This window comes from Coptis chinensis, chromosome 4, assembly GCF_015680905.1.
Source record: "Coptis chinensis isolate HL-2020 chromosome 4, ASM1568090v1, whole genome shotgun sequence".
Taxonomy (NCBI): domain Eukaryota; kingdom Viridiplantae; phylum Streptophyta; class Magnoliopsida; order Ranunculales; family Ranunculaceae; genus Coptis; species Coptis chinensis.
This window is the reverse complement of record NC_141459.1, coordinates 57,540,524-57,594,794: the sequence shown is the minus strand read 5'-3', so window position 1 is coordinate 57,594,794 and position 54,271 is coordinate 57,540,524. Positions and strand designations below refer to the sequence as shown.

Below are 54,271 nucleotides of genomic sequence, written 5' to 3'. Positions count from 1 at the left end.
TTGTTCCTTCACAAGAAAGTATGTCTTAACTTACAATGATTTTGACAAGTACTTTATATATTCATCATACTAATATTACTCTTAAACTGCAGGTCAGCAACAAGTATCAGTTAGAAGAACAACAACTACAAAGTCTACCCCAATCAAAAGAAAACAGAGGAGGAAAACACAAAAAAGAAGTTATAAATCTAATCGTCTTAGTAGAATGAAACGTAATGGTAAGTATTTTCTTCTTATGTATTCAATTTATTGTTCTTATACCATCAAATACTTTATTAAATGACATATTATTATTTTTTAAACAGTATTTATGCTCGGAACAAGTGAAGAAGAAGCTAAAATAAATAGAGCTAAACGAAAAGATATGCTGAATTTGAAGAGCATTGGAAATGATAATTGCATTGACGATGAAAGTGATGATGATTACCTATCACAAATGAGTGGATTAGATTTCGACATTGAAGTGGATAATGAAACTGAAGTTTCCATTTCACGTGGAATAGATGTCTCACATAAAAGTAATTTTATTACAACAATGTTTTATATTCTTATTATAATTAAATTCTTTAATTTTAATTAACTTTTTACCTTGCAGGAAGTTGTTTTGAGCCTTTGGATTTTGGATGTCCAACATCCATATGTTCTCACTATGGAGCTATTGTCTGGTATGAAGAAAGGAATGATAAGAGCAAAAAACCTATTAATCATAAATTCTCCATATGTTGTTAGAATGGAAAGGTTCAATTGCCTCTTCTAAAAGATACTCTAGAATTTTTGAAGAATCTTTTGGATTGCAATGGAGGGTCAAAATCGTTAAATTACATGGAAAACATCAGCATTTACTACTTAATGTTCACGTTCACATCTACTGGTAGACAAGTTCAGAGCTCAGTTAATGATGGAAAGGCACCATTTGTTTATAAAATAAAAGGGCAAAATCACCACAAAATTGGAACATTGCTTCCAGCTGAAGGAGTACGTCCAAGGTTTGCACAGTTGTACATACATGATACTGAAAATGAAGTCACCCACAGGTTGAACTCTCTTAGTAAGAAAATTGTTAAGAGGAATCCAAAATATGCTTTAGATTCTAGCATTGTTCAAGGATTGATAAATATGTTGAATGTTAGCAACGAACTCACCAAGACTTATAGAATGGCAAGGGATAGGTTTAAGGAATTTCATGTGGCCGATGTCAGCATACAATTGATTAATAGAAGACAAAAAGATGGGAGACTTTATAATTTGCCATCATCAAAAGAGATAGCTGGTCTAATCGTTGGTAATGGTGATGAATTTAATGAGCACAGAGATGTTATTGTGTACAAGAAAGGATTTGGTTTGAAGAGAATAAATGAATTGCTTCCAAGTTTCATGGCAATGCAGTATCCACTTTTGTTCCCCCATGCTGAAAATAGATACCAACTTGACATTCCATATAGAAACAATGCAGTAGTTGGAAAAAGAAAAAATATTAGCATGAGAGAATACTATGCTTTTAGATTACAACTCAGATGCAATGAAGGCCAGACTATCGTTCGTGGGAAAAAATTGAGACATCAACTTTGTGTAGATGCTTATACAGCTGTTGAATAAAATAGAATGGATTGGGTTCGAAATAATCAACAAACGATTCGTGCAGAATTGTATCAAGGATTAGTATATGTAGTTGTTGCTGGTGACACGAGGCCTGGTACTGTAGGCAAACGGTTAGTTCTTCCTTCACTTTCACAGGTGGTCCGCGTTACACGGTACAGAACTATCAAGATGCCATTACAATATGCAGGCACACAGGTTCCCCAGATCTCTTCATTACTTTTACATGCAACCCTAAATGGCCAGAAATCTAAAGATGTATTGACATGATAGCTCCTGGTTATAAACCAGAAGACTTTCCCGATATTGTTGCAGAAGTTTTTGAGATGGAATTGCATGAACTGATGACTGATTTACAAAAGTGCAAGAAATTTGGAAAGGCTTGGGTAGGTAACCTATATACTATACTGTTTTAAATAATTTAAAAAGTCATAATATTTTATGAAAATGTTAATAAACACGGTTTTTGTTAATGTTTTGCAGCATTATACACTATTGAATTCCAAAATAGAGGTTTACCATACGCTCACATTTTACTTTTTTTGGACAACGCTTCGAAGCCTACTACTCCTTCACTAATCAACAAGCTCATATCAGCAGAGTTACCTTACCCAATTGGTGACAAAATTGCCTATGATTCAGTTCTAGAATTCATGATACATGGGCCATGTGGAATAGAAAACTTAAATTCCCCTTGCATGAATGAGAAAAAGTGTACTAAGTTCTATCCAAGACCATTTAGTGAAGAAACAAATATTGACGACAATGACTTCACAGTTTACAGGAGGCGGAATAACAATCGAAATGGAATGAAGAAGAATATAAAAGTTGATAACAGATGGGTTGTTCCACACAATGTTGATTTGATAGTTAAGTACCAAGCTCATATTAATGTGGAACACTGCAACAAGGGAAGATCAATCAAATACCTTTTCAAATACATTAACAAGGGAAATGACAGGGCTACTACAATTATTGTTGAAAACATGGTTACAGACAAAGATAGTAATCATCAAATAGTAAAGGACGTTGATGAAGTTGCAAATTTCTTAGACTGCCGATTCTTATCTGCTTCTGAAGCAGTTTGGAGACTATTGAAATTTGATATTCAGTACAGAAGACTGATAAAGATAAAATTGAATAGTCTACCTACGAAATGAACAATGAAACTCAAAACATAAGTAAACTAAAACTAATCTTAAGTGTCTAATTTATCAAAGATTTCTCTACTCTCAATCCCTTGAGATATAGTGGAGTAAGAGGTTCGTTCCACTCCTAGTGCTCTAACATGGAATGTTTTCTAGTCTAATTAGTCAATCTTAAAGTCAATGAGAGCTTTACGAAGGTGTTAAACTACGATGCAATGTGAAAAACAATATGTTGAATTTAACTATGAATGCTATGGCAATATGATTGTTTTGAATCTAGATAAAAGATTAGAGGGGAATTGAATCCACCTCGAATCCAACTTCATAGCCTAGCATAGATTCTTGTATCTTGATTCTTATGTTCTTACGGCAAGAAATTCGAGTTCTAATCCCTAGTGTTCATGACATTTCTACCGAGTACTAACTAGCATATGAGGTCGTCCACCCATTCTCATGGCGAATCACGACCTTCTAGATTAGAATAGACTCTACAATGCTTCTACACTATACCACTAAGTTTTCATCAAGGCTTCATCAACCCCTCTAATGGAGGTTTTAGCCTTGAATTATTCCGCAATCATTCCCATATGAATCTAAACTAAACATATTATCAAGATTCAAAATTTACTAATCTAATTAAACAATGATTAAATTCTAATTAACAACTAATAAATGGTAACCAACAATAATTAAAACTAGATCTAATAGATTGAAATAACACAATTCAAAATTGATAAAATAACTATTTTATTTATCTAATCAATCAAGAACAATGATTCAAAGACTTAATCTAAAACAAGAATTGAAAATGGAACTAAACTTAATTTTATTAATTAAACTAGATCTAGAATTATCTATATTGTTTTAGGTCTAACTAGCTACCATTAACAAAGAGCTAAGCTTTGGTTTTTATATGTCCAGATCCAAAAATCGTGCATGGGCTTGGAGCCATGTTTTGGGCCAGAGAATCAGGCCCAAAACCCAATATTTTCAGTCCAAAAAGGCCTCTTCAGCTGCAGTTGGCTTCAACAGACTTTTTGTCCACTTCTGCTCCTCTTATTGGGTCAAGGCTTAGACCATTGGAAATCTCTTTCCGAGCCGGTCGTTTTGACATAAGGTAGGCCTAATTCCGAGGTCTGAGTACAAAGATACGGCTTTTGGAAGTTCTGCTGACTTGTGTGCTGTTTCAGCCCGCGTCGACTTTTCAGCTTTTGACCGGGCTTTAGAAAGGCTTTGTCTTCCTGAATCTTGGCCTTAAATCATGGAACTCCTTAGTAACCGACCTTAGCTCCTTTATCTCGCTAAAGTGGCACATTTCTGCACATAATGGACTTTGAAACCTGAAATGCATAAAAACACGTAATCAGTGTTAACTCTTAATTATTACTCACATAATTGGTCTAAAGGTATGACTGTTATAGGGTTAAAAGTACAGTTTTGGGCTCTTATCAAACCACCCCCAAACAGCATTTTGCTTGTCCTCAAGCAAAGATGAGAAATTAGAATAAGTGACCAAAAATGGAGTTCTATCTACTCTCGTTTCGCTGAGTGCGATTGCATTGACCATATGCAACAAGGCCTTAAACCACTAGGAATTCCCTAGTGGATGAGTTATAGCCTCGTGAGAGTTTTCCAGTGAAGGTACTAACAAACTTTAACTATACTACAACGACTAAGAAATAAAACTATTGTTTCCTCATTCATGTCTCAATTATCTATACATCTCACTAGCAATGCATACAGAATAATCATGTCGAAACCTAAGCTAATATATGCATAATAATTAATCATCTACGAATAAACATATATATAATGAGTAATACTATGAAATGTCTAGCAGGTGCGTTTCTGAAACTTGGAATAGCGTCCTTAAGTAGGTCCTCACATAAATGTCAAAGACAAAAACCACTATGATTTTTCCGCTCAAGTTTTGCTACTCCAGTGTGCAGTGGGCACACTTTACCTTACAATCTCAATGACAACAAGGAAGCCGGTGTCGATCAAATACATCTGCCACTTACTATCACACTAACCTATTCCTAATTGAGCTAGAGGTCTTTATTAGGTGTTGCGTGGATTAGGAGATGGTCTAAGAAGGAAGGAAATGGATATTCAAAAGGACAAGTCTGAGATAGTAGAGTCTTCATATTATGTAACTTAGAGGAAATCTTATTATTTACTTTTGCTTCTATACTTTGTTTCCATCCTTAGCCATATTTTTTTTTCTTTTTCTTTTATTTTTTGACTCCTTTTATTCTATTTTTTGGAGTTGTTATTTTATTTCTATTTTTATTTTTCTTTTCTTTGGATGGGAACTTTTGTTCTTTATTTTCTGAAGCAATTAACTAACTTTTGTTTACACCGGTTTTTCTCTTCTTCTTTCTTCCTCATTCTATTCTCAGACTTATTCTAGATTGGGTAGGTTGATTTTTTTATTTTGTTTTGTTTTTGTAACAGAGTAAAGGATTTGTGGTTTATGAAAGGCTAAAGAAAGGCTCAGAGGGGCGACTAGCGGAAAATAATTCATAGGTTTGAATTTCTGGCTATATCGATCCAAAGAGGGCCTAAATTCTCGCTTAGGATATGGTTTAGTGATCAAGCAAGTGGACGTGTGATTTCTCTATCTGGATTTTACTTCTCCCTTGTGTCATTTCTCAAATATTTCACTCATATAAGGCTTTAGGCTATATTCTCACAGGATTTGTAGAATAAGTACTCTAGCCTAAATTTCAGAAACTTACTGCTAACAATCATAGATACTCATGTAATATATTTATAGATAGATGCAAAGATTATTACCTACATATTAACCTAAGTTTCTAACAATTATTCTGATGCAAAAATTACGTGAGACTTCTAGATTGTTAAGAGCATAGAGAAAGAAAACAATACCAATATTCCTAAGTGTATAGCATAACTTATTTATTTATATTTTTGAAAATTTTTGAAATTTTTTTTTTTTTGAAACTTTAACTAGAAAACAAATGCATATTATACATATCTATATCCTAACAGATGCTTTAATTACACGTGTTTCTATGCCCCCCCCCCCAAACAAGAATCATGCTTTGTCCTCAAAGTATTGTAAATAAAGAGGGTAGGAAAAATACCATTGAAACGTGTGAAATTCAAGAACATCTGCAAAACAAAGTTATAACGTACTAATATAGAAAATAAAAACTGACGCAACTCTATAAGAGTTCCACCCATTATGGGGTTAACCGAATTAAATTGCTTGGGACATAAGCAGACACTAACAAAACTAAAAACTTACCTTATCTCCGGCTTAAACATCCTCTTCCTCGTCAGTGAGACGAGGTTCCTTCACATCCTGCCAGTCCATTGTAATTTGCCAAGCTTGCCGCCAGTTATCATCTACTAATGCTAACCTGTTAAGTGTTATCATGTCTGATGGGATGTACGGGGCAACCAAATGAGGCTGCACCTGCCATCCCGGCCAAGTCATTATTTGTAACGAGCGAATCACCCGATTGGTGGGTCTCATGACTTTAACCCTTTTCCAATCTGTGAATTGTGCACAGAATACGGGTAAACAACTACGCATGATGCGGCTTACTAAAACAGGCATAAGAAGATACTTATGCCTCATGGTTTGGGCTCTCTTAAGACTAGCGACTAATACTCGGGGAATGTCATATCTGCGACGTCCCTCAACTAGAGCGAGGAAAATGTCACCAGAAGATCTTGTTTGCAGAAATGGAGCGCCATTCCCCAAAATATTCATCGGGGATGAATAACATGGTGGTGCCTACGTTTAGGGAAAGGCTACCAAGGGCAATGCTATATCGCCCCTGGTCCATTACTCGAAATACCCCTCCCCCATAATACTCATGGAAATATGTATAATCATAAAGATATGCATTATCGGTCATATACGCCCATGTGTGAACAGGATCAGGTATTGGTAATCCTGAAACTAGAGCGACCACATTTTTATCGAATTGATGTGTCTTGTCTTCGACTACGACAGAGAACTCTTGTTCTCCATCCTGATTACTATAGAATTTAACATGGTCGTAGAAATAAGCAGTAAGCTGTGGTGAATATGAATCGTCATCACTTACCAGTAGATGACGCCATCCTAACTGCAGGATTCTTTGTCGGAACCAAAGTCCATAGGTCTCGGTGCCCAACACATCTTTGAAAGACTGTTTAGGTATGACTATAGGAGATGTCATCACAATAACTCTTTGAATAGCTCCACAAAAATCCTGGAATGACCGTCTGAAAATTGGAATTTTCCGCGTTAACGTAAGCGGCGGGATGGCTCACATACATAGAAGCGGTCGCTCGTGTGTTAATGCTTTTACAGTGTTTTGGGCGCGGGTCGTGCTCAAGGAGGGAGCGGGTCGTGCTTTGACAAAAATTTCAAAAATGTAAAGGGCGCAGGTGCGCTCGTAAGTGTTGAACCCGGAGTTTAGAGCAAAAAGAAAGAAAACCTTGGAGTGGAAGGTCTGGGATGATGGTGGGGTGTAGTGTGGTTTGTTAGTGTAGAAAGAAGGGAGTTTAAATAGGTTCTGAGCTTTCAAAACGAATCGGCAAGTTACCAATTTGTTTGAAGGCAATTTCCGGAAATAGGAAAATTCCAAAACCGAAAACGGAAACAAACCATTTCCATGATTTTCTAAAAATCCTGGTATCTTTCACACTTGATTTAGAATAGTAACTTCTAAACTCTCCTAGATTTCATGCTAGCACCAAACAAATCATAGATATGCCGATATCGGCCAAATTATCAAACTTTCCTCCAAGACAACTTAACAGCAGATGATCATATAACGACTTATGCTCGTTATAAATATTACCACCCCTAAACAAGTCGGGAAGGTGGGATTAATGATGAAAACAAGCAGTACTCAAAAATAACCAGTTATATTAAAAAAATAAAATTTAAATGCAAACAACGTAAAATAAACACATTACTATTTAAATTTAACTACTGAATTAAAATCCAACTAATAAAATGAAATTAGGAAATAACAGCGAACTCCAACTGGGGGTGAACACCTAGTTTTGTGATGATGATGGGCCCTGGGATGGAGATTGGCTTGAACCATCTGTCCTTTGGCGACGACGCTCATGCCTGTCGGACTCGGCTGAAACAGAGTCCTCCACGGGTGGCATGCGCCGAAAGCATCTCTATTCGGAACAAATTTGGGCTTCCATCTCGATCGAAAGCATCGTGATAATTTGGGTTTGTTGATTCGGTGGATAGTCTCCATGTTAGACAAGATATCGTCGGAACCCCCTTCGAGCATTTCAAATCTCCTCACGAAGGTTCCTTGCTTCTTTTTGAACTACACTCTGTCTATCTCGGATATTTTCACAAACACCATAAACGCACCGCAAGGCAGTTTGCAACACTTGCATGCGTTCTAAATTAGAATTACAATTATCTAGAGCATCTTCATCTAGACATGTCATATCATCCCTTTCATCCTCCGAATCAACCATTTTTTCTTCAGACAACGGCCAAGTCTCTTGGATGCAATCCGTATAGATACTTGCATTAGAATGCAATTTGATCTTAATAGGAGTAGATCTTGCGACAGCTCTAAAGGAGAGCATGATCTTAGTGATCAATACGGGAAGAGGCGCCAAGCTCTTCCCCACTCCTCGAATCACATTAAACATTAAATCAGTGATGCAGAAATTATACTTCTTTGTTTGCAAAATCCAGAGAACGTGCAGACATTGCAGGCTGATATCACTGACTTTGTCTTTCCCGAGGACGTTCCTACCAATCCACTGAGCTACAACCAGTTGATTGGTTCTCAGGGTGGTTTGGCGGACGCAATGGGATGTCGGATTGTATTCACCCTCCACGACAGTATCCTTCATCAAAGCAGGAACTCCAGTATACTGGGATTCCTGAATTGTCGTTACTAGGTTGCTTTCAAGCGTAATTCCTAACAGTTCAGCTAACAACTGTCTCGTTACTTCTCTCCTCGTTCCTCCTAACTTTATGAAAATCCTATCCCCTTCCAATTCTCGCTTCTTATAAAATTGTTCTACCAAATCATGGTGATAGAACTCCTCAGTCGAGTACCACAGTTCGTTCCAATGCCTCTTTATCATCTCCGCGTCGTAAAATGGCACGAAACTGTCGTAAACAAACGCGTGTTCCGGCAAAATTCTACGTCGTAGCTCCATTGAAATTTTGTTAGACAACTAATGGTTTTGTAGACTGTGGGGGAGGCGAGTTTGAAGAAAACAACTAAAAACAACGTAGGTGGCGGTGGTGGAGACTTTAATTGGTGGCTGTTTTTCGGAGTTGGGTTGGTTGTGGTGATGTTTTATAGAAGATTTTAGGTGGATTTGATTTTCTTGGTGTAGGTTTAGTTAGGTTTCCTTCTCTCTCTCTATTTTTTTTTTATTTTGGTTTTCTAGGTTTGATTTAAAATAGGTAACCGGCGGGATTCAAGATGGAAACATTGTGCGTGCGGTTTGGGAAGGAAGGAGACGCACGGTCGTGCGTCCGGTTTGGGCCAAAGCCCAATGTGAATTCCGAAATTTTTCGATTTTTCGCAAAACTTCTAATTCAATTTGCCGCTTCGTTACTGGCCCGATTTTGGCGAATGAGTTATGGAAATGATCAGTAGAGAATTTCCAATCCAATGATCCATAAAATATTCAATTCCAACCATGGGTGATGTATAAGAGGGTGGAAGAACGCCTCCGAAGTCGTGTGTGTGGCGTAAGTTATCGCGAACGAAGAAAATCTAAGTTTAGATTACGTCAACCCAATTTAACTACAAGTAATGGGCCTAAGCAACACAAATGGATAGTTCGAAAGCAATCCAGATGGAAAGATCGACTGCCCACCCCAAACAAATTTTTAACAAAAATTTGTTTAAAGCGTGGGGTCGATTTAAAAAGTCGATTCCCAAGACTTGTTGGATTGCTATTTCTATGATTTTAGAATTTTTATTTTATTTTTATTTTTATTTTATTTATTTTTTATTAGTTTATTATAAGAAACACGAAAAACAATAAATACATAATTCACCCCATAGAGGAACATGACTCAAAAATCGAGAAAACATGCAAAAGTGGAAAACCGTGAATTATATTAACTGTGGACTAGGATCCGGTACTTACAGCCACACACTCCATAGGGAGGGCCCGGTTACCTGAATGGTGCACTTACCACTATATGGGAGTGAAAGGAAGTACACCAAATGACAAGGTCGATCCTCATAGGCAGGTGGTCCCTGTAAAAGGACTTCTCTTCTACATCGTGAGAAGTTCATGAAAATTTTTAACCATTGACCATTAACTTGAAAGGTACTGTTGTCATTTGGATTTACCAAGGTGATTGCCCCGTAAGGGGTGACTTCAAGAAACGAGAAAGGGGGCCGGACCAACGGGTTTTAGTTTGCACGGGGAAAACATGTAGGCGGGAGTTGTAAAGCAAAACCTTTTGACCGACCACAAACTCTTTTTGGCGCTAAGATATACTTATCATGAACATGTTTCATGTTAGCTTTATAATCCTTCGCGAGATCGTACGAATCGCTACGGATTTCTTCAAGCTCATTCAATTGCAACTTGCGTTTGACACCTGCCTCATCAATATTGAAGTTAAGGCTTTTTATAGCCCACAGAGTACGGTGCTCTAATTCAACGGGCAAATGACATGGTTTCCCAAATACAAGTCTAAAGGGAGACATACCTATAGGAGTTTTGAAAGCAGTTCTATACGCCCATAAGGCATCCGATAGACGCTTTGACCGATCTTTCCTATCGGGGTTTATTGTTTCTAAAATCTTTTTGATTTCCCTATTAGAAACTTCTACTTGTCCGCTAGTTTGTGGATGATAAGGAGTTGCTACTTTGTGTGTAACTCCATACTTTTTCACTAGGGATGCAACAACTCTGTTGCAAAAATGTGTTCCACCATCACTAATGATGGCTTTTGGAATGCCAAACCGCCAGAAAATATATTCTTTAATAAAAAATACAACGGTCTTATGGTCATTGCTACGGCAAGCTAGGGCCTCTATCCATTTAGACACGTAGTCCACGACAACTAGAATATAAATGAAACCGTGGGAAACTGGGAAAGGACCCATGAAATCAATGCCCCAAACGTCAAAAATTTATACTATCAAGATTGGATTTAATGGCATCATATTACGCTTCGTGATTTGCCCAAGTTGTTGGCAACGAATACACGTCTTGCAATGCACTTGGGCATCCTTAAAAAGGGTAGGCCAATAAAATCCACATTGAAGAACTTTAGTGGCTGTTTTCATCCCACTAAAATGGCCACCACACTCTCTGTCATGGCAGAACGATAGAACTTCATTGTATTCCCACTGGGGAATACAACGACGAATAATCTGATCCGCACAATACTTAAAAAGATAGGGCTCATCCCAGTAGTATAACTTAACTCTAGCCAAGAACTTCTTACGTTCATTTCTTGACCAATTATAAGGCATAACGTAAGCCGCTAAATAATTTACAATGTCAGCATACCATGGTGCTGAAAAAATGGCATACAGATGCTCATCAGGAAAAGAGTCTAGTATGGACTCGAATCGATCGATCGTCGTTTTGTGAGTCTAGATAGGTGGTCGGCAACTTCGTTTTGGACCCTCTTTTTGTCCTTTATTTCTAATGTGAACTCTTGCAGGAGAAGGATCCATCGGATTAATCACGGCTTAACATCCTTCTTCGCAAGAAGGTACTTAAGGGCTGCATGGTCTGTGTAAACTAAGGTTTTATAACCAACCAAATAAGGACGAAACTTATCTAAAGCATAAATGACGGCTAAGAATTCTTTTTGGTAGTTGAATAATTCCGTTGAGCATCGTTTAATGTTTTACTAGCATAATAAATAACAGTGGACTTATTATCTAGTTTTTGTCCCAAAAGATCGCACTAACTGCATAGTCACTAGCATCACACATGAGTTGAAAGGTTTAGACCAATCGGGGTCAGTATAATTGGTGCGAGAGGTTAGATGCTTTTAAAGTTTCAAAAGCCTACTTACGTTAAAATTAAAATCAAAGATTGCATCTTTCAAAAGCAAATTAGTTAAAGGCCTAGCTATTTTCGAGAAGTCTTTAATAAATCTCCTATAAAACATGCATGGCCTAGAAAGGCTCTAATATCACGGACAGTCCGTGGTTTAGGTAAAGTAAGCTATCTTATCTAGTTTGGCCTTATCTACTTCGATGCCATCACTAGATACAATGTGACCTAGTACTATGCCCTTTTTCACCATGAAATGACACTTTTCCCGTTTAAAAGCGAGGCTCTTTTCTTCACACCGTGTCAAAACCTTAGACAGGTTAGACAAACAGTCTGTGAAGGAGTCTCCATAGATAAAAAAATCATCCATGAAAACTTCCATAAAGCGCTCTACCATGTCACTAAATATATGAAGCATACACCGCTGGAAGGTTCCAAGAGCATTACAAAGGCCAAAAGGCATTCGTTTATAGGCATACATTCCAAAGGGACATGTGAAGGCAGTCTTTTCTTGGTCATCAATATCAATAATAATCTGAAAATAGCCTGAGTAGCCATCCAGAAAATAATAAAAAGCTTGAGCAGCTAGACGTTCGAGCATTTGATCTATAAAAGGTAAGGGAAAGTGATCCTTTCGTGTCATAGCATTTAACCGTCTGTAATCAATACAGATCCTCCATTTCATAGGACCTTGTGTGACAACATAGTCACCCTTCCCATTTCGTACCACGATAACTCCCGATTTCTTAGAAACTACATGAATGGGGATTACCCATTCGCTATCAGAGATGGGGTATATGATACCCGCATCGAGTAATCGTAAGACTTCTTCCCTAACCACCTCTTTCATGGCTGGGTTCAAGCGACGCTGAGGTTCGCGAGAAGTCTTCGCGTTATCCTCCAAATGGATACGATGAGTGCAAATATTAGGGTCAATTCCCTTAATGTCGGCTAGGGACCAACCAATCGCAGACCGATGTTCCTTAATCACCCGGATTAAACTTGTCTCTTCATTCTTAGATAACAGAGAAGATATAATTACCGGATGACTACCATCCGGATCGAGTTGAATATATTTTAACTCTGGGGGAAGGGGTTTAAGCACTGGGGTGGGAGGAAAATCAATAGATGTTTCGTCGGGGTCCTCATTTTGCATAATGAATACTTGCTTAGGTAGCAAGTCTTCATACTCAATATGTGGAGCAACCGAAGTGTCTACAATTGGGGTGGACTCAAGGATGGTGTTGACTTCCTCTAAGTAGGAGTCATTTACAAAATCTGACTTTCCAAAAGAAAGGAATTTGTACATATTGTTTTCAGGAAACGTGTTGTTAAAATAATCTTGAGCTAAGCTCTCGATCATGCTAACCTCCCCATCTATAGACGGATCTGGTAATTGTTTCATCATTTTAAAAACATTTACCTCAACTGTAAGATGGCCAAAAGATAAGGACATCTTACCATCGCGGCAATTTATAAGGGCGTTGGCAGTTGCTAAGAAGGGGCGCCCTAAGATGATCGGTACAGAGTCGTTGGCGACTTCTGTATCGAGGATAACAAAATCAGCAGGATAGTAAAAATCCTGAACCTTAACAAGCACGTTTTCCACTACACCCTTAGGATACTTAATTGACCTGTCCGCTAATTGCAACGTTATTTTTGTAGGTTGCATTTCCTGTAGACCTATTTGTTTATACAAATAATATGGGAGTAAGTTAACACTCGCCCCCAGGTCTAATAATGCGGTCGTCGTGTGGGAATCTCCTAGGGTGCATTTTACAGTAGGACGACCAGGGTCCTTGTACTTAACAATTCCATTATTTTCGGATAAAGTTGGGAATTGTTCAGTTAGAAAGGCGTCTTTAGGTATGTTGGTCTTACGCCTAGTAGTGCACAACTCTTTAAGAAACTTAAGCGTGATTAGGTAGCTTTTAATAGCTTCGAGAAAAGGAAGGTTTATCGTTAGATTCTTGAAAACGTTCCTAATCTCCTCAAAGTTTGTATCCCTAGTTAGCATGGCTAACTTATGAGGGAATGGTGGTTTTGCTCTATATTTAGCATATGGCTCGACTTGATTTCTTACCTTGACTTTATGTTTCTTAGGTTGTGGTTTAACTGGTACCTCTACTGTGGTAGGCTCTTCAGTTTCTATTTCGGTATCTAGTTCGATATCCGGTGTAGGGAGTACTGATGGGGTAACTATAGGCATAGTTACTTTGTTATCAACCACTCTTCCAAAACAGAGAGTGGTGATGTCATTCAGGTCACCTACTATTGTCGTTTCCGTACTAGTATTACCGTTTACCTCAAAGGCTGTGTTTGTTGTTTTAGGGTTTGGTATAGCTTGTCCTGGAAACACGCCTTTTGGTTGGGCTTTCTCTTGGGCTAATTGTTGTATGCCCTGATTTATGGATTGTAAGATCTGTTGATTTGATTGAGTCATTGATTGGAAAAGTTGTTGGGTAACTTGTATAAAGGCGTCGATACGGTCCGGTTGTGTAGGTGTAGTAGTCACAGGTGGTGCGATTGGAACTATCTCACGTTGATTATTTATGGGTGGGTTTTGATAGTTACTATTGTTAACCGGAACGATACCTCTATTGGTATTATAACTATTATAATTACTCTGACCTTGTGCTACACCTTGTCGTGGTTGCGCTTGGTTGTTATAATTATTATAATTTCCTTGACCTTGTCCCTGTCCTTGCCTAGTTGGAGCTTGATTATAGTTGTTTGCTTGCCTAACATTTTGGTTATTAAATCCTGGAGGTGTAACTTGTTGATTGTTTCGCCAACTAAAGTTGGGATGTTGTCTCCATGGGGCATTAGGAATAGGATAGTTATTAATGGAGCAAACATTATCTTGCTCTAATTGTTGTTGTTCATAGGCGAGAGGACAATAGGAGTCAGGGTGCTCAGGACTCAAATAGAAATTACATGGGTTGGAGTTGACATTCATGACGGGAATAGGATTGTGTTGAATAGAAATAGCCTCTACCTTTTTAGTTAGAGATTCGATTAAATTTTTAAGTTCGGATCGGGTTTCATCTCAAACATACCGCGGCCTTAATAGCTGTTGAAGAAGAACTAGCGATTTGGGGATATCATCACTCCCCAATTGTTATTGCGTTTAGTTTGTTCTTCTAAAATTTGTAAGCCTCCGAGGCTCCTTTACTTAGGAAACTACCCCATTCATTATGTCAAGGACTTCTTTATGGTGATGTTGAAGTCCTTTGAAAAAGGCAACGAACTAACGTGTCTTTTGCTAGATTATGGTGTGGACACTCTATAAGCAGATCGGTGAAATGATTCCAAGCCTCGAGAAAAACGATTCATGAGGATTTTGTCGGGAAAAATGAATCTTGGAAAGCATCTCATCCGTCTTTAGGGGTGGGTAAAAATGTTCCATAAATATTTGAACAAGTTTAGCCCACGAGTCCACGAGTTCGGGCGCTTTGGGCGAGTTAACCAAGAGTCCGCTTTTATCGGCTAAGGTGAAGTGGGAAATACCCTCGGTTTAATTTGTTCGCACCAACCGTAGGATGATGGAATGTTGTAAGAACTTGTTCAATCCTACGCATGTGTTGGTAAGGTTTTTCATGGCCTAAACCATGGAAAACGGGTAACAAATTAAATATGTTTGGGGGGATTCAAAAATCCCCCACTGGGTCTCCTAGAACGATGCAAGATTTAGGGCTATCGCTCAAAGCTTTGTAGAAGTCGGAGAGAGGAGTCTCTCTTTCTTCAGCCATTATGTCAGGTATGGTTGGTGGGATAGTAGTTAGAGGTGTAGTGATTGGTATACTCGATATGTTTGTTTGTTGACGGTTAATTACGTTCGGTGTTTTTCTCCGACCAGACCTTAATCTCATGCAAGTCTAAGTCTAAACACGAAAACAATCCAAACAATCTTGATATATTAGTATGAGCCTCTAACTGGAGATGCGAGGTATGGAAGAAAGGAATACCTGATAGCGTCCTTGCTTCGCTTATGGATAGCGTCTTGTTTACGCGTGTTCAGTGTAAATAATAAGTTAGAACACTGAAAAACTTAAAAATCAAAGTTTGAAACAAACCTGTTGAAATCCGGGATTTTTGGCTTAGGGCGCAAGTGCGCGGATAGGCGCGGTTGCGCTCCTTGTTCAGTGACTTAGCGCGGTCGCGCTCGGTGTGAGGGCGGGTCGTGCTCGTGGTCCAGTAAAATAGGGCGGGTTGCGGGTCGAGGTGGTCGTGTTCGAACTATATATAGCGCAGTGCGCTCTTTACAGCGCCGGGTCGCTCAGTGTAAATTTGTCGGAACTTTTTCAACGCTGAAACGGATAACCACAATATGAATCAAACAAGGGTGGGTGGGTTTAATGGGACTTTAGAAATGACTAATTCTAGTATGAAAACAATGCTAAAGTGCAACTAAGATGGCAGCGGCGCCATTTGATAAAGATAAAATTGAATAGTCTACCTACGAAATGAACAATGAAACTCAAAACGTAAGTAAACTAAAACTAATCTTAAGTGTCTAATTTATCAAAGATTTCTCTACTCTCAATCCTTTGAGATATAGTGGAGTAAGAGGTTTGTTCCACTCCTAGTGCTCTAACATGGAATGTTTTCTAGTCTAATTGATCAATCTTAAAGTCAATGAGAGCTTTACGAAGGTGTTAAACTACGATGCAATGTGAAAAACAATATGTTGAATTTAACTACGAATGCTATGGCAATATGATTGTTTTGAATCTAGATAAAAGATTAGAGGGGAATTGCTTCATAGCCTAGCATAGATTCTTGTATCTCGATTCTTACGTTCTTACGGCAAGAAATTCGAGTTCTAATCCCTAGTGTTCATGGCATTTCTACCGAGTACTAACTAGCATATGAGGTCGTCCACCCATTCTCATGGCTTAATCACGACCTTCTAGATTGGAATAGACTCTACAATGCTTCTACACTATACCACTAAGTTTTCATCAAGGCTTCATCAACCCCTCTAATGGAGGTTTTAGCCTTGAATTATTCCGCAATCATTCCCATATGAATCTAAACTAAACATATTATCAAGATTGAAATTTACTAATCTAATTAAACAATGATTAAATTCTAATTAACAACTAATAAATGGTAACCAACAATAATTAAAACTAGATCTAATAGATTGAAATAACACAATTCAAATTGATAAAATAACTATTTTATTTATCTAATCAATCAAGAACAATGATTCAAAGAATTAATCTAAAACAAGAATTGAAAATGGAACTAAACTTAATTTTATTAATTAAACTAGATCTAGAATTATCTATATTGTTTTAGGTCTAACTAGCTACCATTAACAAAGAGCTAAGCTTTGGTTTTTATATGTCCAGATCCAAAAATCGTGCATGGGCTTGGAGCCATGTTTTGGGCGCAGAATCGGGCCCAAAACCCAATATTTTCAGTCCAAAAAGGCCTCTTCAGTTGCAGTTGGCTTCAACAGACTTTTCGTCTACTTCTGCTCCTCTGATTGGGTCAAGGCTTAGACCATTGGAAAGCTCTTTCCGAGTCGGTCGTTTTGACATAAGGTAGGCCCAATTCCGAGGTCTGAGTCCAAAGATACGACTTTTGGAAGTTCTCACGACTTGTGTCTTTTTGTTTCACCAGCGTCGACTTTTCAGCTTTTGACCGGGCTTTAGAAAGGCTTTGTCTTCTTGAGTCTTGGCCTTAAATCACGGAACTCCTTAGTAACCGACCTTAGCTCCTTTATCTCGCTAAAGTGGCACATTTCTGCACATAATGGACTTTGAAACCTGAAATGCATAAAAACACGTAATCAGTGTTAACTCTTAATTATTACTCACATAATTGGTCTAAAGGTATGACTGTTATAGGGTTAAAACTACAGTTTTGGGCTCTTATCAAAGACCAGGCGTTGAAAGGTTACCATTCCATCTTGAAGGTGAGCATTTGGTTTATTATAGTGAGAGAGATGATGCAAGAGATGTAGTAAAGAGGAAATTTTCATCAAAAACTAAGTTCACAGAGTGGTTTAAAGCAAATGTTGAGTATCCAGAATTAGCTAGGGGTCTTACGTATGTAGATTTTCCTACTAAATTCGTATGGGATAAAAAGGAAAGAAAGTGGAAGCCAAGAAAAAATGGGAAGAAAATTGGACGTGTCTACTACGCACATCCTACTTCAGGAGAGAGATTTTATCTGCAGTTGTTGCTGAATATCATCAAAGGTCCTTTGTCTTATGAAGATATTAAAACTGTTAATGGAAAAGTTTATCCAACTTTCAGAGCAGCATGTCAGGTATATTTTATTACATATTACATATTAACTTTTTTTTGTATATTGTTTTCTTGCCTAAAATCTATCACATATACTTTTAGAAGTTCAAACTGATTCATATGTACTATTTAAAAACATTGTTATATATTATTATGAAATTAAAAGTGATGCATGCAGACCAAAAAACATATTTATTTCACAATTTTGACTGCTAGGGAAAACTAATTTTATAGAATAGATGCAAACCTCTCTATTTATAAATTGATAAACACTGTATTTATAAATTGATAACCACACATAAAAGCATGTAGCATCATATAGAACAAACAATACATGACAGATTATAGAATGATACCTCAACAAGGAAGTAGTCTGCATAAGCCACATCACCTATTTCCTGTGATTTCTCAATAACCAAATGACTAGCAAACAAGAAACATTCAAAATGTTAGAAACACATACTAAATAAGAGATACCAGGGGCGACTCTGATGGGTAGTTGATAAGTGTAAAAATGTATAGTCTACCTACGAAATGAACGATGAATTCAATTCGTAAGTAAATTAAAACTAATTTTTACTATCTCAATTATCAAAGCTTCTACTCTCAATGCGAATTGCACTAAGTGGAGTAGAAGTTCGTTCCACTCCTAGTTCCCTAGCATGGATTGTTTTCTAAGTCTAAGAAATCAGTCTTAAGTCAATGAGAGCTTTACGAAGGGGAATTAGACTACGATGCAACTACCCACCTAAATGCAACTAGTTGACTATCCGACAACTAAGGGAATGCTACGTTGATTCGATGTTAAGGAGTTAGAGGGGATTGATTCCACCTTAACTCAACTTAATCCACTAGCGATGAAGTCGTCGTAATCCGAATTGAATCGCTACGCTAACAATCGGTTCTTCCTAATCCCTAATTACACATGGCATTTCTACCAATTAATAATTAGCATGTGAACGATTAAACCCATTCTCATGGTGAACTAAACGTTTCTAGAGTGGAAAGGAAATTACGACAATCTCCGATAATTGGAATCAAGCTTTCATCAAGGCTTCTCAACCCCCTCTAATGGAGGTTTAGCCTTGAATCATTCCGCAATCATTTCCATTTAAATTAAATCTAAACATAATATAAAGCATTGAAATTTACTTAATTTAAACAATAATGAAATCTAATTTAATGACTAAAATGAAATAAAGACAGGAATTGAAATTAGATCTAGAATTGGAAATGACAAAATCGAAATTGATAAAGAATACTATTTTATTTATCTAATCAAATTGAAGAACAAGATTCAAAGGTTTAATCTACTACAATGAATTGAAACTAATTAAACTAAGTTCTAAAACTAATTAATGGAGGCTAACTAATCTAGGTCTAACTATCTACCTAACCTAACTGCCATTAACAAAGAGCTAAGCTTTTGTTTTTATACATTCAGATCCAAAAATCGTGCATGGGCTTGGAGCCATGTTTTGGGCCGAAGAATCGTGCCCAAAACCCAATTCTTTCAAATTCAAAAAGGCCTCTTCAGCTGCAGTTGGCTTCCACAGACTTTTCGTCCACTTCTCTCCTCTGATTGGGTCAAGGCTTGACCATTGCAAAGCTCTTTCCGAGCCGGTCGTTTTGACATAAGGTAGGCCTCAATCCGAGGTCTGAGTCCAAAGATATGGCATTTGAAGTTCTGCTGACTTTTGCTCCTTTATCTCGCTAAAGTGGCACATTTACGCACATAATGGACTTTGAAGCCTGAAATGCATAAAACACGTAATCAGTATTAACTCTTACTTATTATTCACATAATTGGTCTAACAAGATGATTATTAAGGGGTTAAAACTACAGTTTTGGGCTCTTATCAAACTACCCCTTAAACAACATTTTGCTTGTCCTCAAGCAAAGATGAGAAATTAGAATAAGTGACCAAAAATGGAGTTCTAACTACTCTCGTTTTAGCATTTGAGTGCGATTGCATTGACCATATGCAACAAGGCCTTAAACCACTAGGAATTCCCTAGTGGACGAAGTTATAGCCTCGTGAGAGTTTTTCCAGTGAAGGTACTCACAAACTTCATCTATACTACAACGACTAAGAAAATAAAACTATTGTTTCCTTATTCATGCTCAACTATCTATACATCTCTAGCAAATGAATAAGAATAACCAAGTCAGAAACCTAAGCTAATATATGCATAATAATCTATCATCTACAATAAACATATACACAATGAGTAGTACTATAAAATGTTTAGCAGGTTTGTTTCTGAGAACTCGGAATAGCGTCCTTAAGTAGGTTCTCACAATAATAGTCAAGAAACAACACTGATTTTTCCACTCAAGTTTAAGCTACTCCAATTAATACAGTGGGCACACTTTACCTTACAATCTCAATGACACACAGGAAGCCGGAGTCGATCAAACACATCTGCCACTTACTATCACACTAACCTATTCCTAATTGAGCTAGAGGTCTTTATTAGGTGTTATGGGGATTAGGAGATGGTTTAAGAAGGAAGGAAATGGATATTCAAAAGGACAAGTCTGAGATAATAGAGTCTTCATATTATGTAACTAGAGAAAACCTTGTTATTTACTTTTGCTTCTACACTTTGTTTCCATCCTTAGCCATATTTTTTTTTTTTTCTTTGGCTTTTGACTCCCTTTTATTCTATTTTTGGAGTTTTTATTTTATTTCTATTTTTATTTTCCTTTTCTTTGGATGGAAACTTATTTTCTTTATTTTCTGAAGCACTAACTAATTTTTGTTTACACAGGTTTTTCTCTTCTTCTTTCTTCATCATTCTATTCTCAGACTTATTCTAAATTGGGTAGGTTGATTTATTTTATTTTTTATTTTGTTTTGTTTTTGTAACAGGGTAAAGGAATTGTGGTTTATGGAAGGGCTAATGAAAGGCTCAGTGGGGCGACTAGCGGAAAATAATTCATAGGTTTGAATTTCTGGCTATATCGATCCAAAGAGGGCCTAAATTCTCGCTTTAGGATATGGTTTAGTGATCAAGCAAGTGGACGGTGAATTCTCTATCCATATTTTACTTCTCCCCTTGTGTCATTTCTCAAATGTTTCACTCATATAAGACTTTAGGCTATATTCTCACAGGATTTGTAGAATAAGTACTCTAGCCTAGATTTCAGAAACTTATCGCTAACAATCATAGATACTCATGTAATATATTTATAGATAGATGTAAAGATTATTACCTATATATTAACCTAAGTTTCTAACAATTATTCGACGCTAAATGTACCTCATTGAGACTTCTAGATTGTTAAGAGCATGGAGAAAGAAACAATACCAATATTCCTAAGTGTATAACATAACTTATTTATTTATATTTTTGAATTTTGAAATTTTAACTAGAAAACAAATGCATATTATACATATTTATATCCTAGCGGATGTCTTAATTACACGTGTTTCTATGCCCCCAAAACAAGAAGCATGCTTTATCCTCAAAGCATTTAAATAAAGAGGGTAGGAAAAATACCATTGAAGCGCCGTGGAAATTCAGAAACATCCGCAAAACAAGGTTAGAACGCATCTAATATAGGAAATAAAAACCGACGCGAACTCTATAAGAGTTCCACCCATTATGGGGTTAATGTAATTAAATTGCTTGGGACATAAGCGCACACTAACATAAACTAAAACTTACCTCCACTCATTTGTTATTCGTCATCTTCGCTATCATCCTCCACTTCTATAAAGAAGTGAGGCTCCTTCGGATCTGCCATGCTATGATAATTTGCGGGCTTCACGCCATTTATCATCTATGGTTGCTAACCTATTAAGTGCCACTTGGTGCGATGGGGTGTAGGGTGCAACCTGGTGAGGTTGTATCCGCCACCTTGCCAAGTCATTGCACGGAAAGATCGAATAAGACTATTGGTGGGTCGCGACCGCGGTCTACCCTAATCCAATCCGTGAAATGTGTACAAAAAAAGGAAAGAAACATAGCATAATACGTGAAATTAGAACAGGCATAAGAAGGTACTTATGCCTCATGGTATGGGCTCGTGCTAAACTAGACATCAAAGTTCGGGAAGGTCATAGAACCGGCCCCGTGGCTAAAGCAAGGAAAAACGCCGCAAGTGGCGTCATTCACGTAAGAAAACGCCATTCCCCTAAAATGTTTAGCATAATCCAAAACATAACAGTTCCTATGTTCATGGACAAGGCTACCAAGGGCAACGCGTTATAGTCCCTTTGGTCCTCAATCACGGAAAATGCCTGCCCCATAAGCCTCGTGCAAAACTCATAAGTGTAGACATGCATATTATCGACCCAATAACACCATGGGTCTTGTATCTCAGCCGGGCATAGCAAGTCCAAGAACAAATGCTAGCAAGAACACGGTAATTTCCATTGGTTCATCGTCAATGTTGATGGAGAACACTTGTTCTCCATCCGGTCTCTCAAAGAAAATGCAGTTATTATAAAAATAAGATGCAAGTGCTGGAGAATAAAGTTCAGCCGGTCTTACCATAAGAGGTTCCTAGCCAACGATGTGATCACCTCACAAAACCAAGCACCGTAAGTAGTGCTTTGGAACAAATCTTCGAAAGACTGTTCGGTATTATTATAGGAGATGTCATCTCAAAACTACGCCTGGAACAGCCGCGAAAACAACCGGGTACTACGCTGAAAAACTGGAAAATTTCTGGTCCACGGAAGTCGGCGCTGAAAGCCATTCAACTAGGGCGCCGAAGTCGCTCTTTGTTTTTTGAATTCCAGTGTTTTAGCGAAGTCGCGCTTTTACCTTGTATGCTGGCGCCTCGAGTAAAATTTTTCGTCGGAAGTAGGCGAAGCCGCCTGGGCGGAAGGCTGGCCTCGAAGTTGCGTGATTTGCAAAATGGAGATCTAAACGTGGGAATCGCGGGTGTGAAAGGTGCGTGATGGAGTTTAGGTGTAGTGTGAGTTGTGAGGATAGATTGTATCAAGTTTATATAGGTTTTAAGTTGCTAAAATGGGTCGGAAAGTTGCCAAAACTAATTACGGCAGTTTCCGGAGATCCTAAAATTTCCAAACCCGAAAACGGAAACAACTCATTTTCTTGATTCTAATTCAAACCCAGTATCTTTTAGGTTGATTATATGATTGAATGTACCTATTTAATCTAGATTTCATCCTACAATGATACTTAATCATATTTCTGCCTAAACAACCATATTTTCACCTTGACTCCGCAATAAATTCTAACAGTAGGGTTATATAAAAATAAAGCTTGATTTGATAAAACCACCCCCAAACAAGTTGGGAAGGTGGGATCAATATGAAACAACCACACATACTGAAAATAACCCCTTATATTAAAATTTTCATTCAGAGTACCTTTCACTACAAAATTCAAATTACGAAAATAAAAGTTACATTACAATAAAAACAACAAAAATAAATAAAACAACAACCACTATCAAACCTCAGACTCTCTAAACACCTCGCCACTGGTGGCAGAGGGCACACTCTCTAGTGGTGGCTCCTGGGCTCCCGAAGGTCCAGCAGCAGTCGTCCTTCGTCGACGACGCTCATGCCTCGTAGCTGTGTCCTCAGAAGCAGAGTCTGTATGAGGTGGGAAAGCGCAAGCATATCCACTCTAAACCGGCCGGGCTTCCATCTCGACCCTCGCCGTTCCCATCTCTCATCCTCTCCGGGTGCGGATCTCGGTTGTGATGAATAGTCGCCGTCGAGTCCGGAGGTCTCAGACAGATAGTGTTTAGTGAAGCGATGCCCCTATGAAGCATAGCCAGCCATGCTTCGATCAGAACCAACACCTCCGAAGGCATCCGTGATCAAAGCAAGTCACGCCCTCCTCATCCTCCTCCGAATCATCCCCGATGTCCCCGGCCTCCTCTTCATTCTCAGCTCCACCATCCTCTTCTTCTTCTTCTCTATCCTCAGCCCTCCTCCAAACTTGTTGGACACACTCCCCTATAGATACGCGTGTTACGGTGCGGGGGTAATGTAAATCCTATCGACACCGAGCTGCTTTCATCTTCAAGATGATCTTGGTGATTAACACAGAAGAGGTGCCAAAGACTTTTCCGACCCCCTAATCATGCTCAGCAAAACTCCAAGATACAGAAATCATACTTCTGCCCCGGAGTACCCATAAGATGTGGAGGCAGGTCAGACCGATGTCGCCGACCTTGTCCTTCCCTAGGACATTCGACAATAATCCATCGGGTCAGAGCCACCGGTGGTCCCCGAGGGATGCATGGCAAACACAATGGGAGTTTGTATTGTAGCTCCCATTGATGACAGATCCACACCCATCGAGGCTCTACCCCACAAACCGGGCTCCTCGTAGAGTGGCATTCAGATGGATTCTAGGCGGAATGCCTAGAATCTCAACCAACAAATCCAAAGAGTCAACTCCCTCCTCTTCTTCCTTACCATCACAAAATCCTACTCCCTCCAACTCCCCGGTGTTGTAGAACCGCCGGACCAAGTCTTCATGGTAGAAGGCTTCGGTCGAAAGTACCACAAACTACCCCAGTCTCTACTAGCCATTTCGTCACCGTAAAAGCGGTAGCGAAGTGGTCGGCGATGAAAACTTGCTCGGATAATTCGGCGTTGTTGAGCCATCTAGTGTTTGGAATGGAGTGAGGGTTTAAATATGATGTGGTGGTGGTGGTTTAAATTGACGACTGAAAGAGCAGTGGTGGTGGTGGAGTGGAGTGGGGCGCAAAGACCAAAATTTGTAAATTTCGGTGGTTTTTAGTGATTTAAATCGGTGGGGGTTGTGGTGGTTTGGTTTTAGAGAAGATTTGGGGTTAGGATTTGATTTTGGGCGTGGGTTTATTGTATTTTCTTTTTAATTTTTATTTTGTTTAGGTTTGGAGCTTTGTTAATGGCGGAATGGAAGATGAAAACGATGAACTGTTCGCGGAGAGAAGGTAAGGGTGAAGGCTACCGGTCGCGTGGCCGTGGTTGGTTGGGCCCCAAGCCCAAAATCGAAATTTTTGATTGATTTTTTTTTTTCGATTTTTTCGCGAACTTCAATTCAAAATTCCCGCGTTACCGGGTCCGATTTTTTGAGAATGAGATATGGAAATGATCAGGAGAGAATTTCCTATCCAATGATCCATAAAACACTCTATTCCGACTTCAGGTGACATACGAGATAGTGGAAAACGCCTCGAAGTGCGTGCATGACGTAAGTTATGCGAACGAATGAACTCTAAATTAATAGATTATGTCAATCCAAATCGTAATACAATTAAACGCCTAAGCAACTCTAATGGGAGATAAAACCTTTTAGTACGGAAATTTAACACCATTCCCCCAAACAAATTTTTACAACGAAGCTTAGAAAATTTGTTTTTTTAATGGTCTTTTAAAGTCGATTCCCGAGACTTTCTAGATTACTATGTTTATTTTTTTTTTTTTTATTTATTTATTTTTTATTTATTTATTTATTTATTTATTATTATTTATTATTTTTTTTTTTTTTTTTTTTTTTTTTTTATTTTTTTTTTTATTTTTTTTTTTTTTTTTTTTTTTAGAAGGAAAACAATAAGCAATAAAGACATAATTCACACCATAGAGAAACATGACTCAAAAATCCGGAGAAAAACATGCAAGAGTGGAAAACGTGAACTATGTGAACCGTGGACTTAGGATCCGTACTTACACCACACACACTCCATAGGAAGGGGCCTGTTACCTTAATGGTGCACTCACCAATATATTAAAAGTGAAAGGAAGTGCACCAAACACAGAACTTGAGTCGCTTTTATAGTCGATACTTTCGAGACTTTATCTAAAACATATGTATGAACATGCAGTTGATCATATATCAACAACCGAAATAGTTGTGGATCATTCCATAAATAAATATCACAGAAAACATATCCAAACACAATCAAGCACCAAGATTTTCTACGACGCAGCCTAGTGGAATGAAAACGAAGTCGGATTACCCTATTGTGTAACCTATCATGCACCTTCTTTTTAATTTTTGAATGAGTGGGTGTTCTAGTAAATAAGTGTGGAAAAGTGAATGGTTGTGGAGAATATGGTGGATATGTATAAGTTGTAGAAAGACAGCCTGTACACAATGAGGATGTGGTTTTAGCACCGAACTCATTCATTGTGTGTGTAGGGGCTGTCTCAATTCTGAAAATGAAGGTGTCAAATAGTTTGTCCTTTCCTCAAGTATCTATTTGCTAGGAGGATTTAAAAAATTATGAAGCACGGGGGAGAAACAAAAGGATCGAAAGTGCAAACTCGAGATTTCTTTTGAAAGGGTGGAAGGAGGGGAATCGAGGTGGATGTTGTGCAAGTTAGTTCTTGATAGGGTGAATTGTCACCTACTCGAAAAAAACTCATCAATTCCTCATCTAGATTGGTCATATCCACATTACTATGGTAGTCCTCTACATCTTTGAGAAAATCATCTATCCCTTCCTCATCAATAATATGTGTATCGACTAGTGTAGGAATGAAAATGTTGGAGTCCCGACTTTCCAAAGGAAAGAATTTTGGGCATATGACTATCGTGGAACGTGTTGTTGAAATAATCTCGAACAACGCTTTTCGATCATGCTAACCTCTCCATCCATAGATCTAATCGGGTAAATCGTGGTCCTTTTTTAAAAACATTGACTTCAACACAAGATGGCCAAAAGACATGGACATTGAACCATCACGCAATTAATGAGCGCATTGGCGGTTGCCGTGAAAGGACGCCCTAAAATGATCGGACAGAAGTCGTTAGCTTAATTTCCTCAGATCGAGGACTACAAAATCAGCCGGATAGTAGAAATCCCCGAACTTTTACCAAAGACATTTTCGACTACACCCTTAGGATACTTAATAGACCGATCAGCCTAATTGCAACGCCATTTTAGTGGGTTGCATCTTGTCTAGACCTATTTGTCTATACAAATAAAATGGGAGTAAGTTAACACTAGCCCCCGTGTCTAATAACGGGTCGTCAGATAGGAATCTCCTAAGGTGCATTGTAGACAAGAGGATCTAATTGTGGTCCTTGTACTTAACAATTCCATTATTTTCAGATAAGGTTGGGAATTGTTCGTTAAAAAGGCGCCTTTTGGTATATTTGTCTTACGCCTAGTAGTACACAATTCCTTAAGAAACTTAGCATGATGTGGTAGCTTTTTAATAGCTTCGAGGAAGGAAGGTTTATAGTTAGATTCTTGAAAACGCCCCTAATCTCCTCGTAATTTGTATCCCTAGTTAACATGACTAATTTTTGTGGAAACGGTGGTTTCGTCTATATTTAGCAATGGTATCACCCGGATGTTTAACCGTGGCTTTTCGTTTCTTAGGTTGTGTTGTAACCGGGTACCTCTACGCTGGTAGGCTCTTCGGTTTCTATTTCGTATCTAGTAAAATAGTAGGTGTAGGGTTATGGTGGGGTAACTATAGGCATAGTTACCTTGTTATCAACCACTCGCCGTAACGGAGAGTGGTGATGGCATTTATCTCACCTACATTTTCATATTCATTACTAGTATTATCGGTTACCTCAAAGCGTCGCGGTTTGTTGTTTTAGGATTAGGTATTGCGTGACTGGCAACACACCTTTGGTTTGGGCTTTATCTTGAGCCAACTGTTGGGTTAAATTATTAACGGATTGTAGAAGCCGTTGGTTAGATTGAGCCATGGTTTGGAAAAGTTTTGGCTCACTTGTATGAAGGTGTCAAGGCGATCCGGTTGTGTGGGTGTAGTAGTCACACGGTGGTGTGACTAGAACTATTTCACGGAATTATTTATTGGTGGATTCTGATAATTATTATTTACCGAACGATACCTCTATTAGCATTATAATTATTATAATTACCTTGACCTTGTGCTTGACCTTGTCGAGGTTGCACTTGGTTGTTATAATTATTAAAAATTACCCCGACCATGTCCTTGTCGTAGTGGAGCTTGGTTAAAGCCGCGGCGCGGCCTAACATATTGATTATTGTACCCTTGAGGTGGGACTTGTTGGTTATTTCTCCAACCGAGTTGGGATTTTGTCTCCAAGGGGCGTTAGGTTCACTATTAATGGAAGAAGCCCTGCTCATAGGCTATAGGATGGGAGTCGGGATGCTCGGGGACTCCAACGTAAACTACATGGGTTTGAATTTACATTCATGACGGGATAGGCTTTTGTTGTACAGAAATGGCCTCTACCTTTTAGTGAGTGATTCGATTAGAGTTTTAAGCTCGAATCGTGTTTAATTTCAAACATACCGCGCGGCCTTAACTCGTTGAAGAAGAAGAACTAGCGGAGCGGAGTAATCGCCACTACCCCCAATTATTATTTCGCTTAGTTTGGTCCTCTAAAAATTTATAAGCCTCCGAGGCTCCTTTGCTTAAGAAACTACCCCCATTCATTATGTCAAGGACTTCTTTATGGTGGTGTAGAAGTCCTTTGAAAAAGGCACTAACTAACGTGTCTTTCGCTAAGTTATGGTGTGGACACTCTATAAGCAGATCGGTGAAACGATTCCAAGCCTCGAAAATGATTCATGAGGATTTTGTCGGAAAGAAATGAATCTTGGAAAGCATCTCATCCGTCTTTAGGGGTGGGTAAAAATGTTCCATAAACAGTGAACAAGTTTAGCCCACGAAGTCCATTTAATTAGGCTTTGGGCAGTTAACCAAGACGCCTTTATCGGGCTAAGGTGAAAGGGAATACCCTTAATTTAATTTGTTCCGCACTCAACCGTAGGATGGTGGAATGTTGTTAGGACTTGTTCAATCCTACGATGTGTTGATAAGGTTTTTCATGGTCTAAACCATGAAAAACGGGTAACAAATTAAAAATATTTGGAGGGATTCTCAAATCCTCATTTGGTCCGCTAGAACGATGGAAGATTTGGGGCTATCGCCAAGGCTTTGTAGAAGTCCGAGAGAGGAGTCTCTCTTTCTTCCCCATTATATCGGTGGTGTGTGTGAAATAGTAGTTAGAGGTGTAGTGGGTGGTATACTAGATAGATTTGATTGTTGATGTTGTTGTGTATTTACGCTCGTGTTTTTGTTCGCCGACCTTAATCTCATGCAAGACTAAGTCGAACTTAACTAAACATGCAACATTCCAAACAATTCGATATACTAGTAGAAACCTCTAACGGAGATGTGAGTGTGGAAGAAAGGAATACCTGACAAGGCCCTTGCTTCGCTTTTATGAATAGCGTCTTGTTTACGCTTTGTTCAAAGGTATAGAGCAGGTTAGAACACTGAAAAATATGAAAGATCAAAGTTCGAATCAAAACCGCCGAAATCCAAAAAATTTCATTATGTGGCGCAAGGCATAGATAGGTCGCTCGCCCGGTAATTGTCAAATTACAGTGTTTTAGCTGGCTGGTCGCGCCCAAACGGGCGGTCGACCAATGTAAATTCAATTACAAGTGTTTGAGCTGGTCGCTTTGGTATGGCTGGGCTTCGATTGGTAGACTTTAAATTCCAAGAACTTAGCTGGTCGCGCTTCCTCATGCTGGCCATTCGCGTATTTTTCGAATTTGTCACGCTGAAATGGGCAACCACAAGATGAAACAAACAAGGGTGGGTGGGTTTAATGGGACTTAAAAATGACTACTTCTACAAGGAAAACAATGCTAAAGTGTGTAACTAAGAAATGGCCATTTGATAATCAGTAAAATGTTTAGTCTACCTATGAAATGAATGATGAATTCAATCCGTAAGTAAACTAAAATTAATCTTTTACTATCTCAATTATCAAAGCTTCTACTCTCAATGCGAATTGCACTAAGTGGAGTAAGAAGTTCGTTCCACTCCTAGTTCCCCTAACATGGATTGTTTTCTAAGTCTAAGAAATCAGTCTTAAGTCAATGAGAGCTTTTACTGAAGGGGAATTAGACTACGATGCAACTACCCACCTAAATGCAACTAGTCTAATTATCCGACAACTAAGGGAATGCTACGTTGATTCGATGTTAAGGAGTTAGAGGGGGATTGATTCCACCTTAACTCAACTTAATCCACTAGCGACGAAGTCGTCAGTAATCCGAATTGAATCGCCACGCAGAACAATCGGTTCTTCCTAATCCCTAATTACACATGGCATTTCTACCAATTAATAATTAGCATGTGAACGATTAAACCCATTCTCATGGTGAACTAAACGTTTCTAGAGTGGAAAGGAAAATTACGACAATCTCCGATAATTGAATCAAGCTTTCATCAAGGCTTCTCAACCCCTCTAATGGAGGTTTAGCCTTGAATCATTCCGCAATCATTTCCATTTAAATTAAATCTAAACATAATATAAAGCATTGAAATTTACTTAATTTAAACAATAATGAAATCTAATTTAATGACTAAAATGAAATAAAGACAGGAATTGAAATTAGATCTAGAATTGGAAATGACAAAATCGAAATTGATAAAGAATACTACTTTATTTATCTAATCAAATTGAAGAACAAGATTCAAAGGTTTAATCTACTACAATGAATTGAAACTAATTAAACTAAGTTCTAAAACTAATTAATGGAGGCTAACTAATCTAGGTCTAACTATCTACCTAACCTAACTGCCATTAACAAAGAGCTAAGCTTTTGTTTTTATACATTCAGATCCAAAAATCGTGCATGGGCTTGGAGCCATGTTTTGGCCTGTGAGAATCGTGCCCAAAACCCAATTCTTTCAAATTCAAAAGGCCTCTTCAGCTGCAGTTGGCTTCCACAGACTTTTCGTCCACTTATGCTCTGCTGATTGGGTCAAGGCTTGGACCATTGCAAAGCTCTTTCCGAGCCGGTCATTTTGACATAAGGTAGGCCTCAATCCGAGGTCTGAGTCCAAAGATATGGCATTCGAAGTTCTTGACTTTTGCTCCTTTATCTCGCTAAAGTGGCACATTTCGCACATAATGGACTTTGAAGCCCGAAAATGCATAAAACACGTAATCAGTATTAACTCTTACTTATTATTCACATAATTGGTCTAACAGTATGATTATTAAGGGGTTAAAACTACAGTTTTGGGCTCTTATCAGTAGTCTACCTAGGGCCCCACAGTATAACCCAGTAAAAAGGCCTCCACTCAGGTACCTTTCAAATTTTTTGTATGCAAAATTACCATTGCAGGAGTCGAACTTGGGGTTATTCTAAAAAACCAAGGCCATTACCGCTGGACCACACACATTCTGATGCTACAAAGGTCTACATAACATATTCTTACCCTTTAATTCTGCATATGAAGTACCTGAGGTCAGTCATATAAAAATTTAATACCTCAACAAGGATCACTTCGGTTATAACTTGGTGGTAGACAAGAACGCACCGGCTTGATAAAAGAGGAAAAAGGATGTTGAACTGATGTTCTTAAATCAAAATACAATTCAACAATAAAAACTTTGATATAAGAAAATATTATGTCAAACCAACATTCATTAGAAGTTTAAATGCTAACCTGCAAATTTGGAAATAAAATGTTAAAGACAGATCAGGATTTGGGCATTGATCTTGATCCTTCCTCAGATCCTTAGTATGTAAACTCCTAAGCAAACCATTCTTTTCAGAAGCTTTTGTTTCTTCCCCTTCTGGCGTGGATCCTGTGTTTTGAAAGGAAATATGGTTAAATGGTTTAGGTAAGCCATCTAACAGAAATAAGAGAAAAATGATAACAAGAAGAAACAAGTTAGGAATAGAGTTACAATTGAAGCTAAAGAAGCACAATTGTCCTAAGTCCCTAATATATCTCACCTATAATGACTAATGAGTAACAAAAAGTGGTTGATCTCATGAAGTAACCTTTAAAATTAAGTTTTGATTAGATAATTTTGTGCAATAAGCAATTATAAAAGCTTAAAGTCGATAAGTAAAGACCTACTCGCCATCTTTCATACCAAATGCATTCTTACAGCACTCGCATCTGCAGTTGACGGAGTATCCAAGTCCACCCTTTAAAGACAAGACAGCAAGTGAGAATGAGATAATAATTAGAGCATACCACAAGAAAACAATCAGGAATCATGGGACTGTAGGAACCGTTATGGTTGCATGTCATTGTTTACAAACTGTAAAAACCCATGCGCAGCGGAATAAGGGTGTTCATGATTTTGATTAGGAATCATACCTTTTGATCAGCTGTGATATCTCTGAGAATCCAAGCTCTACGAATTAGCAACCTCTTGATCTTCTATTGTATTCCTATCCTTGGAATGAACGTTGTGTGGGCAACGATCTACCAACCCTTTCTTTCTTTCTTGGCCTCTCTCAATCACAAGGTTAGAACCGAATTTTGGGACTAATTTTGCTTGAGTAATAACTCAGTGTTTTGGCCAGGAAAGAAGAGTTTCCTTATATAGGCTACAATAGGGACCATGAGGAGAAATTAGGGTTAGGTCTCCTAACGGGCTTGGACTTCCCATGTTCGCCCAAAACACATGGCCCAAGTCCGTCAACAAATGGCTTATTCCACTAAAGGCCATTGTTGCACTATCGCCCTAATCCCAAATTACGTGTAGTACGTTTATGGGCTCCATATTATATGCTTGCTAATCTCCCCGTGTTAAGATATCGAATGCCCGTTGATTAAGTCAAGTTACTGACAACTACATTAATTAACTTATTTTGTCCTTGAGTAGTACCACTCAACCTCATTGTCATGTCGAATTAAATCCACCTGCAGGGTTTACATGATAATCCTTATGAGCTCCTCAAGGGGACATCATCAACACACCTTACATACAATGTCATTACCCAATCCATCGAGCTTGTTGATTCACAAATGAATCTCACTCATTGATGATTTAAAGCAATGTACAATGCACATAAGTGCTCGTTATTATATCCGGATTAAGAGGACAAACATCCATAATAACAGAGGTGTTTGTTTTCTTATATAGTCAGTATAAAGAGAAATAACCTCACTTGGTCCTATTCAATACACACAAAGTGTACTAGTGTAATCATGTAGTCAAGATATACTAATACCAGATTATACTATAACCGTACCAATGGTTTGTCCAAATCCATCTAGGTTGTGAACGTTTACTTATACTTTATAAGGTACTGATGATATGATCTTCTGTGTGTCACCACACACCATATCATCTACAACATAAAGTATTAGACGCATGCATATAACTAATAACATATATAATATGCATAACATTTGCCCATATGATTCTCATTCAAAATATGAAGAATTCGAGTTAATACAAAAGTAATACTTTTAGTATATAACCCTATCAGGAACAACACCTGGTAGCATTCACAGTACTTCTTCAGACAAATTGATTTCTTGCAGTTGCATATTCTTTTATGCATAGCAGGTGTGTTGGAAATAAAGGTCTTAACGAAAAACATATTTATTTCACAATTTTGACTAATAGGGAAAACTAATTTTATAGAATAGATGCAAACCTCTCTATTTATAACTTGATAAGAGCAGTACAATTGTTGTTGTACTCCTATTACTGAAGAACATCGATTCGAGACCAAAGAGAACCATTAATAGTGTCATAAGAGTGAGTGTAAATGTCCAATGCAATGATATTATATTGGTCCATTTCTTGCTATGGTAATTGTACATATGCAATTCTTTCATTGTTTTTTTAGGTGCGTATTACTATTGTTAGTAGGAAACGAAATTTACCGACAAGGGCACATAGCTTTTAATACCATTTAGCATGATTTTTATTTTTATTTCAATTTTTCATTATGAAACAAAGTTTGTTATCAAGTCACTCTTTTCTCTCAATCGCCCCTCATTCAATCTTACGATCGGGTTCGACTTCCTAAACTTAGTCTATAGCTGTATACTTAGTGTTGGGCCTTGATCCTATTTCTATTATCTGTTGGGCCCTTTTCTTACTGAATTTGGGCAAAGTGGTGGCATCTGGTCCCATGGGCTACGGAAATGATCATCTTATCTATTCTCATCACTAGATCAAACATACAAAAAGCCTTTCATCAGAAAAAGATATTGAAACATAAAAAATATAGTACGTATTAATCATAAAACCTCAGCTCTTTTATGATGGTTTACTATTAAAATGCAATTCATATTGTTACATTATTATTCTAATGTTTCATTTTTATATCAAGGCACATGGATTACTTGAGGACGACAGTGAATGGGATGACGCTATGGAGGAAGCAAGTCATTGTCAAGTTCCAAAATCTTTAAGACAATTGTTTGTCACATTGATTTTGTTTTGTGAGGTGACATATCCTGAAAAACATTGGGAAAAACATCAAAAGCACCTCGGAGAAGATATTTTGTTTCGATATAGAAAGAAGAACAATAATGAGAATCTCCAACTCACTGAAGAATAGATTAGAAATGAGACTCTTTGTGAGATTGAACAAATTATGGTTGAAAAAGGATTATCTCTCACAAACATTCCTGATTTCCCGAAATTTAATATGTCTTCAAGGATCTCCACAGATAACAGATTGATTGATGAAGAATTAGACTATGACTGCAATGAGTTGCGAAAGGAATATGAGATTCTTAACAATGGAATGAGCGCTAATCAATGTGAGGTATTCAACTCTGTTAATGATGAAGTTCAATCTCAATCAGGAGGTGTTTTTTTCATGTACGGATGCAGAGGAACTGGTAAAACATATCTTTACAAAACAATTATATCTAAACTTCGGTCTGAAGGAAAGATTGTTCTTGTAGTTGCGTCATCTGGGATAGCTGCGCTCCTACTTCCAGGTGGAAGAACAGCTCACTCTAGGTTTAAAATTGTTATTCCAACTGATGAAAACACCAATTGTGACATCTCTCAAGAGACATTATTACACAACCTTATCAGACGAGCTGATCTAATAGTGTGGGACGAAGCACCAATGACTCATAGACATGGATTTGAAGCAGTAAACCATATGTTGGAGGACCTTTTTAAATCATTAGGCAAAGAATTTAGTGGTAAAACATTCCTAATGGGAGGAGATTTCAGACAGATATTACCAGTCATTCCAAGAGGCACAAGAACTAATGTTGTTGATGCTTCTATCAACAAGTCAAAATTATGGAAAAACTGCAAAGTCTTTCACTTAACTGAGAACATGCGACTGAAAAATGGAAATATAGATCGAATCAGATACAACAAAGTCTATTGAAGAGTTTAGAAAATGGGTTTTAGACCTTGGAGACGAAAATCTTCCTACTTTCAGAATGAGTGACGAGGTGGAATCAACTTGGATAAATATTCTCGAAGACCTGCTTATTCCAGATAGTGATAATCCAGTAGAAGATATTGTGTCATGCATATATCCGGATTTGGTCAACAAATATACAGATATTGAGTATCTTAAAGAAAAAAGCAATCTAGCCCCAAGGAACGAAACAGTTGATGAAATTAACTCTACAATAATTTTAGAACTCCTAACAGAACTAAAGAGATACTTAAGTGCAGACTCACTAAGTCCAATTCAAGGTAAAAGTGCTGAACAAGATGTTTTATACCCGACAGAATTCTTAAACACTCTAGAATTTTCCGGCATACCGAACGACAAACTGGATTTAAAAGTTGGTGTTTTGATCATGTTAATGAGAAACATTAATCAGAGTTGAGGACTGTGCAATGGGACTAGGATGATCATCACAAAATTGGCTTCCAAAGTGATATATGCAAATATTATTACAGGGAACAGAGTAGGAGATCCAGTTTTTATTCTAAGAACAGTTTTGTCCCCATGCGATACGAAATAGCCATTTGAATTCAGAAGGAAGCAATTCCCTGTTAAAGTTTGTTTCACTATGACCATAAACAAAAGCCAGGGACAAACATTCGAAAAAGTTGGAATATATTTGCCAACGTGCAGTTTTCACTCATGGTTAGTTATATGTTGCAGTTTCAAGAACAAACTCACGAGAGGGACTGAAGTTTTTAATCAGAAGGAATGGGGACAAGCCTGAAGGACATACATAAAACATTGTCTATAAAGAAGTTTTCAATTCAATCTAAAGATTATTACACTCAAAGGTATTTTTTTATATTTTAGACACTGATTTTTTTTTTACATTGTTTAATAGGAAAATCTGGTGCACTGACTAAGCAAAGAGACTGAGTATATGATTTTTGGCACCTTTCAACAAAATATAGGGAAATGAAGTCGTAGTAATTGTCATGAGGACTACTAGCCATAATATTCATCATTTGAGAAGGCTAATCAAATAGAGGTAGTATGGGCATAAACAGCACAGAGATCAAATCCTCCTTACTTCAGTGTAATTGATTATCTCCTAAGTGCTTTGCTACTAATCCTTTTTTATTAGCCATGTAGTACTAGGGATAGTAGGAGATAATGTTAGCTACCTTAACGTTCCCTTCTACTCTGTCTTCTTCATGTTTCTATTAAATCATATTGTATTGAATTTTATCTATTCTTAATTATTTTTCTTAATGTTTGGAATTCTTCTTAACATGCAAACATTATTAAGTACATTAATGTTTGGATTGTGTACTCATTCAACAATGCAGTGAGAAGACCATTTTGGAACTGAATGTGATGATTCTAAACACTCGATGCTTCCAAACACCCAATTTTTTTTGTTTCTATGTCCTGATTTATGTCAGTGCAAAGCAAAACTTGACCTGATGCAAATGCTTCCAAAACACTCCACATTTTGATTAATGCAACTATTTTGATGTCTTGATTCATGTCAGGGTAAAGAGAAAGTTTACCTGATAGTCCTTCCACAATTGTTCCATTTCCTTGTAGTAGTTCTGATCAGACCAGGATGTGAAATGCTTCCTTGCCCTAGGAGCAGATGCCAATCTCTTGGGAAGCTCTTTCACTATTTTCACATCTCATTGCAAGGTCGTGATAAAATGATGTTCATCGAATATATCTGAGAACATACTGTATAGTCCCAAGACAATGGTAAATATAAGTTACTAGATCATATAAAGATGATATAAACCAATTCAACAAGTTTTAGAAGCCATGCAAACCTTGAATCCTTCCAAAATGATTTTTTATCCAACTGAGGAACTACCAATGTTGCATTCATAATGCATGCCACAACAACCATATCAGAAATCTGTAAAGAGAAAGTCAACAGTGATTGTTTAAAACTAGCCAGCTTAGATGTATATAAGTAGAAGAAGTGAATAGTTAGTAAATTTCCACAAGGTAGTACATAAACATATCTTCTTTTCATGAGCATATCACAAGGGAATGTTATAAGGCCTTCAGTGTAGTTACTTGAGCCCAAAATGTCCATATCCTCTGATATTTATCGCCAATATTTACAGTATCCCTGATTACTTGTACCTTTATTGTTACATAGATATACACGTGTTAACTTAAATACACAACATACTTGCGTATCTGACGATTCTAATTTTTCCACCAAAAAGCAGATTATAAATGAGTATTTCAAAATGCATTCTGGAGTACATAGTTAATGTGACTTACACCAGTGCGCATTTGGTTCAGTCCTCCATTACATCTGACTGTTATGTAGCGGTTAGATTCCTGGGATTCTGTATATGTAAACGCATATCAATATCAGGCTAGATCACATCAATCAAATAAGAAAACAAAACAAGATTAACACTTTCTAGGAATTCAACTAATCAGGTGTAAATTAGCACTATTCTGCATGAAAATAAAGTGGATGAACCAATACAATTGTCTACTTTAAACGTAGAAAACATACTTCATACTTTAATATATCAACACAACATGTTGCAATCCAAAAGAAGTAATAGCATTAAGTCGAGCTAACCTTTATATATGTCCAGACTATAAAACAGAGATAATATTGGCTACCTTGACATTCTCTTCTATAGTTCTATTATATGTACTGTTGGAAATAAGGCTGGATAAACGCCCACCAGGATAAGGATAAACCACCAAGATAAGGATAACCACCAGGTATTAGGATGAGTGTAGGACTCTATCCTATCTGATATTAGATGAGTATATGACTCTATCCTATCCAATATTGAGGAGGTGGGAGATCTCTATAAATAGACCCCCCACCCCTCACATATTGATCATCCCAACAAATGAAAAGCTCTCTCTCCTTTAATGGTGGCCTCCAACTTTTTCTAAAGAAGAAGCTAGTAATTTGTGGAGATTCCATAGATGGTAACCTCCCTAGCTAGTTCTTGGTTCGTGAACAAAGGTTGCTTCCCATTCGTGGTTGGAACTTGACTCCAGCTAAGTTGAGAAGAAGAAGATCTTGAGTGTGACAAGAACATCATCTTCTCCTGTAGATCAAAGCTTGGAACTTAAAATTGAAAGCTGTGACCAAGGTACGATCTTCTGTTTCCACTGCATTATTTTATGCATGTGATATAGTGTAATTATACATATCGTAGGAAGCATGCATGAGATATCGGTGAAAGCCCTACATGTACTGTTAATCTAGAAGTACATGGTGGTGTCTGGTGTGGTAGAGACTGATAAATCCCTACAGTTGTTTTGAGCCAGGTCTCTTAAAATGATTAGATTTTAGTACTGATAGCGATCTACGGTGGTGTGGAAAAGCATATATATATAAACAGACGACAGACCAGTAGGAAGTAGAGCCAAGATCGATGTAAGATACTTAGAAAGAGACACCTTAGAATTTTGAGCACTAGCTAGCTTGCAGGAAGAAAGAGATAAGAGTTTGTGTGTGTGTGTGTGTGTGTGTGTGTGTGTGTGTGTGTGTGTGTGAGAGAGAGAGAGAGAGGGACTTACAAATACTCCCAGCAGTGTGCTCACAGTAAATAAATAGAAAAAATTTAGAATAAGCTTTAAGACGGTGCTGTAGTTGATGTTTGTCAGATCAAAATTTTGGATTGCATTGAAAAGCAGTACTGATGTGGCATCATTACCAACGCCTTCGCCAAAGACCCCGCTATAAAGAAAAGGTGTCTCATCCTGATCAAGAACCTATACCAATAGTTAGTGAAGAAACAATAATACAAGCTGAGAAACAAAAGCAGGACTCACCTAAACAGAAGTTGTCTTTATAACTAAATTTTCTACTTTTACACAACTCCTACACCTAGCTTCAAATCCTTTTGTTTTACCAGCTCTCTATTGCATCGGGTGTGTGCCTGTGTGGACATTATTTATGCACTCCAAAATAGTGTTTATGCATGTCATAACCGGTCTAGGTCTGCAAATGCAGCTAACCGACATACTATGCGGTGAGCAGTCACATTTTTGGCAGAATACCTAAAGGAATATATGTATTCATGCTCATGAACTCAACCTCTTACAGTCAGTGATATTTTATGTTTTGACTTTATTTAGGATTGTTTAAAGGGTCTTTAAACCAAGGTTCTACTCTTTGGAAGCTCGCTCGCCAACATCCATATAACAAGTCAATCTTAAACTTTTCGCAGTTCCAACTTTGCTCCACCTATTTGTCTATTTAAGGAGTTGGAACATATCGCTTATTTGTATCAAGTTGAACTTCGGAAAATCAAGAATTGGAACTCCTAAAAACATAGAAATCTGTTAGAAACCACGATTCAATCTAATATGACCCTGAACGAAAATGAGCGGAACTTCCATACATTTAAACTTCTTATTACAAACAGGCCTTAAACTTCTGACTTCAGGGCTCACCTATTTTTTTTTGTGCAAATGATCTTTAACATGGTAAGGCGGGGCTAACAGATATTGCCAAACATAGAGCACTTTCAAAGTAGTGGTACGTCCTCTGTTATGGTGTTTATCAGTGTTATTTCCAGACGTGGTCATCATCGTGATCTAAACGTAATACTGGCTATGGGCGTCAATTGGCATCAATTGGACTGCCTGAGCTCATGAAGGAAATTATGTTTTCTGGAACCGAAAGAATAAGGATTGATAAAAGAAAGAAGTAACGTGTATTAAAGGTATCTCGATGTACCTCTCTCCCATTTTCTTTATTTTTATTTTGGGTTAATTAGTATTACCCCCTACTAGATGAGCCAATTAGGATTTCCCCCAACTAGATGGAGAAATTAGGGTCTCCCCCTGAGTGCACACAAAAAAAAACACGGTCAACCTAAGTTGACTTTTTTTTTTGTGTGTATTCAGGGGGGGAGACCCTAATTTCCCCATCTAGTTGGGGTAAATCCTAATTGACTCATCTAATAGGGGGGTAATACTAAAAGATCCTTTTATTTTTGACAAAAAACATAATTTATTAGCTTATAGCGTGGAGTTCATATAAGTTAACTAGACTGAAAGAGATTTGGACTGTCATGGGAACAACCAAATTACAACCCAGATCAAAATTAGACTTCCCTAAGTCAACTAGCAAGTGTGCACGCTGAATAATTTCTCTAGGACAAAAGACAACTTTACAAGACTCAAAAGACTATTGCATAGTGACCAATTCTAACAAAAGACTCTGTAATTGCCAAGAAGTATCTTCTGTAGACCCATTTACACCTTTCACCAAAGGTGGCAATCAGAACATACTATTAAGTTTTTAATTCCTTCCTGCAAGGCTCTTTGAAGGGCCCACTTGAGAGCAAGAACAGAGTTAGAAAATCACTTCAATAAAAACCCACATATCAAATGGACTCCTACTTATGTTGACACACATATTTGCTTTAGAAAGACAAACCAAATTTGGAAATAAACATCATAAACGAATTAGAGTTTTCATAAAAGAGAAACACTATAAAGATGAGTTTAACTAAACTTCTAAAACCATATCACAATAGATCCTTATAAATTTAAGAACAGAACTTCCCGTATACCACAATGCAGTAGCCGAAGGTAAAACAAATTAAAATTATACTAACAATTTTTATATAGGCTTATCATAAGTATCGTAGTGAATATTTTTTTTTAAACTTTCACAATTTTTATTTTCTTTTGCATATTATTAATAAGAGATAAGATCATCTACGAGGTAATTTCATAATCTACCATGGTATTTATTCGTTGTATTTGTTCTTAGCAATAGAAATAATAGTGCATGTTTTACAAGCAAAAACCTAATTCAAATAATAAGAAAAAGATAGTTCAGTATCATATTCATATTTTTTGTTATATATGAATCAAATTTTATATTAATTGTGACTAAAATTCTATAAAATAATGCAGGTAAACCACATGGACAACATAGATGTTGACAAAAATAGTTTCAACTGCAATGGAATGATGATTACTCAAAAATTAAGTGATCCATGGATTATAATTGAGCAAAACAGACTATGTTACTACAGGATACACAATAATACTATTTATTATGAAGACTACAAAGGATTGACAGATGAAGTGAAAAATAAAGTCGGGGGAGATTGTTTAGAAAAAAAAGCAGAAAAGAAGAATTTAAAAGAATAATAGGGAGAAGAAGATGAAATACTGATGAAAAGGAGCAAATAAAAAGTTGTGATGTTAGACTTACCTTTCGGAACAGATTAATTAAGATCTTCTGTAACCACTACTTCTTCTAAGTTCTTTTCTTGCATTCAGAACTCTTATTGTTTCAACTACATTGCATAGAATAGGGCTGTGAATTTTTGTGTCTTGATAGTAGAACTTGAAACAGTTCTATAAAAAATAACTGCCTTCCCTAGAACATCCTCAACATCAGTTTCTAAACGATAAATAAAATCTGCTTTATATTGTCCTACAAACAAATAAATAATGTTATGTTAGAGGACTAAGGCTAAACATGGAGTGTATCTGAAGTTCCAATTTTCAGTAATTCATTGTTACAACATACACAGACAAAAAACTCATCAATGAAACCAATAGCAACTCATCATTAGAGAAAGTTTTTGGTGGAATAGTCATGGAATTCAAGTTTAGATTGTTGTCAATGTGACTTGGTCACCTGCAAGCCCGCTCACCTTCAAGAAATGTTGTCGCTCTTGATCTTTACTCATTTGTTACTTCACTGGCTCCAGAGGTTGTTGTAAACTCAGCAGTGTTAGCGCCATTGTTTCGTATAACAACCTTGACGAAGCTTGACATCTCCTCCAATTCTATACAAGGTGAACTCCCAGCAAATGAGATTGCCAACTTTACCAAGTTGCTTTACCTCGACTTGAGGGAAAATAGCTTCAATGGGTCCATTCCTACTCAATTGTTCTATTTACAAAGGCTACAATACCTTGATATGAGTAGTAATATGTTCAATGGAATCCTGAGTCAAGAAGTAGGCGCCCTTCGGAACTTGAGAGTACTGAACTTAGCTGAAAATTTCCTCTATGGAGAGATTCTTATGGAAATTGGAAATCTAAACACAGCTGCAACAATTGTCGCCCTTTAATAGATTCTCTCGGTGGGCTTTCAAATTCACTTTTGCATTAAACTGAGCTCCAAGTCTTGGATTTGCGCAACAACTCTCTATCAATGGAAATTCCTACCAACACTGGAACTTTGTCCAATATTTCAACTCTAGCCTTAAGAAAGAACTAGTTGACTGGTGGAATCCCTTTGTCATTACAAAATTTGAGCAAGTTGGCAACAATTCAGTTAGACAGTAACTTGCTATCAGGTGACATTCCGATATGGTTATTGGATATCAAGGCGCTGAGGGTTTTGAACCTTGGAGGAAACAACCTTACTTGGAACAATAATGCTAATGTAGTTCCAAAGTGCATGTTGTCTCAGTTATCTTTGAGGTCATGTCGTGTTGTTGGACCAATTCCTAAATGGATCTTTACTCAAAAGAGTCTTGATTTCTTGGATCTAAGAGAGAATGAGCTTGATGGAAACTTCCCTGAATGGCTTGCTGAACAGAATATCGAAACTATAATTCTATCAAATAACAAGCTCACAGGTTCTCTACCACCTCCTCTATTTCAATCTCTAAATCTGTCAGTACTTGCTTTTTCAAGATATTATTTCTCTGGCAAATTGCCTAGAAACATGGGAGATACAACTTCCGTCATGATACTTATGTTGGCCAGCAACAACTTTTCAGGTCCCATCCCTAAGACAATCTCAAAAATTTATCGACTACTATTGTTAGACCTGTCACAAAACCAATTTTTTGGTAACACATTCCCAAGCTTTGGTCCAGATGCTTTACTTGCTTATGTAGACGTCTCTTCCAATAGATTGTCTGGTGAGGTTCCAGTAAACTTTGCATTAGGAACAAAGATACTTGCATTAGTTTAAAATGAGTTTTCAGGTCCCTTACCTCAGAATCTTAGTAGCCTAACCTAACTCGAGCACCTCGATCTCCATAACAACAATATAACCGGCGAATTGCCAGAGTTCCTCTACCAAATGTCTAGCCTTCAAGTTCTTAATCTTAGGAATAATTCTCTTGAAGGCCAGATCCCAAATGCTCTTTTCAATCTCACTAGCCTTCGCATTCTTGACCTCTCCATCAATCATCCCACTGGGTGTAGCTGCTTGCCGAACAAACAGAAGATTTCCTGGAAGTCTTATCCTTGGAAATGGCACAAGAGTAAAAGGCATTAGATTATCAGGTATTTGTAAACTCAAGAATGGATTGCGTTAATGGTTTTGAAAATAAGTTTAATTATGATCAAACAGGACCAACATTTGGAAAGGGTCTTTTCTAATTTAAGCTGGTTTTAGCTAAAGATGTAGTGAAGGTAAATGGGAGTTTTCCACGGACACCAAAGTATGTTGAAGAGTGCCAACACCCAGAGGCATTAAATCCTGTAGTGCTGCAGGGAAGCATTGTTATCTGCACATTCTCGGTTAGGTTTTACAACCAGACCTCTACTATAACTGCTATTATTGACACGGCCAAGGCTCTAGGATTCATGGGTTTTACTTTTGTTGCAAATCCCCCTATGGAGACTTATTAGCACAACCAATTCCCTTCTCTGTTCCTGGCATTATGATTCTAAAGATCGCAGATGTGCAGATAATTCTTAAGACTTCATTGGCATAATTGACCCTATAAACACTCAATCTTCATGGAAAACACCCAATCTTCCAAAAAGCATAATATTGGATTTTGTTATTATGATTGTGCTAGATCTTCTTAGAGTACTATGAACAACATACACAAAGACGCCAAGGTGGAGCCATATACAAGGGTCGAGCATCAATAGGCGAAGGAAGAGTTGTTTCCTTCCATGGGAGAGGACCCATTGTTAGCAGATTCTTTGCAAGAGGTCTCAGGACAGAATCCACACCAAAAGTTTTATCTAGAATATACGATGAGTACTATGACTGAACATTTGAAAAACCGTCGAGGCAAACTATTGTGGCTTTACCAGAATGTGGGTCCTTACTTTCATATATCTACTGTAACCATCACAGTAAAAGGAAGGATTTAGATTAAACATGTCAATTAAATGAATGGTTCGATTTACAATGGGGCACTGGAATGACGAGTTATCAATTTGATCTAGAATACTTCGGTATCCTGAGAATGCAGGAGAACCATGCATCAAGCCGGAATTATCATGCATGTCTATTACTTAATGTCCAAGAATGATCACACAAATAGATTTGGTAGGGGGATGCCTGGTGGAGTATTTGCACTAAATACTATATAGAGTGGGCCAAACTTGCCAGTTGATATGGTAATGGCCTGCCAACAAGAGGAGGCCAAGTGTCCTGAGTTTAAGAACACTGAAGAGCATCTAGAGTTTGAGTTGTTCTAGCGAATCTCTGTACAAGTTTAAATTGTTGTTAACTCAGTTAGATTTGCACTAAAAACTATATAGAGTGGGCCAAATTTGGATTGGTCCGAACTTTACCATACTAAAATCAATTCTATTTTATATACTTATCCGTTTCTAATTCAGATAAGTATTGCTTAATTCAACTTCTACATACGATCAGTTTGTAATTTAGATAAGTATTGCTTAATTTAACTTCTACATACGGTACAAGTCCAAAGCAGGTATACTTCTAAAACTAGAACAAGACCTTCGGAACTTATAAATACAACACAACAATGCCTCCGAGTAATATAATTTTCAGAAAACTATAGAGCCACTACAGAGAAAAGGTACACATGACAATAATTTCTTTTTCAATCTTATTAGATTTTTTAATAGTATTAGTAAACATGTATTATTTTAATCCATGAATTCAGCATAAATAATACATATGTCCATGCACACATAGCAAAACGGTTGTATATTCATCATAATTGTGATACAAATTGTAATTCTAATAGTTGGATATACTGTAACAGAACATTATGACTGGAAAATTGAATTTTTTTGATGAGGTGAATGACAAATCTGACAGTTGAAAGTTTCAAGCACGCATTAGCAGAATGTGGGAAGCTATTAATCTACAGGACAAGACACAATCATATGGTCTACATATGCTGCTACTTGACGAAAAGGTAGAACAAACTCAAAAAAATTACTTCTTTTATATCAAAACAATTTTTGAATTTTAATCCACTTATATTACATTGTGCAGTCGAATCAAATTCATGCAAAGATTTCACCAGGAATCCAACACATGTTTGAAAAGAAACTGATAGAAGGAGACATATTCGTAATTGATAAATTTGAAATCAAAGAAACAACCGGAAGATATCGTCCAGTAAGATCTAAGTACACTATTTCTTTCACAAAAGATACTATAGTATCTCATTCGAAAGAAATTGGGACGACATTCATCAAATATAAATTTTCGTTTGTAGAATTTGAAGATCTTATGAAAACAAAGGATATCTCAGTTTTTCATACCAAAGGTGAGTTCTTTATACATACCCTACTGTTTATTATAACTAATTTCTAACAATGTCTACAAATCAGATTTCATAGGAAAACTGATCAGAGTCGGACCAAAGAAACCTCAAGGATTTAGGGAAATCATTATACAAAATGAAAGGTAAACAAAATCTACATTAAGTATTTTTTAACATAATTTCTTACACAACTAACTATGTAAATACGTAATCAGGGGAAGTGAGCTTACTATAGCTTTATGGGGTGACTACTCCGATAGATTGGTAAATATTAGCAATCAAGAAGAAGATATGATGCTCATCATCACATCATTATTCCTGAAAATGATTGGAAGTAAGTACAAATCTTAATCATCAGTTATATAGACTGTTAAACATATATAATGGAAGTAAGTACAAATCTAATGTTTTGAATTTTCATATTTTACGGAGGAATACAAACTTTGTTTAGCATCTGCAACAAAGTTGTACTGGAATTTGGAATATTTTGGCCACATTGACCAGATGAGAAACAGGTGATATTTGTTAACAAAAGCATTACTATTCCTCACAAAAGTATTAACAAATATGACTTATCCCTAATTTGTTTTTCATAGATATCAAATTAGAAATACAAGAGTTCAAATTGAACAAAAAATGACAGACGAACCTACTTCACTGAAGGAACTAATGAATCAAGATAGAGTCTCAATTTTAGAGCTAATTTCACTAGGAAAAGAAACTCACAATCAGGTATACCAAGTAAATACCTAAATAATACCGTGCTAAAATTAATAAAAAATGAACTAATAATACAACATAATTTTTGCAGGGAAAGCAATTCACTTGCAGGGTAAAGTTTGTGAAGATATTTGGAAACCAATGGAGCTATAAATCATGCGAGAACTGCACTTATAAGCATGTTGACAAAGGATCGGAACCTTTTTACACTAACTGTGAAACAACATACAAAACTCCACAAGACAGGTAAAGAAATCACTAATCAATACTCCATCTTTGGTTTTATAATTCATTACTAATTCTAACTTTAAAACATCAACATGTACCTACTTAACCTATGTGTACAAGATGAGAGTGGAGATCAAATAGCTTTTGTCGTCTTTGGTAAAAAAGAGCAGAAAGTAGTCATGTTTCTTATCCAAAAAATAATGGAGCTGACTTATGAGGCAAGTACATGACTTAATACGAAAAATTATTTTATAGAATGATACAAAGTTCGTAATTGAACCATGCCTATATTTATTTTGTTAAAAACAGGGAAAAAGTACTGAAGAAATTAAGGAAAATCTTGAAAAGAATGCGGGGAAGGTGAATATTTTCAAAGTTAAGCTGAATGAGTATAATATAAAAGAAAAGTTCCCTTCATTCAGCATTACAGATATATTAGAAGACGATGAAGACTCTGTTGAAGAAAATAGTCCATCAAAAAAATCTTGTAAAGATTCAGAAACAGAGGAAAATGGGGACAACAAAGAGATCAAAGGATGAAAAATATCGCCTTAGGATGGAAGATTACTAGGAATTCTATTAGGATTTATTTATATTTCATCAACAACATCTGTACTTTGAGATACATTAATGATGTTTAGGTTTTAAACTATTTGAGGTATTTAGTAGTGTCTTTGGATTAATTTACTTTAATTCATTAATTCAATCTAAAATTTATGAGTTAAATTTGAAATCTTTAGGGTAAGTTATTTGTCCAAGTTTGTGTACGCAAGTCCTACATCTTGCAATTGCTACATGCCATGAGTTGTGTCCTGGCAAATTCTTAACATGATTTTCTAGAAAAGGTTAAGATAGAGGTCCGATAGATGTCCAATAAAGTTTACTGAGAAACACAGGGAACCTTCAAAATAACTACTCTAGATAAGCAATATCTCAAGCAAATAAAAGTGCACTTAAATCTCTTACTATAGCTGGAAAAGGTTCGATAAAGGTGTACCTACTACAGCTGTATCACAACACCACCATTGTGTACCTTCGTAGTACCAGTTCCAGCTTGAAAATACAAAGTTTGCATACAATGATAAAACTATCGTCTTTCATCAGTCAATTGGTTATGAGCATAAGACCAAGACAATCACTCACAGGTCAGTGTATCTCTCGAGTCCAATCTACATAGCAATGTTACACTTTCTCAACTTCTCCAGACATTCACAAAGTATTCTTGAGTTTGATCTCAAGAAAACGAAGTACTATAGTTCAGATTCCTACGAAAGGGCATTGCTTTCTAACATGTTCTGGAATCAGTTTTGTTAGAAGCTCCAATGACGCTCCTTTCAACTCTACAATCAGAAAATGGGTGTTTAGCATCAATAAATAGTGAGAGATAGATACCATTAATAACAATAATGTTACACACGATCATAGTTAGAGAGAACCTTGGGGTTTAAAGTTGAACAAAGGTGGTAAGGGACGCCCACTAGGGAGACGATTGTTTGGATCTCGAAGTTCATCAAAAAATGGATGGACACAGGCATCTAACTGCATCAAACAAATTTAAAAATAGCTAATTTCATCAGAAATGAATTGAAGGAATCAACCAACTGTAGAAAATTTAACTTGATGAACTCTGATATATGGAAAGAAACAATGAAGATAGAATAGTGACGCACATGAGTACACCAAAGTTTTGGAGAGTACTGAAGGAGTCTCGACAGCCAGAGATCATCATCGCCGGTGGCATGCGTTTATGGAATATCTGCATAACATTTTTCAAAAAATAAAGTTCAATTATATGCACTAAAAGCCAACAATCAGATTGACATAATATAAGGTTCACATGTAAATGAATCATGCTCACTTTGTGCGAGGGGTAAGCCTTGATTTGTGGAAATTTAAACTCCGTATAATCTGGATTCATACATTTGATTTCTTCATGTGTGGGGGTACCAAGTACTTGTAAAACCAAGAAGATGAATAGTTAATCACACTTTGTACCTCAAAGACAACTAACAGAAAGAATCCTATACAACAGGTTTTCTCTTTCTTTTCGCCATTTTAGTGACTTCTACAAATCATACCTTCATTATTTCCACAAGTTGATCGACTCCACTCTCTCCAGGAAAGAGAGGCTAATTTAAGAGACCAAGGAAGGAAAAAAAAAAGGGTATATCAGTGTTGACCCATATTTTACAAGTAGCAATTAGAAGAGCAATCAGACAATGGTGAGAGAACCTGTCCCAGAAGCAGCTCAGCAAGGACACAACCCACAACGCCTCAGAATAGAACACCATGACTGCCAGAGCAACTAACAGAAGTGGAAGAGAAGAATATCTTAACGCTACCAGAGTTCTAAACAAATGAAGCAAAATAATCCTAATCACTGCTACAGCGTCCCATTAATCAAAAGCAAAAGGTCAATGGTACATAGAATGGATTTACCTGGACCAATACATGACTTTCTGCTTCCTCTCACCTCTTTAATAGCTCATCTGCAACCTAAAAATTTAACGTATTGCAATTATAATTAGAAGCTTCATATAACGTATGCTAAAGTTGATTATTCGGGGACTCCCATAAATTATTCTTGATACTACTGATACTGTGATTCATCATTAGTTATCGCACCGATCAGGAACATGCAATAAGTTTAAAATTGCTGACAAAATAAATTCAGGTTTTAAAGATGAACAACACATACCACAAACATGAGCAATCATGCATGTGAGAGGAGTATAAGATGAAATGTTGAAAGGCACACCAAGACCCAGGTCTGCAAATCTCTGATACATTTGACATGATAGCTCTCCATTGGCCACATAAAACTGCCAAAAGACGAGAGAATAAAGGAAACAGTAAGTAAAAATTTACATCAATGTAATAGCCTAGAAAAAATGACCAAGTCCAGTAGGCATTACATGTGCAAACATGTGGCAAGGTGGAAGGGCCATCAATTTGAGATCAACCAGATTCCAAGCTGAGAAAATAATCCGCCGGTCGTCAGGCTTATTCTTTACCTTCTCAATTACGTCCAGCAACTGATCAAATCCTTAGCTAGTGTAATCAACATTCATGATAGTATACCTATAAAAAGCAACTCCTTATGAGGATCCATGCAAATAGGAAAGTGAAAACATACAAAAGACTCGGGTGCTCACTTGGCACCAAAGTGTCTCCATTGGAAACCATAAATGGGGCCTATATCACCATCTTCCCTATCTGTCAAACCAATGCTGAAGAGATTAGAATTATTGAGCTACGCGGGAGCACCGCTATAGTGCTATAATAAAGAAAGCAATGTGCAATAGCTCAAGTAGTTGCCTGTCAAGATAGTCTTTGGATGCATTGCCATCCCAGATGCGAATACCTTTTTCCTGTAAAACCTGTTGACAATAAATATTACATATGAGGCTTACTTTGCATAATTTGGACTTCCAAGATATCACAAACAGAAAACAAGCTATAGTTAAGTTCAAAAGAAAAAAATGAACTCACTTAAAATGATATATAGTGGAAAGAAAATTTGGGCCAAGTACACTAAAGTCATTCTGAAGCTTCAAACTAATGCTAATAGCAAGCATCAATAAGCTCACAGTTCACACGAGATATTTATGGAAGAAAGAAACGAAATAAGGCATAGGATTTCGTAACGAACTTCATAATAATGATATTACCTTTGCATTTATTGAACCACTAATAGACCACAAAAGTTCTTTAACTACCCCTCACCAGAAAACTATTTGAGTAACCAAACATTAGCTTAATCATAAACCTTTCACGTCCTGCAAAGATTATATTAACATAGTAACACAACTAGAAAAAGAATAATCACCCGAGCTCTTAAGTCATTAGCGAGTTCTATCTGACGGTTTCCATTAGGAGCTTCTTCCCCACACTTCATGCAAGCCCCATAAGACACTGCTCTGAAGAGGCATCGACCATCACCGGGCACCCCTGCAATGTCCTAAATATTACTTCCAACTTCCAACTTCCAACTTGCTATTTGCAATATTTTATCTATTAGGCTCTGACTAGGAGAAAGAAAAAGATTGTGCAAGGAAACCACAATCAATTTTGTTAAGAAATAGGCTTTGAGTAGCCAAGACATCTTTCCTTATACAAAAATCACTCCAAAGTCGATCCAAGCCAAAGAGGTCCCAATCAATCTTTGTAGTTTTGGAATGGAAGCAAAGACTTTAGCTCACTCAATCTTATAACTAATAAAGATCATTTGTCACCTCCTCCCCTCACAAATGACCAAAACTAATAAGCAAAAACAATATAATAATAACAGAAACTATAGATAAGAGAATTTAAAGAAAGTTTCCATATAATATATGAAAATTAACAACGTGAATACTGAATTTGTTATGCATTACAGAAAGTTACTTAGATAAAGCATATGACTGCCCCTTACAGAAGCAACTTATGAGTTCACTACATCATTTACAATGCTTTTGGGTGAAATCTCAATATATCATGCTAAAAGGCCGTTAAAAATACTCTTTAAAATTTAAAAAAAAAAGAAAAAAAAAAAAAAAAAAAAAAAAAAAAAATGTACAGCCCAATGAAACATTTACTCAAACAATATACCACATACTATAATTCACTTCAATATTAAAAAAAAAAAAAAAAAAAAAAAGGAAAAAAAGAGTACTAACCAATCACTCTATATTTAACAGAGCATTCTTCCTTCCCAAGAGAATATTCGTCAACAAGACTTTCATCGAGATTCTCAACAAACCAATAATCCAACGTGGGTGCAAGACAAGCACAAACACCAAACAAAAATCAAGCCGAATCCAAACTATTGCGGTTTATTGGGGTTTCAACTTCAATGACTTTATTGGGGTTTATTGTTCATTTCAAATTCATTTCCAATTTGGCGCGTAATAACTCGGAGGAAATGAAATTGACTTATATTAGTCAATGTGTCAAAACTCAAAAGTAAATATATAATGGGCTTGAAGCCCAAGTTAAAGTTACGGAGCTAAAACCAATATTTGCAATCTTAGCCTAAATAGAAAACTTATAGATATATATGAAGTTAGAATAATACACAAACTAAACTTCTAATCACATAGGGAAGCCTAATCAATTTACATAAATAGACCTATATATGTAGAAAAATAAAACTCATTCATAGTGAAACCATAGCATACGCCATAGTTAACAAATGGTTAAGGTAAACAATTCTTCTTATCTTCCTCAATATTGTGTACCTATATAGTAGAGAATTCAATTTAATCAAAATATCTATATTTATGAGTTTCATATATTTAATTGTGTTTTCCTATATAAAAAAATTATATTGCAGGGTCATGGAGTATGAAAATTACAACTTACGTAAAACTAAGTTGCTAAAAGAAATTCTAGAAGCAGTTCTTGATGTTCAACAAGATCTAGTGTACAAAAAAAAAAAAAAAAAAAAAAAAAAAAAAAAAAAAAAAAAAAAAAAGAGAACGGACGATTCATCAGCAGTGTAACACTACATGTACCGAAAGACATATTCTTTAACAATGAAGACATTATAGTTAAAGAATTCTCTGCAAGCTCTACATATTCTTTAGAAAAGGCACAAGATTCTGCTGCTTTTAATGCAATAAAATTTATAAAAGATGAACGTGAAATAGAAATTGAAGACTTCAATTTCAAAGAGCTGTTGAAGAAAAGAAAAGAAGTTGAAGAAAAACAAAATCAACTTGACACCCTCAATAACCTTATGCTAGATTGTATGATTCAAGACAAAGAAAACAGAGATAAGATCTTTGAGCTCAAGGAAATAATTAAACAGAGAAAAGAAAAGGAGAAAAACGCTTGGAAAGATATTAGCAGCAAAGACGAGATCACATTTAATAGCCGAGGTTTAACGCTTCTTATTTATGAAAGTTTGTCACTATTGAGTCCTTTAATTTTTAGTTTAAATTCATAATATTAGCACGCTCACTTTTCCAATTCGACTACTTCAAATTATATTGTGTTCGATATCGAAAAAACTATAAGTCAGTTATCACCTTTGGAGTAGGTATTCGTATCATAGCATTGTTTTGTTTGCTGACCTTCTAAAAGAAGTGAGTAAATGTAATCATTACCAAATTACCTATCCTCCCTTACTATTATTACAAATGAATTTAGCAAAATAAGCTAACAATTAACAAATATCGATAAAAAAACAAGTGAAGAATAAAGAGCTGATCAACGATTTCCATACTGCAATAAGTGGATGCCCTGAACATTCTACAATGTAAATACTGGACAGTGTCTTCCAAATATTAATGAGATAGTGAGTTCCTCCTCCAGTATTCTAATGGCAAATACCAAATGATCTTTTAAAAAAAAACACTCACCATTAGGAGTGCGAAAGAATTAGGCAGTCATCAACATTCTTAGATGTCTAGATTTTTTTAGTATTATCAGGATAGTTTTGCAACTCTTCATTATATAAACTCTCCTAAATCACCACAAGTTACCACAAGAGCACACTCCATCATGAAAATGGTGAAACCTCATGTTATCCCTCAAGACAATCTCTCTCCTCATAATCAGAGACGCACCACACATCACAGTGTGGCAATCCTCACACACTTTGAGGGTTCTTTACAATCCTAATGGGGGTTCCAAAGAAATGAGTCAATAGTCCAAATGCCAAGGCAAGCTTCTCACTATGAGTCTTTAACAACCGCTCCTTTTCTCCATCACCTATGTCATGAACAACAGAACTAAAGTTCGATTTGTACCCATTACATTTTAATGTCTGTAAAAGCTCCTCCAGTGCTTCCTTGATCTCTTTTGACTTTGGGTGATGAAGAAAGACTGATGTTTCCTTGATCTCTTTTGACTTTGGGTGTGTCATGTCACTAGCAAAGGACCTCATGTATAATCCCATCCTCTGCTTCCATCCAACTGCAGCCAGGGTTCTTTCTGAGTCCTTTTTCTCTCATCAGCTTTCTTACCCTGGAAACATCAGTCTTCATTCATGCCACTGCATAAATGTTGGAGAGCATGATATAATTCCCAATACTATTTGGTTCGAGGTCAAACATATGGTTTGCAGCGACCTCTGGTATAGTAGGATTTCCATGGATCTGACAAGCACCAAGGAGTGCTCCCCACATGCCTCCATTAGGCTCTATAAGCATCGTCGCTGCAAGGTTTAAGGCTTCTTCCAAGTGTCCATCATGACCTAGAAGATCTACCATTACTACGTCAAAAAAAACCAAGAAAATTAATATCTAGATGACATATTACACCATTCACTATGACCAAGAAAATCGGTTTTGGAACCTGGAGCTTATAAACGACCTAAAAGCTTGAAACTAACTAAAAAGTGATGAAAAATTCCATGTTGACAAAAATGAGAAGAACAACCACATCCTCGCTAAACCCACCCGCCTCGCTTGCAGTTCTTGCACAGGTTGTCTTGACTGGAAACAACAAATACAAGAAAGTTATAGTCAAAGGTCTTTCTCTGTGCTGATTTTTCTTGAGTAAGTTAAATTTCTGCCAATTTCTTACCTTCCAACCCACTTCCTCCAAAGACAACCACCCTTGCAGCCAAGTAAACTGCATGAGATACACTTGAAAACACGGGGTAGGAAATCAAAATAAGATTTTGTGGGATTAAGGTTTGTTATGATATTTTACATGAGTACAGAACAACATGTAAGGCTGGCTTAGGGGCTGAAAGTTTACAAACTGAAAAATTAAACACAAATACAAATCAATTGAATTACCATATCAACTATATTAGCTTTAG

At 36.9% G+C, this 54,271-nt stretch overlaps 1 protein-coding gene across 1 annotated transcript; it reads left to right on the top strand.

Annotated features, from left to right (window-relative positions):
* Nucleotides 1-1,862: 1,862 nt before the first annotated feature.
* LOC147504148 (uncharacterized) lies at nucleotides 1,863-34,292 on the top strand. Its single transcript, XM_086605075.1, has 4 exons — nucleotides 1,863-1,986; nucleotides 2,080-2,707; nucleotides 17,699-18,032; nucleotides 34,062-34,292. Exons 1-4 carry the CDS (start codon nucleotides 1,863-1,865, stop codon nucleotides 34,290-34,292), a joined length of 1,317 nt encoding a protein of 438 aa, XP_086461201.1.
* Nucleotides 34,293-54,271: the final 19,979 nt, after the last annotated feature.

What these genes read in the sequence shown, in the direction of transcription:
- LOC147504148 (XM_086605075.1), top strand. Translation starts at nt 1,863, where the DNA reads ATGATAGCTCCTGGTTATAAACCAGAAGACTTTCCCGATATTGTTGCA. An exon ending in ATTTGGAAAGGCTTGGGTAG is followed by an intron (nt 1,987 to 2,079) that starts GTAACCTATATA and finishes AATGTTTTGCAG; the next exon opens with CATTATACACTATTGAATTC. An exon ending in CTTTCAGAGCAGCATGTCAG is followed by an intron (nt 18,033 to 34,061) that starts GTATATTTTATT and finishes TTTTATATCAAG; the next exon opens with GCACATGGATTACTTGAGGA.